The 60,948-nt window shown below is 47.1% G+C and overlaps 1 protein-coding gene across 1 annotated transcript; it reads right to left on the bottom strand.

The window, feature by feature from the left end:
* Window positions 1-24,527: 24,527 nt before the first annotated feature.
* LOC144828182 (endogenous retrovirus group PABLB member 1 Env polyprotein-like) lies at window positions 24,528-37,490 on the bottom strand. The gene is made up of 3 exons (XM_078686279.1): window positions 36,078-37,490; window positions 29,690-29,697; window positions 24,528-24,603 (listed from the first exon to the last, which is right to left on the bottom strand). The coding sequence occupies exons 1-3, from the start codon at window positions 37,488-37,490 to the stop codon at window positions 24,528-24,530; spliced, it is 1,497 nt and encodes a 498-aa protein (XP_078542405.1).
* Between the last annotated feature and the right edge of the window lie 23,458 nt (window positions 37,491-60,948).

Raw genomic sequence — 60,948 nt, 5'->3', positions numbered from 1 at the left:
AGAAGGTTCATCAGATTATGAAAAAATGTATTGCTTTAATCATTATGGGCACCACTATTTGTATAAATCTGCTAATCCTAGAAATGTTTTCACTTATAATCAATGGGAACATTGTCCAACACTGCCAAAAGGCAGCTCGAAAACATTTTATGAGAAATTCCCATACTTCTCAGGGTTTAATAACACTGATCCAGAAACGTTTTATTTTAAAATTATGAATAAGACAGGAATGAAAAACATGTTGACAAATACTAAACTGATTTATTCAGCAAAATTTTATGAAAAATTGTCTACATTTTTTTTGAATTTTGGAAAACCAACATTGAGACAAAAACTGTCTGGGGTACAAAAGACTGGCAGGTACAAGGTTTAGAATCATTATTCAGAGCCTGCATGATCCCAGAACAGATAATGTTCCTGAATGACACCATTCAACAAACAACCTGTCTTGGCCTAGCCAGGATAAAGGACTTAAACAAACCGTCTATACCAAAGCCCATACCCGATAGTAATAGCACTGCAGATGTGGAGATAGACGTATCCCATATTTTACAACAAAATAGAACTAATCCTGATTGGAGAAAATGGTTGATCTGGCCCACAGACACTAATAACTGTCAAGATAGATTCCTGAACAACAAACAGGGGTTCAAACAGAACAGGCCAGACCCACGATATTCCCAGAGACAACATCCAGGGATAATAACAACATACAGTGTAGGAAAACTATGCCTCGAATGGCTACAGAAATCCACCCTACCGGAAATTAAGCAACACTTGACTTTACTTAAAGAAGGTGCTGACTTGCGAGATTTCTTATTGGGACCTCGCAAACAGCGTCAAAAACTTTTCATATACGCCGGTATATATGCTGCTTACAACGAAGCTTGGAAAGTAACGCAAATTGAAACTGCTGAAAAAATACGAGAAATTCATCGTATTAATTTAGAAAAAACACTGTCTGTAGTGGACAATGCGTTAATGACTCTGTCCTCCAAAATGTATTCACTGGACAGCATTGTATCATCTGCTATTGATATAATAGAACAGGATATGCTAATGTTACAACATGGCCAGTCCCAATTACGTTCTATTGTACAGTTAGGCTGGACGTTACAAAATCTCCGTTCAGGCTAAGTGCCATGGCGTCTAATCAACACAACGTCATTGTTTTCTGTCTTTAACCTTACAGATAAACAAATCTCTTTGGCACAAAGAGGAGCAGACTATACGGTGCTGAGCATTGAAAAACTAGAAAGATTACCATTGCCAATCTCCGAAAGACCTATCATTGAATAGATAATACATGGCACCATTACTATTCCGATAACGACTTTTCAGTTTCAATATTGCCAAAAGCACATACCAGCGGGCCTGTATGAAAGGTTGGATAAAGGGTACATCAACTGAACCTGGAATTTACCGTACACACATAGATGTTGGAGTGGGGGGAAAAAAGAGGTATTTCTTAGTGGTAACAACTGTAAAAATTCACTGAGCGGTACATTTCTGTGTCAAGGAATTAACTTGCATGGAGCCTGCGAAGGTTCATCAAATAACCTTTCATGTCACCTGCACGTCACCCCTGCTACACAAATAGAGCCTTTTTTCAGACAACTTTCCAACGGCAGTTACTTTATGTTAAGTGACCACAGCTGTTGTGGCATGGTGCCAGGAACGGCCTATCTCGTCAGTGTTACATCCAGGGTCACTTGCAGTATGCAAGTATTGTATCCAAACAGCAAACCAGACAAGGAGGCAACGATATGGCCTTCTCTGAATATCTCTTCTATTCGAATTGATACTTTAAGCAGAATGAAGTCCATTCTGTGCCTTTAACCTCGTCTAAAGAAACGTATTATCTGCAAGCCGCAAGGACATCGGCAGAGATACATGCATTATTATCAACAAATTGCCCCGTGCATTTCGTAGAAATGTTAAGTCAAATCTTAAACATGTCTGATACCAGTGGCATCGCACATGTATTTAAGACAATTTTTTCGGGACTATTAGCACCCTTTGAAGCAGTCCTGAGCATCTTCCCGAATTTCGTGCACTCTTTGTTCGGCGGCCTGCCTCTCATCTTGGGACTCGTAGCAGGAATCGTATTTTTGTTCCTTCTGCTCCAATATGGCAAGTCCAGTCACAGACAAAACTCAGGCTACAATGGAAGAAACGCTCCTAGCAATGCGATACCGAGATCGGTTTACTAAAGTCCTCGGCTTGGCTCGGCTAAGAGATCTGAATACTACCTGGTTTCTTTCATTCAGACCAATCTGGCAAGATTGCATCCTACCTGTTCTACGATGCCTGCTCTGTGGAGAAGAATGCGTGTTAGATGTCTGTCTCACACTCCCATCAGCAGTACCTATGAATATCGATACTTTGCTTGGTTCGGTAACGGCTCATGCAACGTGTTGTCCCCAGCGGCTACCTATTCTGATGACGGCATTCGTTGAGACCTCACCATTACGATTAGGTGGCGGTGAGGTACGAGATGAAAGCGGCACACAAGTACAACCTTCGGTGACCATTGCTGATCTAGACACCGATGACGGCAATGCATCTCACATGTGCACTATTTCTACTTTTTCGGACATGGTCCAACTTTCACCTACGGTTGTAGACGAATTCTTTGCCAGCCTACGTGAGTTAATGTTCTCTCCTAACAACGAGAATAACTTTTGAAAACACGAGCACACAGCGTTCCCTGAACTCTGAATACGGCCTTCAGTTTTGATAAACAGATCTTCTGAAAAACTATTGGAACTATTTTTTCCCTGAAAGCGAAATTATTTTTTTCCGTGTTCCCAAAATATTTACCTTTTTGGCACATGATACTCTGCTTAAAGTAGAACTATTCTTAGAGAACGAGATTTCTATTTTTGTAAACTCTAGAGACAATATTTTGACTTAGCCTCTAGCACATGTACAGTCTTGTATAAATATGTGATGAAATGGTCTTGACCCTCTCTTCTGTATTAAGAGCCATTTCATAAATGTAAATTTCGTGATTCATTCAGCCTTCATTTTAATGTACAATATATGCATTACCTGAATGATACCACTGCTTGAAAACGTACAGTATAATACTCATTTTTCGTATATATACCATTTCAAATGCATTTTATGTATTTTGGGGTGGGATGGAAAACACATGCATAGATATGTTTAAAATTGCTTAGTATTTAGTAATGATGGACATTATACGTGGAGTGGGTGTTGTAGACGAATCTAGGACTCTAGTTAAGTATTCCCGATTCATGCCCTTATGTGGTTATATCAAATCATATCCTTATATAGGTATAAGAATCATACCCATATTAAGACATAGCCAATGCAGTCCAAATACGGCAAGGATACTCCCATAGACTGCTAGAAAGCACAACGTGTTCTTAAACAAACCAAGCCTCCAGGAGCCCGGGAATTCCCCCTGCTTCTGTATTGATTTGTCCTAGAACTCCCGGAGTCCTGAAAGAACTGCGAGTTCTTAGTGACGTCTTATGGCCAACCTTACGTCAAACTCGGCACCTTCCAGGTATAAATATACCATCATCTGCCCTAGCAAAACACATGGTGGTTTGGAGCAGATCGACTATCTACTTGCCCGACGCCCTGCTGTAGCAAGTGCCGAAGGAAGCCGACCCTCCCGCTGACGCACTGAGAGAGACGCTGTCTTTTCTCCTGCCAAGAAATCCAGCTCCAGTGTTTCCCTGTCACCCTTGCGGGTTGCTGGGAGATCGAGTCCTGAGAGAGAGATACAAGACCTCCTTCATTCTATAACCAAGGTACGGAGCTGATTAGACCCATAGAGAATTCTTGATTTAGATTCTTGGCAGAAACTATCTTAACTCAAACTACATCTCACTTACTCCTTCCCTGTACTAGGCTTAGGTTAGGTACACCGGGGTAGGCGTATCTTAGAAGCACCAGTTGAGTACTTTTAGTCATTATTTTATCATTGTATGTATTTTATCCATTTTAAACACCGTATTGCTTAGAAACCATACTATGCTTTTACAGTACTATTTTATAGTACTCCTTTTACTGTACGCACTTTACTTTATGACAAGTATTGCGATTGTAGCAATTCACTTCTCTTGCATGAGAAAGAAGACTGTTCAAAAAATAACCTGTTTCATTGAAAACGCCCGTCTGTCTCTGTTTCTCTGCACTTCTGGTGAAACTATGCATGCACGATTGACTGAGTAAAATAGCTATCTATTGTTTCTGCGACTCTGGAGGTATACTCCTTATTCTTAAGGGAACAAAGTTGTCATGTTTATGCGGTTGTCAGAGACTAATCCCTTGTTGTGAATTCAAGAAAGTTTCTAGTGACCTCTGAGCTAGCTGGCATTCATAATTAAGTCTAACATATTCAATAGAGACCTAGTCGACCTAAGTCCTACGTCTAAACCGTCTGTTTATGTTATTCCAATGCGCAACGCCTATTGGGAATATAGGAACTACACTATAGAAGCAACAGGGAACAGCGTGAAATCCAGGAGGTACGGTAGGCGAAGTCCTTCCGGGGGGAAAACACTGAAAACTAAACCAAGCGAAGAGTGGAAGGTGAGCGGTGATCAAATACTGGCCGCTCTCTGAATCCACCACATCTGTGCCCAAATGCTCTCAAGGCCAAATAAAGAAGAAAAAAAAGAAAACAAACGGCAGAATGCCAAAGATGCAGAAAGCTAAGAAGGGAGAAAAAATCGATATACAAGACATGACGCAAGTACCGTTCTGGATAACACAAAAGACAGCACAGCTTGAAGTGAGTTTTTCCCATACTGGCCCATAGGAAAAACACAGAATTCCAACAATTTGCTTGCCAATGGGGATGGCTCCCCGATAGAAGATCATGCCAATTGGGGTACAGTCTTTGCTGCCGTTTGCACAAGAACTCACGGTAACCCTTCAATAGCTGTAATACCAGATGTACTGAAACAAATACAGAATGAGTACGGGGAAGAACCTGCCCTGGACTCAGGAATGAAACTAATAGGCAATTTTGCCCAGGTTTCTGCATTTATGTTAAGTAACATAAAAGGGGAGGCAGCTGCAATGGCTATACGCCAGCACCTGAGGGAATTCACTCCTATACAACAGGAGAGTGAGTTACCTAAGATTATCACAGAAGCATATGCTTCTCTGGGAAGACATAATTTGGGAGCCAGACCTGGGAAACCAGTGGTTAAGGAAACTTCTGAAAAAGATAACTCTAAGCAAGCACCTTATTCTTCTAAAAAGAAATTGGATAATAAACAAAATAATAATAAACAAAATAAACAACAATTACGGAGTTGTTTTCCTCAACATGAGCGCACTGAAAAGAAATCCAATTTCAGAAACCATGATAACATTAGAAATCCTGACAGATATCAGGATACTGATACATGTTCTTCTCGTTCCTTTCAGGATCAGTCTGAGAAAAGCTCGGAAAGAGGACGGTCAGACCATATGATCGGAAGAGCGAGTCAAGCCCAAAAGTAAGTTACATTGCACTTCAGACTACATCATCAAACAAGAAGATAAACAAAAATCATCGAAACCTCAATTCAAAAATAAAAAAGTAGCAGGGATTAAGATCAGAAATGCCCAGGCTGCTGAGGACACTGTTTCTGAACCGGGAATGGGCAGTGATGATGCTGAACAGCGCGACAAATGCACAAAAGCTCTCCAGGACCTGATGGATTTTCTTGAAGTAGTAGCGCTGATTGAGTACATTACGGTGGAAACACCTGATATGAGCGTAAGTGTCCCACATCTTTTACACAAAATAACACTTCAGATAGAAGGGGACATACAAAGACAAGAGAAGGGTCTCTTTTGGGAGGATCTGACACATGGTTACAACATTCTTTTGGCTGAAAAGGATTGGCCACCTGAGTTCGTAATAGATTGCCCAATGGGGAATGTTGGAACTGGCCCTTCTTGCAGGGTCATCCTCAAACTTTTTGCTTCTTCCTCCCTTATTTTTCCTGACCCGTGGCTGTTGGCAATAGGACTCTGCGCACTTTACCACTGCTGATCAGTGCTAAAGTGCATATGCTCTCTATGTAAAGTGTTATTCTAATTGGATATACATGTTTGGCATATTTGTATCACCATGAAGTCCCTAGTAAAGTGCACTGGGTGTGCCAGGGCTGGTGATGACAAATGCTACTAGTGGGCCTGCAGCACTGATTGTGCCACCCACAGGAGTAGCCCTAAAATGATGTCTCAGGCCTGACACTGCAGTGCCTGTGTGCAGTTTAGAACAGCCATGTCCTCCTGGTCAGTGTCCCCACTGACCAGGCCTAACCCTTCCCTTTTTGTGCACATCAGCCACCCCTATGGAAAGCCCAAGGTACCCCCCTGGGCAGGGTGCAGTGTATGTAAAAGGTAGAGCATGTACTAGTGCAGGTGACATGCTCTGGTAGTGAATGGCAGCCATTTTCGTTTTTCACTACTGTAAGGCTATCTTGCTCCATAGGTTAACATGGGGGATGCTGGCTACAGTGGTTAACAGCATTTCTTCCCATAGGAACAAGATAGGACATAAGTATCTAGTATCCTTGAACTCAGAATTTATTAACACATCTTTTGGGAAAGGTTGTTTTTAAATCCTGTATTTGAGAACAGCACTTTTAGAAAGTTGCTGTTCTCTTGTCTGACCCTTCTGTGTGCCTGGGCCTGTTTGTGTATTGACTGTCTGGTTTGAGAGTGACAGGGGCTGGGGAATTCCCCAGGAGGGAATTCCCCTGGATGAGTCAGCACTAGGCTGAATGACTGCATTTGCAACTGGAGTAGTGGGAGGAGTTAGCACCTGGGCTGAATAGGGCTGTGCCTGCCTTCCACAATGCTGGCTCCACCCCCCTGCTGGGCGGCTGAGGACCCTGCCCCTCACTCTGAAAGGAAGTCAGAAGCCAGCAAAACAAAGTACTCAGGAAACACCCAGAACTGGTTCAGACCGGGCTCAGGGCCCACATGCACAGAGAGAACAAAGACTTTAGGGGTATAAGTACAGGACCCCTGACAACAGAAAATTAGATCATCCTGGAAATCAAGAAGGAACCTCTGCCAAGGAGAAAGCTGAAACTGAAGAAGGAAGATTGTCCTGCTGTTGCTCTGCTGGACTGACCTGTTGCTTTGCTGCCAAGGAGAGGGGAAGGACTTTGCTTTGTGCTGTGTCCCCTTGCTTGAAGGAATCTCCAAGGGCCTGAGAAGAGCTGGCTCCCTGTTTTGAAGTCCCAGGAACAAAAGGACTTCACCCCCAGCTTCCCTGAACTCTGCTGAGAGAGTTCTGTCCTTCCTAGAGTGCTTGATCCAGTTGTGGGGCCTCTGGAAGTTGTATCTGAGCTGGGAAGCTTGAAACTGAGCTTGAGTGACTTTTGAACTTGAAAAGCGTCGCATCGCTCGCTTGCGGAGCGCATCCCCGACAGTGCGAGAAGTTTCCCGCTGCTACGGAGGTCGAGATCGTCCGTCGCATCCTTCGTTTGCGGGACGCACCAGACCGGTGCGGGAGAATCGAACATCGCTGCGAGTATCGTCGCAGAGCCTGTCGTCGCTGGGTGAGAACGCCACACCGCTTGCTTGCGGACCGCATCACGTCGCTGCGAGCATCGTCGCAGAATCATCGCATCGAGGAGCTGCGAGAGAGAGGATCCCCGCTGGACCGCGCATCATCGCCCCGGAGATCGTCGCAGCCCCTACAAGATCGTCGCATCGTGCCTTTGCGAGAACAGACTTCCTACGGAACCTACGCATCGGAATCCATACAAGTGGCCTTCCTCCCCATACAGACCGGATTCGTCGCAACACGCCCGCTGCTGCAGCGGGGCTGTCACATCGCCTCCCCAGGGTCTCAGGAGCAACGCATCGCTTGTTTTCCACCGCACCAGCTTCTGCTTTTGGAACTTTGTTGCAACTAAAAGGTACTGTGAGTAAACGTGACGCAACTGTGAACTTTTCACGCATCAGTAGAGAATTCTATCGCAACGTAGAGAATTCTAACGCAACCTTAAGAAATCTTCTTGAAACCATATTCTTGAACTGTGTATGTTGGATTTTTGTCGTTTTGGTCTTGTGTAGTTTAGATTAAAATACCTTTATTTTTCTAAACTGTTGTAGAGTCAGTTTGTGGTGTTTTCACTGTGTTACTGTGAGTGTTGGTACAAATACTTTACGCATTGCCTCTGGTTAGCCTAGACTGCTCGTGCCAAGCTACCTAGAGGGTGAGCAGGGGTTATCTTAGAGGGTTATCTCCTTGCCCTGACTAGAAGCAAGGGTCCCTATTTGGACAGTGGTACCTACCTCTGCCAACTAGAGACCCCCAGATCTAACAGGGAAGAAGTAATTTTACCTGCTTTCTCCGACCTCGTAGCAGAATCAGTTAAAGATGTGTACAGCAGGAGTGGGTGTCAGCTTTAGCGCCTGCTCTATACTGCAATCATGTTGGGTGGGATGATGAGTCTCCTCATCACTAGATCCCGTTATAAACAATCCCTCATCTGCAGAGACAGTACCCAATTAAACATGAAGCAAAGAAACAAGTCAGAGATATCTTAGATCAACTTGATTACCAGAATGTAATAGAAAATTGCACCTCATCTATGAATAATCCTTTGTTTCCCATAATAAAACCCTACAATTCATATTGTTTAGTCTTAGATTACAGACATTTAAACGCATCCCCACATACATTTGTAGTACAGAATGCACACAGTGCAGCACTGATGAATAACATTGTACGGAAGAAATACAAAACAACACCAGACAGCTCAAATGTTATTTTTTGCCAGAATATAGCACCTGGAAGTAGATGACCGCATTTTCAGTGCTAGGGTCTCAGCAGCAATTTTGTTGCCTGGTACAAGGGTATATGACTAGCCCTAGGCTATTCTCAGCCAGAATAACAGAGTTACTTCAAAGTATTAATGAGAAGGCAGTGCCCTATGTAGAAGATATTAATCTGACGGACGACTAATCAATGGAACATTTAGCTAGAGTGAACAACATAATAGTGGGGTTTTCTTATCTGGGCTACACATTCGATTTCAAGAAATCAAAACTAGCCCACTTCAGTGTCCTGTTTCTGGGATACAAGTTATCAAGTGAAGGCAAAAGACTGGTGACACATTTTTTAGAAAAATGTGCATGGCTCCAAGCATTTACACACACATGTCAACAGCAATATTCCGCAGCATGAGTAATTGTAAAAGGGCGCATGCAGGATGAAAAGTTTCTACCTGAAAAAACACACACACAGTCTCTAGGGGACTGTACAGTGCAGCTGGCAGAACTAAAAACCATGATACCAGCACTACAACATATGGATCGCAAATTCCACACACTTATTGTGTGTGATTCATTTTACTGTGTCCAGTCTAAAAATTAATACCTTCACTATTGGGGCCAAAATGGGTTCTGATATTCCAAGGTTGTACAATCAAGCACAAGATGCTTTGGGAACAAGTGGCGAAGCTGAAAGAAGGCCTGCCACAGGCTTGTGTTATTCATACATTGAGTCATCAGCGTGTTGGCATTCAAGTTGAAGGGAATTCAAGGGCAAGTGAAGCCCCCAAGGCAACAGTTGGTACTGTTGCCGTTGCTGCAATCACTTGTTCTAGTACGAGGATAGATGGAAGAACTATAATAGCTGTCAATGCCACGTGCAACAGCTCAGCACAGCCAAAAGGCTTTCCACTCAAGTACTCCTACAAGTTAGATGCACAAAATATTCTGAATGCTCAGATTCCAGGAATGGGGGGATAGAGTAATACCAAACACTGATCACAGATTGGGATTGATACTAGCTGTACATGAGGGCACGTGCAGGGATCACTGCTACAGTTTCATTACTTCATTCCTTCATGAGGAAGTAGTGGGAAGCATTTCTCGAATAAAGAGTGGCTCCCCGACGGATACCATCCTTGCTAGGATTATGCCGATTCTAGCCACGGTCCTGGGACCTAAAATCCAGAGAATCAACCTCTCACTGAGCACAGGACAGGTCCCAAAAGAATGGAAAAAGGCTTTGGTAAAACCGCTCAGAAAAAACACTGCTACCCCATGGGAAGAGCTAGCCAACCTTAGACCCATATCCCTGCTCCCGTTTTTGGGCAAAATGATTGAAAAACATGTAAATAATAAACTGTCCAAATACATTGAATCTGCTGGAGTGCTGGATCTATCTCAGTCTGGTTTCAGGCCCAGACATAGCACGGAGACCGCTCTAATGTCAGTCGCAGACAATCTACACATGTACCAGGATAGGGGTCACTCTGTTGTCCTGGTACTGTTGGATCTGTCTGCGGCATTTGACACCGTCTCCCACTCCACCTTGACTACCAGGCTAGTTAACATCGGCCTGAAGCAGGAAGCCTTGGCTTGGTTGAAGAGCTTTCTGACTGACCGCACCCAGCAAGTAGCTATGGGTGCATATAGGTCAGAGGAGGTTGGAATCTCTAAGGGGGTGCCACAGGGCTCTTGTCTGAGCCCCACCCTCTTCAACATATATGTGGCACCCCTGGCTAACATCATGAGAAGATACGGATTCATCCCAATATCTTACGCGGATGATACGCAACTCCTCTTTCCTTTTAAGATCTTTACACCTGAGGTCAGAGAATCCTTCTCCCAGGGCATGAAAGCAGTGGCACGATGGATGTCTTCCAACTACTTGCAGTGTAACGTTGGGAAGACAGAAGTCATGCTGTTTGGTGAGGCAAAATTGCTCTGGACCCCAGACTGGTGGCCACAAGATCTCGGCCCAGTGCCCAAGCCTAAACAAACTGTTAAGAACCTGGGTGTCCGTTTAGATCAGGAGCTTACTCTCAAACAGCATGGCAACCAGGTGGTGGGAGCTTGCTTTCATGTAATCGGTATGCTGCGAAAAATCTTCCCACTACTACCTGATAATACTAGGAAGACGCTGGTCCAGGCGCTTGTTTTGAGTCGCCTGGACTATTGCAATGGCCTGCTCCTGTCGGCCAACGAGGGAGTTATGAACAGACTTCAGGTGGCTCAGAACACGGCTGCCCGCCTGGTTCTGAATGCCCCTCCCCGCACGCCGTCTAAACCTCTGCTGACAAAACTACATTGGCTATCTGTCAGACAGAGGGCCAAATGTCAAGGTATGCTGTACCATCCACAAAAGCCTGAATGGAATGGGCCCTGCATATCTGAATACTAAATTTATACCTTACATACCATCTCGGACACTTAGATCTAGTGAACAAGGCCTTTTGTGTGTTCCCAGAGCAAAGAAGACCAGACCTGGAGCAAAAACATTATCTATAGCCGGACCATCTCTCTGGAATAGTCTCCCAATATCCCTCAGGCTATGTGTAGATCATCCTCCTTTTAGGAAAATGCTAAAAACTTTCTTGTTCAAACAGTAGACCACATTAGCTTCTAGCATCCCTTCCTCTCAACTCTCTATAGAAGCCAAAAGCGCGGAGATACTCCTCCGGGAGTGAAGCCAGCGCGATACAAACTCGCAAATAAATAAATAAATAAATTACTAAAGCAGCACTACTGGTGGCCAGGTCTCACTAAACAGTTTAAGGACTTTATCCTCAAATGCGACATCTGTCAGCAGATGAAAGGGTATACAATGTTTACAACGCAACTTTTACAACGCACTACCATTACAACGAAACTTTTACAACGCAACATCCATTACAACGCATAAATTTACAACGCAGTCATTACAACGCATGACACTACAACGCACACCACTACAACGCATACCATTACAATGCAGTCATTACAACGCATAACATTACAACGCAAAACTTACCATCCAACACTTACCCTACTGTTGCACCCCCTGGAGTTAGAATAGTAATTTTAACCCCTACACTATCCAAAACTTTCCCTACTGTTGCACCCCCTGGAGTTAGAATAGTAATTTTAACCCCTACACTATCCAACACTTACCTTATATGCAATGTAATGTAATGCGTTGTAATGGTATGCATTGTAAATGTAGTATGCGTTGTAGTGGAATGCGTTGTAAAGGTACTTTTTAAGAATTCGTTGTAATGGTATGCATTGTAATGGTGTGCGTTGTAATGGATGTTGCGGTGTAAAAAATGCGTTGTAAAGGTATGCGTTGTAAAAGTGTGCGTTGTAACGTCATACATCCGATGAAAGGATCCACCATAGCACATCCACTGCAAACACCTTTATTGATCTCAGACAAACCTCTTGCATATGTCTTTTTGGATCACTGCTGCCCCTTACACTCTGATGGGGCTTTCAAGTACATCTTGATTCCTGCTCTAGATTTCTATGGGTTTGTCCCAGCGCTCGGCTGACACCCAAACTGTTATAAAGGATTTGTGAGTTTATCGGGACATATGCAATTGGCACACTGCATTCCAACCAGGTCCCCGCATTTAGCTCTCGAGCTTATAAAGAAGCCATGGGACATTTTGGTGTAGCCTTGCGGTACTCCTCCCCCTACCATACCATGGGAAATTCGGTCACTGAGAGGAAAAACCGGGACTTAAAGCAATCCTTAACAGCTAGGGTACTAGGCTCGGGTGGCAGTTGGGTCAATCACCTATACGGGTTCCAGAGGGCACTTAATAACATGCCAAGAAAATCCCTGGGGGTTCATACACCCTATGAGCTCCAGTTTGGGGTGAGAATGTGGGTACCAGACCTTAACAGTGTCAGCACAGTGGCGGCTGAAACTCTATTTGAAATCAATTGGATTTTGACACATCAGACCTGGACTCTTATTACTATACTATAGGCGTGAACATACACCTACGAAGAAGAATATGCTCACAAACACCAAGCAGATTTACTCTGCTTCCTTTATTTCCCAACTGTCTATACAAGGTTTTGACTTTTGGAAAAACACAATATACACAAAATCCATCTGGGGAACAAGAGATTGGCAGATTCAGGGACAAGAGGCCTTATTTACAGCATGACTCATACCACATCAAATGATTTTCCTAAATAAAATAGTGCAACAGACTTCATGTTTTATTTTAGCTAAGGCAAGATTTGAACATACTTTGCATTCCCACATTTGCACGCTTTGAACATTAGCAACAATACACAAAGTATAGTGCAGATAAATTAGATGTCATGCTCCACAATACATCAGACTCTGATCAGCAGGGTTGGTTGGTTTGGGCGCTAGACACAAATGAATGTCAGTCTGGATTCCTAGGTAACTCAGGAGGGTTTAAGATCAACAGGCCTGACCTACACTACCTACAAACAGAACACGCGGGGTGTTGACATCATATAGTGTTGGGAAGTTATGCCTAGATTGGCTAAAGACCTCAACGCTTTCTCAAGTGAAACAACACTTGTTCCCTCTTTCTGATGACCTGGATCTCAGGGATTTTTTTTCTAGCTCCCAGAAACCTCAACAGATCTTCTTCTATGGAATATACAACGAGGTATGGAATATTTCTCAGCAGGAAGCTGTAGAGAGATTGCGCGAGATTGACAGAGTAAACATGGAAAAGTCTTTGGCTTATCCTTTCTGAAGTTCATCTTCATAGGAGAATGAACCCCCACCCAAAAGCTCAGGAGATGGAGACAGCTTGGAATTTCTCTAGGTCCTCTACTAGTATTGACACTGTTAAGGCATATTAAAACAATTTGACATGTTCCCTGAATCTAGTAGCAAAGAAATTCATTTTGACTTTAGAAGAAAGAAGAACTCACGTATTTTATAGAGCAACAGAAAGGGAAGATGTTTTAAAGAATGTGCGGAAAAAGGAGGAAGATGAATTCAAAGTAAAGAGGGTGTATCCTCAATTGAAATTAGACAGATGATTGGAAGGAAAGTTTTGAATTTACAAAAAAACATACTCTAGAACTTGGCACATGGGATTAAGTGGATGTGAGTACACATTTGAAATATTTGGAGGGCCAGTTTAAATTCTTAGTGAAGAACACCCTGTTATTCCTGGAGTATATTTTGTACGCAGAGAGGATGCATATTTTCAACTGCCCGCTGACTAGGTGGTTACCTGTTGTCTTGCTTTATTGTTCCCGAAAATTTATCATATAAATAGTTTAGAGGCTTTTGAGAGAAAAAACACTTCATAGATCTAAGAGTAGTACTAATGATGACTCACATTTAGTGGGAGATATTTTTAGTGCCATTTTTCCTTCAGTAGAAGAAACCCTGAATGATGATATTAGTACGCTTTTTACAATAGTCTATGGTGTTGCAAGATCGATTAGTTTTGATATTGATCTGTAAGATGTTGAAAGTACAGCATTGCTGTACATACATACCTGACAAAAGTAAAGAGATAAGCTGAAGGATTCAGCAGAGTAATTTTGAGTGTAGAATTTACAGGTGAAAGGCTGAAAGGCCTGCACATTTTTACATTCCTTTGTTTTGCATGTTATGTGTTTTTACCTTCCCACTGCAGATGCTGTGTTTTTCAGATGTCTTTACACTAGCAAATGAATAGTTATTTTTTATGTATTAGACAACAGAAAGTAAAGTTCTCATAAAGAGAAGAAGATGCCAGTGTGGGATTGTGATTCATGGGAAGAACTGACTGCAACCTACAGTCTGTCAGGTGTAACAATTCAAAAACATAGCCATGCATGGGTTATTGTTTAGACATCAGAAAGTGGGGAGTTTACCTGCTCCAAGAGTCTGGAGAAGTGAGTGGTTCATCAGAGTGCGACCAAGCTGAAATATTGCAAATAACGTTTTGTCGAATTATAATTGTGTATGTTTCTAGGGCTAGTTAGGTGAGATGCTTGATGACTTCAAACTGAGAAGATCCTTTTCACCTCTGCTGATCTTCACAGCCTGAGTGCAAAGGTTTTATGCCTAAGCATTCTTAGTCTCTCTAGACCTCTATCTGGTCTTTTGAAGCTGACACCTTACCTTATTTGCCTAATCCAAATGTCCTTTTCCTCAAACCCAGCTAACTAATTTAGATAAGGGATTTCCTTTATGGAACATGCTTTCTGGATTTGTTATATTCTTTATGTAACTCTCACTGATGTTCTATTTCTCCTTGTCCTGAAATATGGACACTTGGACTATTTAAATATGTAACTAAAGATGGCTTGCCTTAGAATTATTAATGAATAATTGTTATTGCTTTAATCAAATCTTGTTAATAAATCCTTTTTGGATTTATTTAAATTCTCCATGTTATTCCTTTTGGAGCCTAATGGTATCACTGTATATTTAAATGTATTTAACATAACGTATGTATTTGAAAAGAGCACGTTCACCCGGAGGCATTTTGCTGCTGAAGAACAGATGTTTATTGTTACCCAACTCAATGGTACTCATTTAAGTGCTAGCTCCTAAATTTCTCTTCTCGTCGACTAACAAAGGTCCATACGACCAGGGACGGGGTTTGTATGATGAATATGCCTGTATATTAATATTCATGTACCCTCTCTCGGTCATTGTATTGGCTATGACTACATAAAAACACTCATGCCGGAACCTACAGTAAAGGAGGAGGGACCACATAGCCCCAAAACCAAATGCCCAGCTTTGTGCCGCTATTTAGCGTGTACATTAATTCAAAATCTTTTATCCTTTGTTTTTCACTTTTCCATCTTTTAACCTTATTTTAACTCATATTTTCCAAATGTTATTTCAATCCAATTTATCAAAAGGTCCAACAATCGGGATGCGGTGCCAATTTTCAGCTTTCTTGCATTCAGACAGTGCCAATCCAGGCCTTTTTGAAAGAATACGAATAGTGCAAAAAGTCCATCACAAGCAGTCTTTTATTTTTCATGTAAAAAACCCAATGCATTTCGGGCCACCTCGTGCCCTTCTTCGGGGGTCACTACAAGTAAATACCAACACAAATAAATAATTAGCACTTCTCATCCTGAATAAATAAAGTTGCAACATACTTTCATCTATTAACTCACTTTGTCATTTCCAAAACATTACCCCACGGTGCATAGTCCCACTTAGTCTCTCACTCTTTTAGTTAAATCATCATACGCCAAATCCTTCGTGCTCAGGGTGTAAACCAACATTTCCGATCTTGCTGGTACTCATTCATGTAATCCCGGTATTCCCCCATCCCTTCCATTGTAACCACACTCTAACCCTCTAATCGCATCACGCTACCTTCAAAACATGAACATTGTTTAAATCCGATCCATGAGCTTCTAAACATGTGCAGTACTATATTAATCACTCTCTGTCATTATTCCGTTTAGAACTCCCAATCCCTCATCCCCTCCCAAACTTCTTCCGAACTACAAGAAAACCAAGTCTTCCCGCCATACCGCGTACCTGCTTAGTTAGTTAACAAGCGTCTACCACCCTCGCCATGATTACTCCAAACCGTTAGAAGCTGTTGCTTCCTGCCCATTCCTTTTAAAACACTCCACCCCAGCAATGTCCCTCCCAATTGGCCGAAAACCCAAGACTTCCTTTTTCTATCATGCCTTAATCTTTAAGTAAACTACATTGCCCATGGTGCATGTCTTCAGTGCGTTAGACTGTCCATAGGGTATATTAATGAAAAAATGTCACAATCTCCTCTGTATACATTTATATATCTATGCTTGTAGTCTGTATCAGTGTATGTAATTTAATTAAGCCCCCTGTGATGAACTTCGATTTTTTCTCCGATTGTGTGGATCCTGAAGCATGCTTCCCTCTCTTGTTTTTTGTACAATTTATAGGCGGGTGCAATCCCTGGGTAGGGCTATAGTTACAAACATTTTCTGAGATGGAGGGATGCACACCTATTTTAAACCATGTTATTTTATTCTTCATTTTCGTCATTCCTTCGGCGCAGTTGCGTGCAGATTGGCTGTTAGGCATGCTCTACTGCCACTAATTAAGAAACTTGTAAAGGAGGAGGGACTACATAGCCCCAAAACCAAATGCACAGCTTCGTGCCGCTATTTAGCGTGCACATTAATTCAAAATCTTTTATCCTTTGTTTTTCACTTTTCCATCTTTTAACCTTATTTTAACTCATATTTTCCAAATGTTATTTCAATCCAATTTATCAAAAGGTCCAACAATCGGGATGTGGTGCCAATTTTCAGCTTTCTTGCATTCAGACTGTGCCAATCCAGGCCTTTTTGAAAGAATACGAATAGTGCAAAAAGTCCATCACAAGCAGTCTTTTATTTTTCATGTAAAAAACCCAATGCATTTCGGGCCACCTCGTGCCCTTCTTCGGGGGTCACTACAAGTAAATAACAACACAAATAAATTATTAGCACTTCTCATCCTGAATAAAAAAAGTTGCAACATACTTTCATCTATTAACTCACTTTGTCATTTCCAAAACATTACCCCACGGTGCATAGTCCCACTTAGTCTCTCACTCTTTTAGTTAAATCATCATATGCCAAATCCTTCGTGCTCAGGGTGTAAACCAACATTTCCTATCTTGCTAGTACTCATTCATGTAATCCCGGTATTCCCCCGTCCCTTCCATTGTAACCACACTCTAACCCTCTAATCGCATCACGCTACCTTCAAAACATGAACATTGTTTAAATCCGATCCATGAGCTTCTAAACATGTGCAGTACTATATTAATCACTCTCTGTCATTATTCCGTTTAGAACTCCCAATCCCTCGTCCCCTCCCAAACTTCTTCCGAACTACAAGAAAACCAAGTACCTACAGTAAGTCATTGTAAAGTGTCCTTTCTGAGGGCCTGTAATTTGCCTTGGTTTTCAGCATGTTAAAAATAATTTAAAGGAGATGGTCTGAGGAATTTTAGAAGGATACCACATCAGCACATCTGTACTCTGTAGCTACAATCAAAATTGTAATGAATCTAAAATACAAGCATATTTTAGCACCCATGAATCCAAGATGTTTGACATCAAACGATCTGGCCTACAAAATACAGATAAGTTGTGAATCTTATCTGGATCATATTCAACAGGAAATCAAGTACTCTAAGTAAAATGTAATCTTGCCACTTTATCTACTCAGGAATACCTGTCTAAATGTTAACCAACCAAATACCACACTGGGTTTTGTGATTGTGGATCAGACAGCAAAGATATCATATTACATTTTAGGACTTTCTGCCTCAAATCCCTTCCTTTTCGCAAAAGAAGGCTGCTGCCGCTTTCAGGTCTTTTAATATTGCCCAGAATAAATTGACATTACCCTTGTGCTATAGAACTGACCTTCAACTGATCTATTGAGCAGTACCTTTGTATAACTGGAGAGCTTGGAAAATAATGGACCTGTGGGCTTTATTATGTAGTATTTTAAATGTATCTGGCTAACTCTATAATAATGTATTTAGCTTAGATTTTTAACAACAGAATATTGGCATTTAGGCTTTTATATATAGTTGTAGTTAGTAATGGACAACCTTTTAAGCTATACACAATAAAGATAGGTATTGTACTACTAGTGCTCTCAGTCAGATGAATCTCCCCCCAAAACCAGTCATATGTATTTTACTGGCAAACAAATTGGGTTGCCAGGTCAGGCAGTATAAAACTGGGACTGTCCAGGAAAATCTGGGATATCTGATGATCCTAACCGGTTGCCCAGTGCCTCAAGGTCAACTTGTAGGGATGTGATCTTGTGATCCTGACAGCATATGTCCTACTCTAAAGCACCTGCCTCCAGTAATTTGTGCTCAGAAATCTCCCTTCAATTTGCAGCTGTTTGAATTAACAAATGTTTGCAACTCCATCTGCACTATTTATTTCTCTGCTGCATGTTTTCCATTTAGCAGTGGGCTATGTTCAGTGTATAACTGAAAAAGTTTGTTTGCTTATTCAAATAACACTTTATAGCTTTTCATTGTGTTCCCCAGTGGCCCGCCTGCATTGTCTTTGTCCCCTTCTCTCTTTCCTGAATTACTGATTGTTGCCTTTTCTCTCGGTTTCCTACCAACACCCACATCAAAGGCGTCTGCTAGCACTACTCATGTTGTTGCCTAGAGACCCATGTATGTGTGTTGTCTGTTGAATCCTAGGGCTGTTCCTCAGTCACTCCTGGGTGGACTCCTTGAAGCATATATTGTGGCTTGCTGTACAATGTCAATTCCCATTAGTGGCTCACTACAGCTGTGAATGAATTCTATGGCCCATGTAATATGACTGACAGATCACTGACACAACATCGACTCCTATAATATCGAGCTACAAAATTGTCACTAATTTCGTATACAACAATTTCAACACCCAATACACAAAACTAAAATAACACAAAAATTGATAACAAACTATTGTTTAAAAAAAATTAGATGACAAAAATATTGACAACAAAAAAACACAAAAATATCAATAAAATTAAAATAACATAACACAATAAAAACATTGATATGCATAATATCGACAACACAAACATCGATAAAATACATATAAACTATACCAAAAACAAGCATTTACAATGCAATAGGTCTCGCAGCATTAAAGTTTGAGTTACTGGCATTGTAAATGACAATGCTTTGCATTAATGTTTTTTTTTTTTAATTTGCAATTGGTATATAAACATTGTTTGTGAAGGAGGAGTATCCCACATGGAGATATCACTCTTCTTCACTCGCTATCGGCCCAAGTATCCTAAAAGTAAACTTCCTTACATCCATTTACCGATCCACTCGCACATCGTTGCTAACTGCTATAAAATCTGTATTTCCTCTTAAAAATCCAAACAACTCTAGCCGTTTGCAAACTCATTCAGGTAAATCCATCTACATTTCTTCTCGCACACTTTCTAGATTTTTCTTTCTTCCCTTATTACCCTTTCAATCCAAGTAACAAACTCACATGTCCACTGCTCAAATTTCACTACACTAATCCACCACTAATTCTTTTTGGGGTCCGGAGTAACGTGCCACGCGCCGAAAATCTCTGACGCCTCATCTGGGGTTGTAAGCACTATATAAATACAATTTCATCTCATTACTTACCTTAATCACTCAGGCATTCACTTCAACTCACGAATTAATGTAGTGCAGCCACAAACATGTCTTCTAGAGTCCTCCACACCTCAAAGTTACTGTTTATAGGACGGCAGTTCTGCACCTCGGGTTCCTCAGTTTATAATGCGCTTGATAAATCTAACTTGTTGCGCTTTCAGACCATACCACTTTCCTTGGGGCGGGGTGGAAGGCTCTTAGGACAGCATCTGTACTCTGATGGGGGGGAGACACTTTGCATTCTTTCAGGTGGTACCCAGCTAGTGGTGCCTAGAAGCTGTGGAGAATGGGATACGGCACGCACTCCCGCTCGCCACCTCTCACACCAGACAGGTACTGCGTGGATGCTGACAGGCGTGGGGTAACCTTCCGCGCCGGTGCTCCAAAGCTCCCTGCTGTTGCAGTGGGTGGTATCCATCTACGGACGGGGGAAGGAGGGGAGACAAGGCGCGAGGAGGGGGTGGAGGGGAGAGGAGAGCGTGTGGGCTGGCTCTGTGTACCTCAGATGCAGAAGGGTCTGCGGTGCCGCTGACTGGTCGCCTCTGGGAGAGGACACGGGCTGCATGGAGCGCAGCATGATATGGGAGATGCACTGATGGTCGAGGGTGCCAGGGTGAGGAGGAGGGGGAGGCCGCGGAGGGATCTCGGGCTCTGAACTCCTCATCCCGCCGGAGGAGCTGCTGCCAGCAGCCAAGAGGTAAGAGGGGGAGAAACCTGTTGGCAACGAAGAGGGAGGGAAAGAGGGGGTGGGGGCGGTGGAGGGAGGTGGGTATCTTTGTCTCTTTCATAGAGTGATGCGGAGTCAGAAAAATGGAGAGATGTGCAAAAGCGGAGGGGGTCTCGCCGGGCTCCCCTGTTCACTGCGGCGGCTCCGGGGTGCCGGCAGAGGCGGCCATGGGTTCCCCTTCTTCCTCGGAGGGTGCTGGAGCCCGCGACAAAAGCCCACTCTCTTCTCCGGCTGCACTTGTGGGATGCTGCTCCTCCTGCTCCCGCCGCCCCGCTCAGTGCGGGTGCTGGGCCAGGAGCTGCAGTGCGGGCGGCCGCCGAGGGGGGCGCAGGAGAGTCGGCTCCAGAGGAGGGGGCCAGGGAAGACCCTCGGAGGAAGTCCCAGGCCAATGGACACGTGCTGTAATAAAACCCTCCACGACACAAGCCCGTCAGAGGAATAAAATAATCAGCTCCCTGTTTAAAACAAGTCAAAACGAAACCTAAGAGCCGCGCGCGTGAGCTTCTACCGTAGACAGCTCACGTCACGCGGCTCTTAGGTTTCGGTTTCCAAGGCGCATGGCAGAGTCGGATTCCGAAGCGTGCGACCCAATCCCAAGGCGCGCGTCGGAATCCGACTCTGCCATGCTTCTTAATGGTGCGCGTGGCCAGCACTTGTCTCCACTCGTTCTCGGCTTGTCGGCTGAAACGATTGCTATAGTTCTCTGCGAGAACGCGCTTCGTGCGCTTCTAGCCGAGACCTAATAACATTCAAACATAAAAATGAACTATTTTCAATAATATAAATAAATAACATATAGCAAACATTAAAAACAAACACTAAAAAATGACAACATTTATAAAACTAAAACACAAACAAATACACTTAAAAATCAAAAACAAATAAATAAACACTACAACATAAAAAAATCACAATCAATAATAAACAGATATATTACATATATAAAAATATATAACATTTATTAACACATATGTTTTAATTATTTTACTAAACAAAATAAAAACAAACATTAAATAAACATAATTAACATTAAACAAATTAAATTATAGCAGTCAAAAAATTTAAATAACACTATAAAAGCAATCAATTAATTAACACAAAATTTACATTGAAACTGACAAACACTACAGAACCACAAAAGTTTCCGAGACAGAAAACAGATCAAAAAAGATCTACACAAACAACTAATCAGAAAAACTCTCATTAAAGGTATGAATAAAACTTTAAAAATAAATTAAATTAGCTTAAAATAAAAAAATATAGAAACAAATTAACTACACAGACTAAACTTCACTAAAACTCCACCTAGAAAATTCAAAACAACGATTTACTTCCAAAACAACAACAAAATCAACATTAACGAAAAATATAAACCAAAGTATATATCTCAACAACCAGAGTTAACTGATGAAAGCTAAAATATTAATTAAAAAAGCAAAACATAACAAACAAATATTTTTATTTTAATAGCTTCTACAAACTTCAACCAAACAACATCAATGAAATAAACTACATCAACTAAAAATAGTCAGTATTTTTTTTAACAACTAAATAAAAATAGAGACTAAATAAACAAAATAAACAAACTAAATGTAGCACTTCAATAAAAATAACATTTTCCTTTTTAACAAACAGAAAAAAAGAAACCAGTAAATAAACCACGAACATCGAAAAAGTATCCAACAAGAAAAGCAAAACAACATATATGTAAGTATATTTTGAGATGAAATAATTATATAAACATGTTTACTCTTCAATTCTTAATAATTAATAAATACATATATATAAATATATTCACAGATATACTAAGAAAATGACAGAAGGGGCAAAGTTCGTCTCCTCACAAAAGGCTATACTTACACGCAAGAGAAAATAAAAGGAAATAAAGTCCATTAGTAATGTAGTAAATACTACTCCAATTCTTGCTATGGGAGAGCAACACCAGTAGAAACAAATATTATTAATGTCAGGGAAAATGTCACAGAAATTGAGGGTAGAGACGCTTTAGAAACTATCAAAGAAGCAAGTACCAACTCCCAATACACCAGTACCCAAATATTAAAAAGCATATTAACTAGAGTTCCTGAACATGTAATAGGACAAATACCATGCATCCCAATCAATCAATCAATCAATCAATCCGTGAACTTCTAAAGTGCACTACTTACCCGTGAGGGTCTCAATGCGCGCTGAGGGTAGGGGTGCCGCTACTGCTCGAAAAGCCAGGTCTTGAGGAGCTTCCTGAAGGTGAGTGTCATGCCCCGAGGTCCCTCTCGATCAGTAATTCCATTTGCACGGGCAGTATAAAAGACGCATTACACTGACAGAACGCCGCTTTGCGTTCTTGCGTCTAGCGCGTACTTCCGAGGGTTCTGTCCCTATGCATTTTGCCTGACTTCCGGTTTCTTGTGGAACTTGTTTCCTGTTTGGTTTCCTGCCTCCTACGAGAGGGTGTTTCGTTCAGCTTCTCTACTGTGGCCGCTCTGTTTAAATTACGCAGACATACTGACATCTTCACCTTGGTGTCAGCGTAATCTGTCTCTTACTAGTTACAATCTCGCTAACACGGTCACTTTCGATCCGTGTTTGTTTGCGTTTCCATTTTTCCCATCCCCCTGTGCTCCGCCCGGTGGCCGGGTCTTACTCCACCATCCGGCCAGGCACAGCCAGTTCTTCCTTCCCTTCTTCTTGGTGCTCTGCCCGGCGGCTGGGGCCTTTCCCGCCATCTGGCCGGGCACTGCCAGACCAGTCTCCCCTTCTCCCTGTGCTCCGCCCGGTGGCCGGGTCTTTCCCCACCATCCGGCCGGGCACTGCCAGACCAGTCTCCCCTTCTCCCTGTGCTCCGCCCGGTGGCTGGGTCCTTCCCCGCCATCCGGCCGGGTACCGCTTAGGGTTCCTGCCCTTTTTGGTTCACAGACTGGAGCTTTCTCACGTTGGGTGCATCCCCTTATTATCCCTTCCTTGGCATTTGGATATGAGGTACTGGGTTTTTAAGAACCGGCACAGAACCGGCAACCCCGCGGTGTCAGGGTACACCCAGAGACCTCGAGTCTTTCCTGATTCAGACCACAGAAAGAGTCTTCTAGGTGAAGTCAAGGATCGATTTTATTGGCTGCAACCAAGGTAACAAGTGTCCTAGAAGTACAACACATGGGAACTATATTCTCAGGAGACTGCTCGACTTCACAAAACCAGGCTTCTCTTTTTATACAGAATATTCAGCTTCAGGCAAACATTCTTGAATTTACAATATACTATTAACATTTTTCGAGTACAAGGGAAAAAGCAGAGTCATGATGACATGTCCATATTTCACTTCGTCCAGCCCAAAATAAATTACCCGGCAAGGTCCGGTATTTCCATCAGATATCAGTGGACCCCCAATAAAACAGGCACCTCCCCATCATAAAACAAGTGAGAGAAATGAGCAGGAAAGATGTGAGCAAGATTTGGCAGGGTGTGTGTGCGATCAGAAGGTTTTATGGCTTGTTGAGCCTTGATGCTATCTTGTTCGGCCACTGGAGAGGAACTGACCTAACAGGTTTGGCCTGGGGCAATGGTTCCAACTTGCACAGGTCATAGGAAAGTCGATTAAGGTGTACGTGTCCTTTTGGAATCGAATCCAGCTGGATTAAGGCCTATGTAAAGGGCAACTCACAAAATGGCTGGCATACACAAAATGGAAGCCAAGGGTTCAGAACGAAAATGACGATTTCGGGGTGAAATCGTCACTCGAATATGCTGAAAATGCTTGTACATGGTGTACTCGTCATTCTCGGTCTTTTGATACTAAATTCGTCACGTTACGATGAAGTTTTATTCTCGAGTCTGAATTACTACACGAGTTCAGAATTTTTCAGAACCACACACCCTCCTTTTGCCCTTACATAGGCAATTAATCTATCCTCATGCTAATCTGAGTCCAGATCTGTATTCCTAAAGTCATTGAGATGTTGCTGTAACATCATTCTAGTACTTAGTTCATCTCTTGATCAGTGTTCCCAGCAACGTGCGCGCCTGAGCGCGCCCACGTCTGACCCCCCGAGCGCGCAGTGCTGCGTGTGGAGCGCGCACCCACAGCACATCCCGGGAGATCATTCGCGCCGCCGCTTTTATAATTGCGAGCGGCACGAAAAATGATAATTTCCTGGTTGCTGTGGTGGCTCCTGCACTGGCTGTATTTAATCATTAATGAAGCACCGCTGGGGGCTGTTGATGGGCCATTGTGAACATATTTGTTCATTGCAGCGCCGTAATGCGCTGAAGTTAACATAAACATTTTCACAATGGCCCACAATCAGCCCGCAGCCGCGCTCCTTTAAGAGAAGAAATGCATTAAGTCCAAAAGCATGACGTGTGCTTTACACGTCGTTTTTTGGGACTTGATGCATGTCTTCTCTTAACCACATCGATGCTCGATGAGTTCCAGCCCTGTGCTGGAATATGCAAAAACCCATTATTCATGACGAGCTGGGCTCGTCATGAGCGTGCTGGGAGGCTACTGCATGACGAGCCCAGCTCGTCATGAGTGTGTAAGGGGTTAATGGAGCGCGGCTGCGGGCTGATTGTGGGCCATTGTGAAAATGTTTATGTTAACTTCAGCGCATTACGGCGCTGCAATGAACAAATATGTTCACAATGGCCCATCAACAGCAGGCGAATAAGGTACTGGGTAAATTACATGACCCAGGTTTGAAAAAGACATAACTCTAGCTGTCACTGCTAATCTGGCTCTAGGAAGGTTGCGCGCTTTGGCCATCTCGTGGGCAAACTTTTAACCTTGATTGTAAACTTTCTTTGCACACTAAACAAGCACCGTTTTGGTTGTCAGATTTCAGTGTCACATGACGAGCAGCGGAGGTAAAATGCCGTGACTCATGTTCTCATGGTGGTTATGAAACAGACATTTTAGGACACTCCATATACCAGAAATGTCCTTATAAATGCAGCGCTACACAGGGCAGGTCTGGCATATTGAGGCACTGTTTTAATTCACACCCAGAAAGCACACACCCCCCTGACCTCCTCTCCTACCCCCCATCCCCTAGGCCAGTGGTTCCCAAACTTTTGACTCCTGAGGACCCCCATTGAGTCACCACTGGAAGCCGGGGACCCCCAAGCAATTTGTATGAGTTAAATGTCAAATATTAAAACAGTAATTCGAAAAAAATACACACGTGTGCACACAAAACAAATACCTAAAGTATTTAGGGGCAGATTTACAATAAGTGACGCATCCATGCATATCAGCAGGGATGCACCACTTATTGTGCGCCATGCCTACGCCACCATTGATGCGCCGCATTTACTATGCTGCGCCTCATGGGGCAAAAAAGCACAGATGCATGACGCATCTGTGCCGTAAAGGTGGCGCATTGCTGGAGTTGCGTCGCAAGCGCGACACAGCTCCAACAATGCTCTGGGGGGGCCGAATCTTGTTAATGCTGCGTCAATCCTTACGCCTGCTTCAAGCAGGCGCAGGGTTTTGACGCAGCATGGGCCCCAAAGTGACTGAGTGAAATCTTGTAGATTTCACTCAGCCACTTTTAGGAGGCCTTCCTGCGCCGGAACGCCTCCTTCTGGCGCAGGGCTTTACAACGTGGCGCATCTCTCAGATGCGTCACGTTGTAAATACCCTGCACCATGGCGCATCTTTTGCGTCGCCGCTGCATCACAAAAGTGACGCAACGGTGGCGTAAAAGAGGAGCAAGGGGCTTGTAAATCTGCCCCTAAGGATTTTGGGGCCAGATGTACGACCATTTCATTTAGCGCCTCGCATTTGGCGACACATTGCGAGTGGCAAATTGCGAGTCGCTAAATGAAATGTACAACAGTGTTTCGGATTCCCAATGGGGTCGCAAATTTCGAGGTTCATTAATATTAATGAGCCTCTCGCAATTTGCGAGCCTATTGGGAAGGCCAGTCCTCCTAGGTATGGTGCCTGCTGGGCTCTGCAGGCCACCATGTCTGGGACTGCTTTTAAATAAAGCAGTTTAAAAAAAATGCAGCCCATTTACCATGTATTTAAAAAAAATAAGAAAATGAAACGTTTTCGTTTCCTTTTCTAAGGGCAGGCAGAGGTCCCTTGGACCACTGCCTGCCCTTAAAAAATAATCTTGAATGCATTTGCAAAGGGGAAGGTGTCCCCTGGGGACCCCTTCCCATTGGCAAATGCATTACCATCTACTTGAAGTAAGTGGTAATTGCGAGTGTTTTGCGACCGCAAAACATTTGTACATGGTTTTAAGACTCGCTATTTGGAAGGGAATGCCCCTTCCAAATAGCAAGTTGCAAAACCTATTTAGCGAGTCGCAAACAGATTGCGACTCGCGAAATAGGCAATGTACATGGCCCAATACGTTTTTGCATGTGAAAGCGGGTTCACAAACCCGTTCACGCATATAAAAACGGATCGTACATCTGGCCCTTAGTATTTTATATTGAATAATAGCCCCTCCGTCACATGTATTTCATTTGTTTTATAGCATCTTTCATACCATTGTAGGATGTCAGAGCACTTTACATCACACACATATAGAGACATTGAATCGTACATGTAAAACAGTGTGTATATAAAATGTTTAAAGAGTGCTTGGTCTGGAAAAGCACAAACTCAGGATTCAGAACATAACACAGTGGCTAGCACTGACTTTAACATTAAAAATGTATTTTCACCCAAATAAATCTTTTTAGCAGCATCAGGATAATGAATAACTGGGAAAAAACAAAAGTTACTAACTGGTACCATGCATTTTGCAAGCAGCTCTTTGATGACAGTTTATAGGTCCCTCTGCTACATTACGATTGTTACTTATGAAGTGCACAGTAACAAAAGAAGCTCTGTGACAAAAGCAGTAACCACGAACCTATGCACATAAAATGATGCTTTTTAAAATGCATGTTACACGTTCTTTGCAGTAGGCACATTAACCCTCTGTGCTACATTAGTTAAGTCAAAGCTGCCACTAAACAAAACTCTCCTCACGCTCCAGCAGGTTCATTAATCACTGGGTTTATCTTGACACTTTTATTGCTGCTGGAAAGCTGCTAATTATACAAGAAACTTTTCTGTGCTTTTAAAACTGTTGCCTGCGGACCCCCTGGGAATGTGTCACGGACCCCTGGGGGTCCGCGGACCACAGTTTGGGAAACACTGCCCTAGGCTATTGCTGCTGCAGTTGTTGTGGGCTCATGATAGTTTAAGATATGAAGTGCCTTACGAAATCAGTGAACCTTTTAACCTCGCCAGCACTGGAAAAATAAAGCATATGTCTTTTCCACTTTAGTTCTGAGAAATGAGGCGACCTCTCCACCTCTGCCTGTTGCACTGCTAGAAACGCCATCATTGCAGTCTTTTTTTTAAATTAATCCATTTTCATCAGTGTAATCAAAATTAACCATTTTCTCAACATTCCTTTCTTGTTAAACTTAGATGTTTTTCAACCCACACTCGGAATAATTTGCCAAATTATTCCGAGTGTGGGTTGAAAAACATCGAACATCGTTAATTTTGATTACACTGATGAAAATGGATTAATTAAAAAAAAAAGACTGCCATGACGGCGTTTCTAGCAGTGCAACAGGCAGAGGTGGAGAGGTCGCCTCATTTCTCAGAATTATCGTTCACTTGGTGTCGTTTTGGCAAAGGCACTTTGCTATGTTGCAGGCATCCTTTGAGTACATGAAATAATCGGACAAACATTTAAAAACATGGGAGTGCATCCCGACCCCCACAAATGATTTTCCACTTTAGAGCAGTGCGCACAGCATTTACAGTGCTGAGTCTTGTATAAGTTTACAAAAAACAATAGAGTTGCCAACCTTCACTTCTGTTCTTTCATATGAAAAGTCTGAGAGCGGAAACGTATCTAGTGTATTGGAATAATGACAAACAGGATTGGGACCTTATAGGGGCTATTTTAGGAAAATTTTGCGGATGAATGCTAGAGAACAATGGAATGGGACGTGAAAGGAGGACAAAAGAGACGCAAGGGAAGTGTATGGGACATCACGACAACATTTTCCATACTGGGCCTCTCCCTCTCCCATGTCAAAGTCAAAGTCAAAGTCAGATAATTTATATAGCGCACTACATACCCAGAGGGTCTCAAGGTGCTTGAGGAAGGGTGGGGATTTACTTGTCGAATATCCAGGTTTTAAGTTGCTTTCTGAATGCTAGGTGGTTTTGAGTGAGGCGAAGGTGAGTGGGAAGTGAGTTCCAGGTTTTAGCCGCCAGGTAGGAGAAGGATCTTCCTCCCATGGTGGTTTTGTTGATGCGAGGAACAGCAGCAAGGGCTTGGTTGGAAGAGCGTAGCTGGCGGGAGGGGGTGTGGAAGGAAAGTCGCGTGTTGAGGCATTCGGGTCCAAGTTCGTAAAGTGCTTTGTGTGCGTGGGTGAGGAGAAGGAAAGTTATCCTCTTATTGACGGGGAGCCAGTGGAGGTTTTTCAGGTGACCAGAAATGTGGTCTTTACGCGGGATGTCTAGTATGAGTCTGGCTGATGCATTCTGGATGCGTTGGAGTTTTTTCTGAAGTTTTGCGGTGGTACCGGCGTATAGGGTGTTTCCGTAGTCCAGGCGGCTTGTAACCAGTGCGTGGGTGACCGTTTTTCTAGTTTCGGTGGGGATCCAGCGAAATGTTTTTTTGAGCATGCGAAGAATGTTGAAGCAAGATGATGAAACGGCGTTGACTTGTCTGGTCATCGAGAGTGAGGAGTCCAGGATGACGCCCAGGTTCCGTGCGTGGTCCGTCGGGATGGGTGCTTTTCCAAGGGCCTCTGGCCACCAAGAGTCGTTCCAGGCGGAGGGGGAGGTACCTAAGATAAGGACTTCTGTTTTGTCTGAATTCAGTTTCAGACGGCTGTGCTTCATCCACTCGGCTATTTCTTTCATTCCTTCATTTAGGTTGATTTTGGTGGTGTTAGGGTCATTGGTGAGTGAGAGGATCAGTTGAGTGTCATCAGCGTAGGAGATGATGTTGAGGTTGTGTTGGCGTGCAATGGTCGCGAGGGTGCTCATGTAAATGTTGAAGAGGGTGGGGCTAAGAGAGGATCCTTGTGGCACGCCGCAAATGACTTCGGTGGCTTCTGACTTGAATGGTGGGAGGCGGACTCTCTGAGTTCTTCCGGCAAGGAACGAGGTGATCCATTCCAGTGCTTTTCCTTGGATTCCGATGTTTCTGAGGCGTTGTAATAGGGTGCTATGACAGACTGTGTCGAAGGCTGCAGAGAGGTCGAGGAGGATGAGGGCGACTGTGTCTCCATTGTCCAGTAGAGTTCGAATGTCGTCTGTTGCTGCGATGAGTGCGGTTTCAGTGCTGTGTTTGGCTCGGAAGCCGGACTGTGAGGAGTCGAGGGATTTGTTGGTTTCGAGGAAGGCGGCGAGCTGGTTGTTGACAGCTTTCTCAATGACTTTGGCCGGGAATGGAAGGAGCGAGATGGGGCGGTAGTTTTTGAGTTCGGTGGGGTCAGCTGTGGGTTTTTTCAGAAGGGCGCTGAGTTCGGCGTGTTTCCAGCTTTCCGGGAAGGTGGCGGAGTTGAGGGAGCAGTTGATGACGTCTCGGAGGTGTGGTGCTATGATGGAGTCTGCTTTGTTGAAGATGTGGTGAGGGCATGGGTCTGTGGGGGATCCTGAGTGGATGGAGTTCATCAGGCGGATGGTGTCCTCAGTGGAGATTGGGTTCCAGTTATTAAGTATGTTCAAGGGGGGTGAAGGTATGGTAGAAGGTTGGGTGGCTTGGTCTCCGGGTTGGTTGTCGAAGCTGTTGTGGATGTCTGCTATTTTGTCGTGGAAGAACGAAGCTAAGGAGTCGCAAAGTGTTTGAGAGGGAGTGATGTCGTTGGAGTTGGCGGAGGGGTTGGTAAACTCTTTGACGATGTTGAATAATTCCTTGCTGTTGTGGGCGTTGTTGTCTAGTCGGTCTTTGAATGCGGCTTTCTTGGCAGTCCGGATCAGTTGGTGGTGTATGCGGGTGGCGTTTTTGAAGGCGTCCCTGGTGCTGGTGTTTGGGTCGTTTTTCCTGGCCTTATCAAGGGAGCGACAGAGTTTCTTGGATTTCCTAAGATCATCGTTGAACCAGGGGGCGTTTTTGTTGCCTAGTTTGATTTGACGTTTTTTCAACGGTGCTAGGATGTCGGCGCTGTTGGTTAGCCATTGAGTGAGGTTAATGGCTGCTTGGTTGGGGTTCGATGAGTGGGCAGGGGGGTTTTGAAGAAGCGATGAGGAAATCTGGTCGATGGTGATTTTGTTCCAGTTTCTTCGCAGAGTGGGTTGAGGATGGTTGTGGGTTGTGGTCTTTTTGTAGACAAAGTGAACGCAGCTGTGGTCCGTCCAATGGAGAACTGTGGTGTGACTGAAGGAGATATGTTTGCTGGAGGTGAAGATAGGGTCGAGTGTGTGTCCTGCGTAGTGAGTGGGGGTATTAACAAGTTGTTTGAGTCCGAGGTCGGCGAGATTGTCCAGGAGGGTGGTGGTGTTGCTGTCATTGCTCTTTTCCAGGTGAAAATTGAGGTCTCCCAATAGAATGTAGTCCTCGGAGGGGAGGGCGTGTGGGGTGATAAAGTCAGTGATGTCTTCACTGAATTGTGCACGGGGTCCTGGTGGCCTGTAGAGGAGGGTGCCTCGGAGTGTGGTCTTGGGGTTGGTGTGGATCTGGAAGTGAAGGTGTTCGGCGCTAGCGAGGTTGACGTCTGAACTGGTTGAGATGCGGATGGAATTCTTATGGACGATAGCGATGCCTCCTCCTGTTTGGTTGGTGCGGTCTTTTCGGATGATCTTGTAGCCTTCCGGGATGGCTATGGTGATGTCTGGAGTTGATGAGGCGTTCATCCAGGTTTCTGTTAGGAAGGCGACGTCCGGAGAAATGGTGTCTAGTAGATTCCAAAGGTCGATGGGGTGTCTGTGGACCGAGCGGGTGTTGAGCAGGATGCATTTTAGGTGGTTGGTGTCAGATCTCTGTTTGGTGTTTGTGGATGAGGAGTTGGTCTTGGTGCCGTCATACTTGCAGGAGTTGCAAGTGAAGGGTCCATGGGTGTGTCCAGGTGCGGCTTGGGCGCAGTTGGGGAGTCGACCGGGTTTTAGTGCTAAGATGGTGGAGGCGTCGTATGTAATGCGTTTGGGGTGGGTGAAGCGGGGGCCAGGGGGTCTGGCGCTGGGCGCGGTCCAGGTGTGGACGGGCGTAGACGGGCTTACCTTTGGCGCACCTTCAGCGCGACCGCTGCGCGTGGACGCTGCGCGTTGGGACATCTGTCATAAATGGGTAGTGGAGGGGGCGGAGCGTGGGAGGGGCCGCTGGGAGGTGGGGTCGCGGTGGAGTGACGGTGTGGGAGGACGGCACTACAAACAAAATGGCAGCAACAGTAAACAAATGCTGCAAGGCAGGACGAGATTAGGCACAGGCAGTAATAATAGTGGAGCGCTTATGGGGGAGGGTAAAGTGCTACGAGATTTGGCAGTACTATAGGTAATGTGCAATAAGCTATCGAATTGTGCAGCCAGTAAGTCGAGGCAAGATTTACTCAGCAATGACAAAGCCCAGCAGTGAGCAGAGCGCAGAATATTTCAGAGCTGTGAGGTGTACTCGGTGATCAGTAAAACACAAAGCGCTACAAATGCCCAGCAGTGCGATATCACCAAGCGCTACAAATGGCCAGCAGTGCGATATCACCAAGCGCTACAAAAGCCCAGCAGTGCAAGCGCTACAAAAGCCCAGCAGTGCGATATCACCAAGCGCTACAAAAGCCCAGCAGTGCAAGCGCTACAAATGCCCAGCAGTGCGGTAAATTTAGCAGAGGTTGTCGGAAGAAAGGAGTACTTAGCTAAGTTGAGGTGCTATGGTAAGATGCCAGGTCGGGAGGAGGTGGTGGGAGCGACCGCTTCTGCCGGGGACAGGACGGTCATGGCTTTAATGTGCATGTGAGTCATTTTCATTGCCCGTGTGAGGCTTTTGCACTTCTGGAATGTCTGTAAAACTTTCGGTCTGCCCGGCACAGCGTCCGCCGATCCCATGTTTCTTTCGGCCAATACCTCATTTGGTAGGCCTCTGGACATGCATTGACCTCCATGTTGCTAAACAATTCTACCTGTGTACGTTGGCATGCGGGGTCCACTGTCGTTGTGGCATGCCATTGGCTCTGCCCTCTCACATGCTGTGACTCATTAGTCAAATGTGGACTTTGATCCTCTGGTATGCCTTGGTTACTTTTGTCCGTTCCACTACAGTTTATATCCTCTTCAGGCTCTTTCCTTGTGCCACGCCCTGGACTCTGTGTTCCTGTTAGGCACCGGCCATGTACACATGGCTTACCCTGAATTTTAAGTGGGATTTAATAAGTGGGGGCATCTAAAAGTGGCCCACCTAATCAATGGCATGGCTTATACAGGTAAACAAAATTTCTGTGATTATCATAGTGTGTCACTCAACCAGTATTTTGGAGCCTCTCAGAGCTTTCAGTTATTGCATCCAGATATCCAAGACTACAACTGACAAACACCTAAAACCAGCCAAGACTTCTGGCTTTGTCAGTGGTAATTTGACGTTTTAGATAAATTAGTAATAGCAATTATTTTGTTCTCATTAATTAATATTGGAAATATTTCAATCCTGAAATTGTGAGACTGAATTAAACATTACTGAGGACTGTGGAAGGGGTAATCGTCTTCAGAGTGACTCGGTCTCTTCTGTTCTGTTCACTGTGTGTTGGAGGTGTATGCCCTTATTCCACCACATCTCCTTCATCTGCATATCTTGTCCCCATCTATTTCCTCTTCACCACCCTCTTTTCAGTCTTTACTAAAGGCACTTCCTCACATCTTCTTCACTTCACCACTCCAAACACAACTCACCCACTCACCTGGAAACACTGCAATTTCTTTTACTTTCAACATATGCAATATTTTAACAACTGTATACCTCCATCACACACATTTGGACTGAATCACAATTGCAACAAGAATATGTGACCATTGTCTGTGTGCCCTGCAGAGGGTCCAAGGATTGGATGACCACGCATTCTGAACACCTGTTTAACCCACTGAAAAGCACTGTCAAAACAAGCACTGCATTCACCCTCTAATCCAGACTTATCAATTGTTGCCCATTATGAGAACATGGAGAACTCCGTTCAAAGTATATGCATTATAGAAAAGTAATCTGCTACACTGAAAAAATACAAAAAAACAACACCTTGGAATTAGCTTGCACTCTTAGGGAATGCAAGATTAAGTACAATAAATAAAATAAAACAAGCATTGGCATAGCCAATAGGTCTCGCCTTTGGAACCTTATAAGTATTTAGTTATGCAGTACAATATCCTTGGTGCAACAACATCAACTGTTGCATGGCTAAACACTTATAAGGTCCCAATGGCGAGACCTATTGGCTATGGCAATGCTTGTTCTCTAGGACAGCTGTGCCCTGCGGTGGGCATTTCTTTTCAACACCCGGTGGTTTCTGGAAGCTGTAGTACTAAGTCGCCTCATTGGAACTCGCTTTGGATGTAAAAACATAGAATAGAGGGGACAGTAGAGAAACTCATAAGAGGCGTGAACGTAAAGGGACACGTTAACATGTTATGGCTAGGGAGCTGGACAATGGGCATTGGAGGGGAATGACCTCAGTGATATGTAGGGAAAGATGTAAGGTAGCTCGGAGAGGAAGAAAAGTGCACCATGGGGGGAGCCAGAAGAGTGGCAGGGGTGGCCCTTAAAGGAAGCACTGAAAGAGTATAGCAAGTGGGTGAAGATGATCATGAGGAGGAAACTTAAGAAGAGATTATAAAAGGCAAGGTAATAGGTGGAGAAGTCTGGAATTGTAGGCGTCTGAAAAAATGGATGTCAGCAAGAAAGATGAGTTACGAGAAAGCGGAGATTTGAGCATAAAGCCCAAGTGGCCTTAGTAGGGATGGTGAGCGGATTGTGTTAAGCGTTTGACACTGGGATGAGGAAGGGGTGCAAGTGGAGGATAAATAAATGTGTGATAAGGGCAGAGGTTGACTTAACAGGGGCATTAAAGACAGTATAGGTTTTGGAGAGTGGAGAGAGAGTTCCAAAGAGGAATAGGCAAGGAAGTGAGGTGAGGGCGTATGGAGGAGGTTTGGTGGACAGAAGAAGTGAAAAGGATGGTAGATAACCACAGCGAGAGTTACTTGGCTTCCACAAAAATGAGCATTTGCGAGATTGTAAGAACCCTTCCTTATAAAGCCAAACTCAAAGTTAAGGGGGAGGGGTTTTCTGACGTGTCACTTGATAAGGGTGCATAATGCTACCACCATAGACGAAGGATGGCAGGATGTTCCTCCAAGTACGTACTATCAAGGAAGCAAGCATCAATTACTAGAGAGACATTAGTCTAAGTTATGTTATTAATCTCTGGGTATGACGCCTCCTTCCAGCCTCTTGCTGTGGAGCTTCAACATGTGGGCTGTTAGCAACAGAATAGGAGAGAGGCTTGTAATAGCATTCACAAGTTTAGGGCCTCACTGTGAGTGTTCCACTATTTTAACTGGTAATGTCGCACCTGGCAAACACTGATGGTAGGAAGCCATGGGTTTCTCAGTTACAGCCCTACAAGATTTACCATGAAATAATTATTTTTGTGTCTGCTGTTTGCCAAGATCATTTGCTTTTAATACTGTGTATGTAATGCACAACAAGATAGTTTTAGGGGCATCCTTAATCCAGCCCTCTTCATCCATTCAAATTTCATATTCCACTATATTAATTCACCACTAATCCTTTATGGGTTCCAGAGTAGTGTGCTACTCGTCAAAAAAAGCACTTCAAAACCCCATCAGGGGTATCAGGCACTATATAAATACAAACCTCTTTCCCTCTCCTATCACACAGTCTACAATTCTCTAGCCAAATAACTGAACAACATGTCCACCACTTAAATTACTGGCACTGTGAAAGGAGGCCGGTTGCCCTGGTTTCCTAACATATATTAGGGTAGCTTTGCTGTGGTTGCAGATGCTCTGCACTGCACGTTCTCATTTCGTACATGACACAACCCCCCTGGCCTTTGCCTGGTAGGCTAGAAGGGTGGGGGTCAGTTTTGGATCAGTGCGGGCCAGTTTTGTTTCTGGGGCATTTTTGCAGCGATGCTGCAATATGGGCACTCAGTAACAAAAGCACCAGTTGCGGGGACCGGTTTTTAAGCAGTAGTGCTTGACACTTGCCCGCCCCCCGACCTCACCCCTGGTGGGTGCAAATGCGGCAAAATTGCCAGGGCTCCTTTGGGTTCCCAGTCCGGCCCTGCCTGCCCCATCAAACAGGCCTCCTCACTTCCAGTACTTAGGCTATTTATCTGCACAATCAAGCAGGGACCCCAGTGTCAGAACCCCTGTTGCTACACCCACACATGTGGTTGGATTCTTGGCGCACATTGCCGTGGCTGGAGCGCACAGAGACCTCACACTGCCGCACACAGAGGAAAAAAATTAGAGGGAACATTGCTCTTGATACAGGCTTCCTTACACATGATGTAACACAGAGGCCACATATTGCAGGAGCACACTGTATGCACAGACAGAACAGGAAAAGAATGGCTAAGACCATCCCAATGACCATCAGAATTTTCCATCCCCAGGCGGATACCAGTTCCCAGAACCATCCCATCAACGACCAATCTCCTTTATCTACATGAATAGATTCGGAAATCTTATGCAGTTTAGAGATGGCCTGGTACACTGTTGGAGCGTTATCTGGAATGAAAACACAGCAACTCGATTGGATCAATCTACATACCCCACCTCGGTCTGCAAGTATGACATCTAAAGCGACCCTGTTCTGAAGGGTCATAAGTCGATCCGACTGGAGCTCAGCAGTCAAGTTGCTAAGGGCACCAGCAGTTTCAATCACGGTGGATTCAACCACCCTTGTCAAGTGCCTTATGTTCCTGCTGTTAGCCATGGATCCCCAGAACGGCAGAAAACCCTTTGCAAAGTCCCCAAATTCTTGACCTGCAGTGTCTTCTTCGCTCAAGACACCTCTAACTACCCTTGTCTTGTGGTAATCTGCCGCTGCTGTGTAGGTGGGAGGCAACAGGAATGAAACAAAACATGAGCCCGAAAAGTCAGGGGGCAACCATGTATAGGCTCTATCATGGCAGATGAAATAGGTACCCTTAGCTGCTAAGAACGAAGGGGAAGTCTCGGCTGCAAAAACATACGTTTTAGTGCAGATACTCTTCCCTAACTGAGCTCTGGGATTCGTGCCATTACCTTGCAGACATAGATGACCCTTATGGGGTACAATCCAAATCGGGGAAGATCTCTTAGCTTGCTGTTTCTCACTCAGAGTAGCTCCATATCCGGTTAAGTTCCATCCTATGTATACTAGTGTCTCATCTCTCGGGATAGTCTCATAAGAAATACCTTCCTTAATCATGTCTACTATACCCTTAACTAGAGCACTATTTCTAGGATTGTCTGTTACAGAACGTAGGGGGTAGATTTCGTGTGCATATATGAACATTGTCCTATATGCCCACACAGAACCATTGTGACTGAATGGCAGGACCAGATAAGGGATACCTTTATCCGTTGTGTGAGGCATAAGACCACACACCCAACAGTTAGTTGTGTTCATTACTAGTTGGTGTTGGTGCAAAAGCTGAACAAAGGAATTATTAATGAACTCTAATCTCCTAGCTGATTCGTGTTCAGGAAGGGGTTGAAAAGAGTGAGAAGAAACAGTAGGAGGAGGTATGGGCGATGCAGTGGGTGCAAAGGTTACACGAAAAGAGAACAAAACATAACTTATTAAAAATATCATCACACTGAATAACATACAAATGCACAATATCAAAAAGCTTTTCCTTGTCGTGGTTTTACAGATCCTTGTTTTAAAGTTCATGTCCTTGGCAGGTCTCTCCATCTCGGAAAACTCCATCCTCTCTAAAGTGCTGCCCGCGACGGGAGGTTGATTCTGCTAAGAAATGCTTCTGTCAGTCCAGGGCAACTCCCTTAGGCCAACCAGAACTGCCGACCTAACGTCGTCAGCTGCACCCCAAAGACTTTAAGCAATCGCGGCCCTAGCAGCGGAACCCGGATGGCGGTTCGAAAAACAAAAATAAGCAAGTTTTCTCAGATGGGAGAGCTGCACCTAAAAAAAAATAGTACTTGGAGGGAAAAAAATATTTTATTTGTCCATAGGTCTCGGTCTCAAATTGTAACGTGTTCTTCCAGGTACTGTCTGATCCTGGAACAAAAGTTCAGGCTCCAAAGTGTTCAATCGCTTGGATGGTGGCACAGCTTCTTGCAAAATGTCTTCACTTTCACGTTCAGAGTTAGTTCCTTTTACACGTGCATCATTGAAAGGGATGACACGTGGCACGGTTTTAGGTTCTGGGTCAGCGACACCCTTCTGGACCCACTGGTCATATGGCAGAGGTGAAGGGATTCTTTTGCAGTGGACCCCGTGGATCCAGTTGGCCTTCCCCTCCACTCGAACAGCCGATCTCGTGGAAAGAAGGACGAGGTGCGGTCCGGTCCACCTGGGCTGGTCGTTCTTAGTTCTTTGGAAGTTTTTAACAAGGACCCAGGAGCCAGGGTCGATGGAGTGACCTGGAGTCTCAGAGACCGGAGGCAGAGTGTTGTGAACCTGTTGATGCAAAACACGCAATTTAGCCGTCAATTCATACAGATAATCAAGCAAAACAGGGTGTTCGAGTTCACTGAACTTAGTGGGTCTAGGCACTCCCCATATGTTGGCCGGGCGGCCGAAAACGATTTCATAGGGGCTAAGTTTCACTCGTGAATGCACAGTCATTCTGGTGGACAGGAGTGCTAGGGGTAGAGCATCAGGCCATTTAAGACCTGTGCTCGCTTGGATTTTGGCCAGTTTAAGTTTTAAAGTGTCGTTGTAGCATTCTACTAATCCAGCTGATTGGGGGTGATTTGCAGCGTGGAACTTCTGCCGAATACCTAGCCCTTCACACACTCTCTTCATCACACGACCCACAAATTCACTTCCATTATCAGACCAGACCATTCTAGGCATTCCAAACCTGGGGAAGTACTCTTTCACAAGGGCTTTTGCTGTGGACAAGGCAGTGTTGTCTTTTAGGGGATAGGCTTCTACCCATCTTGAGAAGGCACAAACAACAACGAGTACGTATTTTAAATTGTTGCACCTCTCCATGTGAATGAAATCTAGCTGCAAAACCTCGAACGGATACGTAGGAGGTGCAAAATGACCAGCTGGAGTTGGGGTTCCCCTACCAGGATTGTGCTTCAGACATACCATGCAATTCTTGACGACATTCTCTGCACACTTGGGAATTCCTGAATTTTGCCATACTGGAGCCAACAACTCGCAAATCCCTTTTACGCTGATATGAGCCATTCCATGAGCCATTGTAACCACTGCAAGCACATATGCATCGGGTAACAACCATCTCTGATGCTCTGACAATTCAACCCAACAACCATTTGCATCCAGGGGGAGCGCTAGAGGGCGCACTGGCAGTATGGCCGCACTGATGTGAGGCTCCTGCTGCCTGGATTATAAATCCGATATTTATCCTGCAATTCCGCCACCAGTGCTCGACCTGATCACGCTGCCCTGTGACAGATACCCCGCTGAGGCTTCGGTGAAGATTTCATGGCTCCTCCACCCTCCTATCCGGTGTTCCGCTATCAAGAAGTTTCGGCCGGTGCGGAGCTATGGACCTGCTTTGACCGCTGGCGGGGCTGGCGATCTACGAGAGACCGCGGCTTACCACGAGGCAGGTAGGCCACACAGACTGCTGGTCCGCACGACTTCCTCGACCGGCCCTGCCTGCATAAAGGATCATAAGGTGCCCCCAGCCAACAAAGAACAAAGACTGGTGGTGTATTTGCCCCAGGGAATTGAGCGCCAAATATCCCAACACACTGCTTATGCTGGAGGCGCTGCGCAGCTCGACAATAACGGCTGAAGGGACTGGCGGCCATTACGTGCAGGGTGAGCTGCTAGACGCCGCTGCGGAACCATCCCCTGCTGACTATGTTCCCTGGACACTGGCATTCATAGATTGCAAGCGGAGCGACTGGTCACTCCTAGTGAGCTCTGTGCGCTACGATCCCATTTGCCTATTGCGCCCGGATTGAGATAAGAGGGGGGTCGCCGGGAGATCAGAGCGGAGCCGCTGACTTCCACAGCGGGCTCATCCTGCGCCCTCAGCCTCGGTGACAGGAGCTGGGACACTGCATGTGCATGCATTTCTGGGGCCACTGGGACCTTGCCCTACTGCGAATGCAACGCGAACTGCTCTGGATGCCGGCCTGTCTAACTAGCACCTGGAGAGTCGCAAGTTTACCTCGATCTTTCCGGATCGGCATGAGCTGGTGATTATCAGCGCCTACTTGCTGGTGCCGGTACTCTTCCTGCTTGCCGACCCCTCTGCGTACGTTGAGAAGTGCCTGCCGGCGTGGGGTGTACCTCCGCAGCTTCGGCCCGGACTCCGTCCCGCGACGCTGATTTCCTCCCAACCTGCCTGGTAGGCATTAGCTTCAGCCGGGCGGATACTGATCGTGCTTGCTTCGCCTTCTACCTGCACTGGGAATCCATCATTGAGCTGGCCGATGTCGATATACCTGGTATTGACATAAGGCTGCCCTCCCACTGCCTGGCCTCTCACTGCCACTACACGTGAGAGTGTTTACTGGGGAGCTGGGCCGGCTCGCTCTCCGCCATTTACGACCCGCTGCCTGCCCATTGCGAAGGACATTCCCTACCCTCTGCTTCGCATACCTGCAACCGACTGACCATGGGCAAACCGGACAATAGGCAGCCCAAACTGTCGTTCGATTCCGCTCCGACCAAAAAAGTGCTGCGCAACACGCAGGAAGCGGGAAGCTCCAACACCGCTGCTGGGATGGATTCGGACACCAACCCTGTCACCCCCGACTTTCAACAGATGATGCACGAAATGCGGCAGGGGTTCGCTACTATAGTTGACAAAGTAGACAGGATGTCATCAAGAATGGACGCCATGGTACACAAATTGGATGCGCATGAGGAGCGCATCACGGCAACTGAGCAGCGCATATCTGACCATGATGACACGACGGCCACCCACACGACACAACTTGCAAGAATGGACAACGTGCTACGGCTCATAGCCGCTAAAAATGAGGAGTTGGAAGCCAGAAGTCGTCGCAATAATATCCGCGTAATTGGGGTTCCAGAGACTACCAACACAGGACGCATGGAGGATTATGTGGAGAAAATACTGGTCGCGGCGGTTGGCCCTGAGGCCTTCTCCAAACAATTTATTGTTGAACGGGCTCATCGATCGCTCGGCCCTCGGCCTGCTACCGGGACACCGCCGCGACCCATCATTGCCCGCCTTCTGAATTATCGGGACCGGGATGCTGCGCTGCGGGCAGCTCGCACCAACCGTACGCTATCCTGTGATGGGGTCCAGTTCTCCATCTACCCGAACTTCACCCCGATGGTACAGGAGCAACGGCGTAAATTCTTGGACGTTAAGAAAAAACTGAGGGCATTACAAATTGATTATGCGTTGCTCTACCCTGCCAAATTGAGAATAACGCATCAAGCACGACAGCATTTCTTTACTAATCCTCAGCAAGTGGAAGATTTTCTTAAGAAACTTAAACGGGAACGAGCGGAGAATAAACATTGTGGTGATGACAGACAAGACGACTTTCATTCGGCCAATGAAGATGAATGACACTGGATCCTGAATACCTGACTGTTGTACTGTTCTTTGAATGCCATTTCCGGATTCCCCTGTTGGGCCCTGGTTGTGTTGAACACTTCACGTGTTACTGAGGTCGCTGGTCGAGCGCTGGACTATGGTGGTAAGGTATTCCAGGCACCCCCTCCCCACTACCTCGGATGGGCTTTGGGTGGCTGGGCAGGAAGAGGCACGAGGAGTGGGGAGTGGCTGAGTGCGCTACTAGACTGCACCCTGAAGGGTATACCCCATTGTGTTTCTTTTCTACACTAATCCAAATGTTGGGAAGTTTAGATGTAGTTCAAGGGAGGGGGAGGGATGGGATTTCTGGCGAGTTTGGGTTGCTTCAGTGGGTGGCGGGTGGGTGCACTTGTATGGCAGTGCAGTGGAACCTTGGTGCGAACCTCCTTAACTGTCTACACCTATTGGTCGCAATGTTTACTATTACTCAATGGCAGTGTATGTACGGGTGCGCTCAAGATGTGACAGTAGCTACTTGCTTTCTTCTTACCATTTATGCCTATATGTTGAACAATGTGTCACTTCTATGTATAATCATTGCGACTGGACTCTGCTCGGCAATTAAGAGATGGCGCGTTGCGCACTCCGATGTCACACTTTTTGCAATGATTTGGTTATTACTGTCCAAAACTCTGAAAGGCAAGATGGTAAAGTGGTGGATGGGCGCACAAAGATCACTAGCACAAATTGCACTGTATGGCTTTAATGTTTTGAAGGCTCTTGCAGCCACGTTATTGGGGTTTGGGTGCGATGGGAGTGGGGAGGGGGGGATTGTTTGGTTGAGTTGTTTTGTTCATTCGTCATGTGCGGAATCTACTGCTAACTCACTTAGAATGGATAAGGTTAAATTTGGACGTTGTGTGCGAGATAGTATTCTCGCGGTGCAAGTTAGACACGCAGGTGACATATCACTCATAGACGCTGCTATGCGGGTCATGCTTTCCCTCACGGTGCCTACACACCGGCTATTAGCAATGGATTCGTCAGGTGAGAAGACTCCACACTACTCATGGGTGACACCGACCTAAATGTCTTGACGTGGAATGTTAGGGGGCTAGGGGATCCCAGGAAGAGGCGGCAAGTGCTATCCTACCTTGATCGCCATTCGATACATATAGCCCTTCTACAGGAAACACACTTCGGACCACAGGCTATTAATACGTTTGCTAGTAGATGGGCGACCATACCGTATTTTCGTCTTACTCAACGTATGCTCGAGTTGCGGCGATTTTGGTGCGGAAAGGCACGCCCTTTGTTATGGCAGGCTCCACGACAGACTCTCAGGGGCGCTACTGCATGCTATGGGGGAGACTGGGTCACATTGCGGTCACACTAGTTTGCTGCTACGGACCTAACATAGACGATCCGGGGTTCTTTGCTGAGCTATGGGCGGCTATAGTGGGGACGGGACCTCAACACATCCTTTGGGGAGGAGATTTTAACACGACACTGGACCCTACCCTGGATAGGTCGCACCCTGCCCTGCAACACTACACTAAAGCGCGTGCGGAATTGCGCGCAGTGATCACGGACTATAGTCTTATTGACGCTTGGAGGCGCCTCCACGTTGACACAAAAGAAGGCACACACTTTACCGCACATGCGCGCTCATGGGCAAGACTTGACTTCATATTACTGACGTCCCACCTCTTTACCTCACTTACTCTGGCACAACACCTACCGAGGACTTACTCGGACCACTCCCCTGTCAAAATCACTTTACGCTCAGCAGACCTAGGCCCCCCCTCCACTTCTTGGCGGATGCAACCATCACTATTGCTTGACACCACCTTTCAGGAGGAACTTAGAGATGACTGCTTAGACTTCTTCAGGAGAAACAAAGACTCGGTTAAAGATGTGGAAACTATTTGGAGGCATTCAAACACTGCGAGGAATTATTATTTTTTTTTTTTTTTCGAAAACCTTTATTGTACAGAAAGAGCTCACAAATACGGGCCCACAACCCACCGGGCTGGCCACCACATAGCAAGACATCGAAAAAAAGCACTGAGCGTCACAGGATACAAAGGCAATGAAACAGGAGAAACAACAAACAACTTAGAGCAGTCACAGGAGCAAGCATTTAGAAAGGCAGTTTTCTCTTTTTTAAAGAGACGGGGCAGGGAGTTCCGGAGCAGTATGGGCCGCGAAACAAGGTCACCGGGGTGGGGGCCGCGGCGGGCAGCAACACAGCGATCATAAAAACAGGAGAGACAAATACAAGAGAAATATACCAATAAGCACCGGCCAAAACAACGGACATGAGGAAAGGTCATTGCGCGCACTGTCCAATGCCCGCTCACCGCAGCCACCACCCGTCCCATCGATAGCAAATAAAAGGACCCAAATACAAGCCAATACGAAACGCACCCCCAATAAAGGAAAAACCCCCCACAAAAGGGGGGGGGGAGGGGAAAGAGGAAGAGGAAAAAGGAAAAGGAAGGGACTCTGATCCAAACACTCGCCCCCGGGCGACAAAACAGGAAAACAAAATCCGGCAGAAAATAGACAATAAAAAGAAGAAAGACCTACCAAGCAAATCTCAAACATCGTAACACCAGAAAATATCCCAGAAAGACACCAGGGGGACAGACGACGAGACAGAGCCCCGAAAAAAGGGGATACACAAGGGCCATAGAACCAAAAAGGGAGAAAAAGTGGAGGAAAAAGACCCCCCCGAAAACAACAACAGACCCTCCCACCCACCCCACAAGCCCACCCTGCACCCCTGCAGAAGGCTACGGCCTACCCCCCAGCAGCGTGCCTGTCGCCCTGAATAGAACCCGAAATATAGAAGAAAGGAAACAAGGTAGAAACAAAGACAAAAAGGAAAAGGGCAAGGGGAGGGGAAGAACATCGCACACGGGAGAGGGCCGAAGAACAATATTATCCTCATCCGTCCCACCACCTGTGAAGAGGGAGAGGTAGAGCCCACGGGAAGCTAACGATATCAGGATAAGTTTCAGGAGTCCCATGAAGTTACTCAACATCATACCAGCAAATGTCGGTCACAGATCAAAAACAAGACTACCGCATATAACAAGTCATTTCAGCCCTGTCCGCTTTTGTCCAAGGTCGTAATCGTCCGAACCAACAAAGACCAAACGGCGATGGACACAGGGCACAGGAGTAGGTCCAGCAGCAGTCCAGAGAAGGAGCGTGGAAGAAAATACGGAGGATCCAGGAAAGTTATGGTAGAACGTTCGCATCGCAGGCACAATTCCAAGGACAGTTCCAACGAGGCAAGCTCATCCGGGACGGCATAGGCGCCCCGGTCGGGGAGCCAACGTGATGATAAACAGGAAGGATCAGCGAGGCCAGGCCAGGATGCAAGCAGACCGCGGACCAGCGGCCGAGGCAACGAAGCAGGACGATGAAGGGTGTCGGAGAGTCTCCGGCCCATGGATGAGGTCGCCGCCGGGGGCACAGAGTCCAGGATCCCTCCAGCCGCACCCTGCGACAGGGAGGACAAATCCGACGCCGGAGGCCCGTACAGTTCGTGAAGAGGGTCCGCCTTCACATCGGAGACAGGCACAGCCACGGAAGCCCGCCAGGAGTATAATGCATCCAGGACAACTCGAAGTGCAGGAAGCCCTTTACAAGATCCAGCATCCGGGCCATGTGGCGGGCCCCCAGTGCTCGCCCAGGCCCGGCAGAGACATCCAGGGTCGGCCGCCATCTTAGGAGCCCAGCAAGCCCTTGGCCGTCGGAAACCCCGGTCGGGGCGACACCAAGGCAAAAGGAGGTCAGCCGATCTGCGGCAGGGCGTCCCAATGTAGGAAGGAGACCCACCAGAAGAAGGAGTTTTGTCGGCCCCCTTGTGCCGCCGGCCCCGTTCTCCGAGCCCGGGCGGAAATTTCAAAATGGCCGGGCCGGGGAACAAAGGGGGGGGGGACCAAGCCGGATAAATGAGTGGGCTCTCCAGCGAGAGGCAGCGCTCGCACCCCAAGGCCCAAGCCCATCGGGTCCGCCAGCAGGCACAGCCGGCCTATACGCACATCAGCCTCCGCATCAGGATCCACCGCGCCAGCAAGGGCCGACCATCAAGCTCCGTCTCGTCCCGGCGTTGCAGGGAGGTCCAGGCCAGCCCGCCCCGGAGCTCCGAAGCGAGCGGGAACGCCGCACAGGATCGACAGCACCCAGGATCACCGGAGCAACGGGTAAGTGTCCGCAAAGTGTCCTCAATATCGAAACACAGCAAGGAGGGCTTCCCGGGGCAGGAGAAATTCAGGATAAATGAAGAAAACAGGCGATAGAACGGAGCCGAGCTAAAGCGCGGCCATCTCGGTCGCGAGCTAGGCTCCTCCCCTCCCACTGCGAGGAATTTGCATAGCTAAAGGTGCCGGGATTCTGAAGACTATCACTGCTCGGATACTGGCCCTAGAAAATGAACTTAGACTGTTAGAAACGATGTTAGCCGATGCTCCCTCTGATGCGGTCCTCCTGCAGATAAGGGACAAAATATCTGACTACACTGCTGAGGCTGAGAGAGAATCTGCTTTTAGGGGCAAATACTGGACTGCTCGCCGATATGGCGAGGGCGAAAGGCCGGGGAAAGCTTTAGCGGCCACAGTTAATCTGATGCGAGCGCCAAACATGATAATAGAACTTGAGGGCCCGGACGGTGTGGTGGTGCAGGACACTGCACAAATCCTCAATTCCTTTGTATCCCACTATGGCGCGCTGTACACCTCCTCCAGAGTAGGAGGATTGCAGCTGCAGGACTACTTGGCTGATATCTCTTTAGGCTGGCTTAGCGATGCCCAACGGGCTTTCCTTAGTGCGCCTTTTGAGCTAGATGAAGTGAGGGACGCGATAATGGGTATGCAATCCGGAAAAGCCACTGGCCTTGACGGGATTCCGATAGAATTTTATAAAACCTATATTGACTTCATGGCTTCGGTGTTGCGTGAGGTGTATGAGGATGCCCTTGAGGTGGGCCGTCTACCGCCCTCTATGAGAGTTGCACTCATTACTTCACTGCTTAAGCCTGGTAAACCAGCGAATAAATGTGACTCATACCGCCCAATTTCCTTACTAAATTGTGACGTCAAGGTACTGGCCTAACTGGTTACTAATCGTATCAGCCTTCTGCTTCCCACTCTGATACTCCCTGAACAATCTGGATTTGTACCAGGTAGGGCCACTTCTCATAATTTGCGTACTTTTTTTACAATCCTCAACTCGGTGCATGAGGACCTACCCATGGCTGCTATATTTCTCGATGCTACTAAAGCATTCGATTCCCTGGAATGGGACTATGTGTTTAGCATCTTGGAGAGAATGGGCTTTCCAGTGATCTTCATTTCCTGGATTCGGCTCCTTTACGATCGCCCTGTTGCCAAACTCCTTATAAATGGTAGACTGTCTGAGACATTCCCCATCACCAGGGGGACCAGACAGGGATGTCCCCTTTCCCATCTCCTCTTCGCGATAGCCACGGAGCCTCTAGCCGCAAAGCTGCGACAGCGGCATAATGACAGCGCACTTCGTTGCTTTCAAAGGCAGATATTGATATCAATGTATGCCGATGATATAACTTTGTATATACGCAATCCTTGTGACAATTTGAACCCTATTCTACGGGAATTCATACAATTTGGAAGGCTTTCGGGAGTCCAAATTAACTGGAGTAAATCCTGCATCTTTCCACTTCCCCCCTCTACGTCGCGGTTTGAATTGGACGACCCTATTGCCTGGAGCGACGGGGATTTTAAATACCTGGGTATACACATAGAGAGAGATAGAGATGAGCTTATGCGCGCCAACTATGGCACTACTATGAATTGCATCATTGATAATGTTGCCCGTTGGATTACACTACCCCTTTCTATGGCGGGCAGAGCATCTCTGATCAAAATGGTGATCCTCCCGCAACTACTATACCTCTTTTTGAACATTCCGTTCTATCCAGGCAAATCCTTTTTCCATCAGCTCCGCTCTGAACTCATTAAGCTCGTCTGGGGCGGTAAATCTCCTCGTTTAAAATGGGATGTCCTGATTAGACCCAGTTCCCAAGGTGGTTTCGGGATACCGAATTTCGAATTATATTACCAAGCGGCTCAGGCCCACTATGCTTATTTCTGGTTCCACCAACCTAGATACATGCCTCAGCTGGCTGCTGAGCACTGGCTGGCTCACCCTCTCCCTTCAGCACGATCACCGCGTGGGCCCGACTGGCTGCCAGGCTGGAAGTGTCGATGCTGTATGCACCGGCATTGCCACTAGTATATCATCCTGCTATGCCATTACTGCAAGAACAGGGATTCTGCAAATTGCTACACAGGGTACATGTGACAACCTGGGGAGACCTCTACCAAGATGGCATTTTTCGCTCTATGGCACACCTATATGAAGGGATACAGCCCACACCACTCGACATATTCCTCTACATTAGGCTTCGCCAGGGACTACGAGCACTTACACCTGACTTTCCACATGAACCTGAAGCCCTCACCCCTTTACAACTTGTACTCGACACTGATGTCCCTCGCAAATTGGTATCGTTAATCTATAAGACGGTGCACACACAAATCAATTACCCATCCTTGGTAGCTAAACTAAAGTGGGACCAGGAGCTGGACAGACCCCTCACTGACAAACAGTGGGCATTCTGCCTCCAACAGACAGACCGTATATCTGCTAACAGCAGACATAGAATTATCCACTATAAGTTCTTACATCGTCTATATTTTACTCCTGCCCGAATGTGTAGACTGAAACTTCGCACCACAGATAATTGTGATAGGTGCCATACCCCCGGGGCTGACTTCTTACATTTAGCCTGGACATGTGACACGGTTAGTATCTACTGGACTCAGGTAATAGCTGCACTCTCCGTCATGATCCACACTGATATACATCCTTCCCCAGTACTGGCGCTATTGGGCTACATGGAACCCATACAGGCTACACATCGCAAATTTATTGCACTGGCTCTACTAGTTGCGAAACGGAGGGGGGCGTGTCGATGGGGCTGGGGCAGGGCCCCTAAATTCAAGGACTGGTTACACGATCTCACTTATTGTCAGGAACAGCTAACTACATATTCTGAACTATTACCAACTGCTTCACGCCCACGCGATATATGGGACCCCCTGAGAGGTTACCTTTCCAGAACTACTGCTAACCCTGGAGAGGCCACGCCAGCCCCTGGCCCGCCCCTCACTGGCTCCTCTTGATACTCAACTCATTCGATGTAGCTATGCTTACTACCTTATGTTTTACCGTATCATGGCCCTTAATTTGCTTAACATACTAGACAACAGAGCGGAATTGCCAGTATGGGCTGACCCCTCATGATAAATCATGTCTGCTGTGACCCTCTCTGAAGCCGACCCCCTATACTCCAGTGTCTACTTTGAGAACGGTCACGACACCCCTTAAGGTCATATGGTCAACTTACTGCCTTACTATGTCACCTTCTACGATGGCCTGTCATACTTCATTGTCACCTGTTGATGCATAATAGCCATGTTGTAAAATGTATACCACTGATTTGTCAAACGCTTGTACAATGCATGGATTCTTGATGTGTAACGATAATGCACCTTGCCGAAACTGTTTTCAATGTAAAAAATTTCAAAAATAAAGTTGAAAGAGGGGGCGTGGCTTGACGGGCGATGATGGCGGTCGCAGCTTGGTAGAGCTCCCGCCGGCCCGAACTTACTTTAGACATTTATCCTGGCCCCCGAGCCCGCAGAAGATCCCTGGCGAGTCTTGCTGACTTCGGAGAGTGTCCTGTTCTCTCCGGTGACGGGATCCCGCGTTTCTGTCTCCGCCGGGACCCTGAGGCGCCGACGGCGGAGTGTGGCCTGGTGGCTGGCCGTGAGCCGGGGACCTCGAGTTTGGTGACGCCGTGTGGGGACTGTCGGAGCGCGGCTGAAGGTGCCATCTGTGGTGCGGATTCCGGACGTCCCTGCAGCGCTTGGCCCTGAGCCCGTGGTTGGTGCCGGGCGGGCGCCGTCGGTCCGTGAGTGGGCCCTGATTCCTCCGGTGCCGGGTTCTAGCGGCTCCGTTCCCTCTGGGACCCTGGGGCGCTGACGGCGGTCGGCGGCCTGGTGGCTGGCTGTGGGCTGAGGACCTCGATTTTTGGACAGCCGAGAGGTGGCAGTGGGCGCGCCGCTGCGAGTGGCGGCAACAACGCAGACTTTGGCCAAGTACTTCACCCGGTGGCCGCTGGTGAGTGGGGACACTGCTGCATTCCCGGGCCACCGTTGCGTGGGGACACTGCTGTATTCTTGGGCCGCTGTTGCATGAGGACACTGTTGCAGTCTGGGGGCACCACTACGTGAGGATACTGCTGAAGGTGCCCTGCCTCCTCTGGATCCTGGAGGTACCTGTGGGCATTGTGGGGACCTGCCTTGTGTGTTGTGCCACCGGAGTCGTATTGACCCGCTGCCCCTCCCGCGCGGGCACCGGTCCCCGACGTCCGACCGTGGTCCTGTGCTTATTGTTGTGGACTCACTGCCCCGGGCCTGCTGAACCTACCCGTCCAGTCCAGTGTGCTGATCCGCAGTGTCCGTGAGCGGCCATGACCAGGGGTGGCGGAGGGGGCCCGCCCAAGCAGGGCCCCATGGACAAGTTTGCCGGGCCCAATGGTTGGCGCCGGGGCGTCTGGCGGAGGTGGCGGATCAGGGCCGGACAACGCTGCAATCCTGGCGGCCATTACCCAATCCCGGGACATGCTGGACGCCAAAATAGGGGCGGTGGGAGCGGACGTTACGCTGCTTCGCCAGGACCTCCGAAACGCAGTGGCGAGGATCACTGAGACTGAATCTCGAGTATCGGTGACCGAAACAGACATTGGCGCCCTAAAGAAACGAATGGCGGAGGTGGAGTGCGTCCAGAGGACGCTTGCGGCCCGCGTGGAGGATGCCGAAGGGCGCGCACGGAGAAATAACCTCCGCTTCCTTGGCTTTCCGGAGCGGTGCGAGAAAGATGGCATGGAGCGTTTCCTGACTCACTGGCTGGAGAGCTGGGTCCCCGAGGGGACCCTGTCGGCGTGTTTTGTGATTGAACGGGCGCACAGGGCCCTGACTCAGCGGCCGCCTGAGGGGGAACGTCCTCGGCCGGTCATCGCTCGGCTGCTGAACTATCATGACCGTGATGCCATACTGCGGGAGGCGAGGACCAAGGGCTCGCTGACATATGAGAATCATGCCATAATGATCTTCCCGGACTACACGAAAATGGTTCAGCAGCAGCGACAATCCTTTGTGGCCGCCAAGGCTAAGTTGCGGGGCCTGAAGCTTCAATACTCTCTCCTGTACCCGGCCCGCCTGCGGGTAGTACACCAGTCCCGGACACACTTCTTCGATACACCTGAGGAGGTTTTTCGCTGGACCGATGAGACGGTGCGACTTCGGCCCCACGCCCAGCCGGGGCTGGATCCTGGCGGGTCCCAGAGATCATCACCGGAGCGGACGGACCGCACCAACCGGAGAGGAAGGCATCGAAGGTCCAGATCTAAGAAACGGTCAGCTTCCGCCAGTGCGACGCAGACGACCGGCACAACTGACTCTGAACACTCTGATGCTGGCAGTTGAACCCTGGTGGTGCCTGGCCGTTTGTGTTGCCCCGAAATGGATCGACTGGTGAGACTGTTCCATGAGACTTTGCCTGAGCTTCTCTGTATGCTTCTAAAACACTCTGGGGCTCTGGGTAGGGCCACTGCGGGGCTCGGGTGGCGGCTTCTATGGGCCTTAGACCCTCACGAGTAGTGGGTGTTGTTGGGGGGGTGGTGAGTGAGTGTTGATGGGGGTGTTGGGATCCATTGGTATGGTGGGCCTTGGGTTCTCTGTTCTGGACCCGGGTCTCCCCATGCCGCGACAGATACTTCACTGTTTTCTGAGGTATTGGGGTGGGGGGTGTGGGGTGCAGGGGGGGGTTGTCTTATTGTTGGGGGTTGGGGGGGTCGGGGCCGGAGGGGGCCGGGTGGGTTTTGGGGTACTGGGTGTTCGGGTTGGGAGGGTGGGACCACACGTGTCTTTGGCTTTTGATCTTGTTGCTTTGTGGGGTGCGCCAGGGTGGGGTGGGGGGCCGGATGCTGGACACTGTCTTGATCATGGCTGATACTACGACTGTACCTCCTCAAAAGACCCTGCGTGTTGTGACGTGGAATGTGAGGGGTATTCTGGACAAAATCAAGCGTGGGGCAGTGCTGCGTTGGGGGAAAAGAGAGATGGTAGATGTGCTGCTGCTTCAAGAGACTCACATGCTGGGCTCTAAGGCCCTTAGCCTCCAGAGGTTCGGGTTTCAGCAGGTGTACCATGCCGGTTTTACGAGGGGTTCGCGGGGGGTGGCTATCTTAGTACACCGCAGGTTGGCTTATGTGCATGACAAGCAGTGGATTGATCCTCAGGGCCGATATATCTTCATCAAAGGCCGGTTGGGTACTGAACAGGTGGTTTTTGGTAGCGTATATGCCCCCCCCCTCTGCAGTGGGCTTTGTCTGAGCGGCTATTCGCGCTGTGGGATGAGATTCCGGAGGTCCTAACCATGGTGGGGGGCGACTGGAACGAGGTTATGGATGTAGGCCTGGACCGTCTGAGGCGGGTACCTGTGGTGTCGGATCCCCCCCCCACTATTGCTCCCACCAAATTGCATGCGACTGCGAGTGGTCTGGGCTGGGTTGATGTATGGCGGCACTTTCATCCTGCTGTGCGTGAATTCACATATGTGTCGGCGGTGCATGGGTCCTTCTCGAGACTGGACTATCTGTTTGTGCCGGGTGCCTGTCTGAGTCGGGTCAAGGATGCTATGATACTTCCCAGGGGCCTGTCTGATCACTCCCCCGTCCTAGCTACCATGACCCTCCCCTCCACGAGACAGCCGTTTCGATGGCGGATGTCCTCTTGGCAGTTGCAGCGGCCTGAATATGTGCATCACCTGCGTGTGGCGATTGATCATTTCTGGCGCGAGAACTTGGTTGGAGATGTGAGTGCGGTGGTGGTGTGGGAGGCGCTGAAGCCCACGCTTCGGGGCGTGGATATAGCTTGGTGCGTGGCTGCCCGACGAAAACATCGGGAGGCCATAGTGACCGCCGCGGCCCGCGTGGAGGAGCTGGAGCAGCGTGGTCGGCTTGGGAGCGACGAGGGCATTGTGAGGCAGCTCTTGCAGGCCCAGCAAGCATACGCCTCTGTTCTTTATGAGGAAGCCCGGCAGGCGTGGCTCGCCACGCGCAGCAGGGTGTATCAGTGGGGCGACAAGTCCTGTACTATGCTGCATAGATTGTGCCAGGCGACCTTCCAGCCCCTGGTATTGCCGGGCCTTACTGCAGATGACGGTTCGGTCATGACCGACCCGGACTTGCTGGCGGCTAGCTTTGCCCGTTATTACGAGGCGCAATACGCTCCCCGGGATCATTTAGAGGCGAGCGAGATTTCCGCGTATCTTGACGACCTGCTACCGCAGGCCGTCCCCGATGAGACCAGAACCGCACTGGACGCCCCGCTTACGGGTGAGGAGCTCGGAGAGGCCCTTGGTCAACTGAATACGGGTAAGGCGCCCGGCCCGAGTGGCTACCCGAGTGAATTCTACAAAAAGTTTCACGTCCAACTGGGGCCCCACTATCGCTGTGCTCTAGAGGAGGCACGGGCTCGGGGAGAGCTGCCGCCGGATTGGCGTCATGCGGAAATCGTGGTATTTTTGAAGCCGAACAGGGCACCGGACCGACATGACTCGTACAGGCCGATTTCCCTTCTCAACATTGAGGCCAAGGTTCTAGCTAAGGCCTTGGCAAACCGCCTCCTGCCCCACGTTGCTGACCTAGTCCACCCTGATCAGGCTGGATTTATGCCTCGCAGGGCCACTCGCCATAATATTCGGCGGGCGCAGGCAGCAGTGGATGCTATGGGTGCTAGAGATGAACAGGCGGCACTCCTCCTAGCGGACATGGACCGGGCCTTTGATTCGGTGAGCTGGGCATATCTGTTCACACTGTTGGCCCGCCTCAACCTGGGGCCGGTCTTCCTGTCGTACATTCGTCTCCTCTACACCAACGTTACGGCCTCGGTCCGCGTGGCCGGTGCTACCTCTGGGCGCTTCCATGTGGGTCGTGGTACTCGGCAGGGTTGCCCGCTGTCCCCGTACCTGTTTGCCCTCGCCATGGAACCTCTGGCGTCGCGGATACGTGCGGATGACCGGTTGCGCGGTTTCGTTTGGAGTGAGGCTCTGGTGGATAGGATTGCACTGTATGCGGATGACGTCCTCCTCTTCCTTACGGATCTACGGCGATCAGGTCCCCGAGTTCTGGAAATCATGCGGGAGTTTGGCCGGGTCTCGGGCCTTCACCTCAACCTGAATAAATCGACCCTGTGGGTGCTGGGCGGTGGTGTGGTTGCTGACCCCTGGGCTGCTGAGTTGCGAGTGGCCTCGGACGGCCTAAAGTATCTGGGAGTTTTTCTCTCGGAGTCGCGGGCCGTGGCCTGGGCGCGTGGAGTCTTGCCGGTGTGGGAGCGGGTTCAGGCTGATGTCAAGACATGGGCTAGAATGCCGCTTACTATCTTTGGGAGATCGGCCATCTTCAAGATGGTGGCGCTTCCGCGGCTCCTGTACCAAATTCAGAACTTCCCATACCCCATTGGCCTGGAGTGGTTCCGTCAGGTTAACTCAGTGCTGGGCCGCTTCCTGTGGGGGGGTGGTGCGGCCAGAGTGGCGTTGAAGACGTGCTTTCTGTCCACATACAGTGGTGGCCTGGCCACCTCGGACCTCCTCTCTTACTACCAGGCTTCCCATCTGCTGGTCCTAAATGAATGGTGGTATGGTGATAGAGGAGATCCGGCTTATGCCCTGGAACGGTTGCTCATGGGTGACCGCACGCTCCACACGATTCTCTATTCCGCTCGCTTACGCCGTGCATTGCCATCGGTCACCGGAGTGGTCTTTGCGGTGTGGCGACAGTCATTGCGCCGCATGGGATGGTGGGGCAGGCTGACGGCTGAGACGCCGCTTTGGCACAATGGTTTGCTCCCGGAGCTGGCGGCCCTGACTGGGTTTGAGGGTTGGGAGGCCATTGGGATTACTCAGCTGGGCCAGGTTGTGTCGGGCACCACCCTCAGATCCTTTGAAGAGCTCCGTGCAGAGTTCCAAATGCCTCAGTCCCAGTTCTTCCGCTACCTCCAGCTGCGGCATGCCCTCGCCCCGAGCATTGCCGGTCTCGACTCCCTGCCGGAATTTAGTCCAGTAGAGGCCAAGGTATTTATGGGGGACTTGGGGGACAGGAAGGTCTCTAGGATCTACCAGACACTTGTAATTCATTGCTCCTCCACCCTACACTCCCTTCGGGAGGCGTGGGAAGTGGACGTGGGCCCCCTTGATGAAGACGACTGGAGGGAGGCACTGGAATCCCCACGTGGAACTGCCATTGCGATCCGGCTCCGGCTAATTCAATTCAAATATCTGCATCGTGCCTATTATACCCGTGAGCGGTTGTGGAAGGCTGGGTTGATTGCGTCCTCGGAATGCCTGCGTTGTGGAGTGGTGCCTGCCTCTCTGGTGCATACGGTGTGGTCGTGTGGCCGATTGACTGGGTTCTGGAGGGGCGTGTGGAGTTGTCTGGCTGAGGTCCTGGGCTGGGATCTTCCCCGTACCCACCGGCTGGGCCTCTTGCATATCATGGAAGGGATTGGTGGTAATGTATATAAGCGCCACTTGTTGCTATTGGGGCTGGTGGTGGCTAAGCGGGACCTGGCCCGAGCGTGGAAGTCAGTGAGGGCTCCCCCCTTGTCTGCGTGGAAGGCTGGGCTGGATTATTTCATGGGTCTGGAGAGGCCGATCTTTGAGGCGAGGGGGTGCCCGCGCAAACACTACAAAATTTGGAAGCGTTGGGCCGACTATCGTGGTCTGTCCTTGGACCCCCCGGCGGAGCAGGAGGGGGACATTTGATAGCAGTGACAATCTTGGCCCGCAGCGATAACGCCCTGGTGGAATTACACCCACATATTTCTCTTCCCTGTTGCTATATATACACGTGTGGTGGGGGGGGTTGGGGGGGGGGGGTTCTTAGAATGGGGGGGGGGTGGCGTTGGGGGTTAGGGTAGGGTGTTGGGGAATTTCTATACTAAGCCTATTCTGAATCTGTTTTATTATTTGCTGCCTGTGTAATTGCTATATTGATTTTGTTGTGGTGTTCTTGATGTGTGGAGATGCCACATTTGTGATGATCATTTGCTTAATAAACTTGGTTGTGAAAAAAAAAAATAACGTTTAAAAAAAAAAAAACAACCATTTGCATCCATTCTACCCGTACTTTCTCTCCACGTGCTCAACTCTTTCTCTGTGGCCTCAGCTTGAATGGACTTCACACTCTCTATCGTGTCTTCACACATTCCAACATCACCAGTCCATCTTGCAGGGCCTGCAACATACATTCGGCTCATCACATTCCTTGCAGTTTCTTTCGCGATTTCGTAAGCAAATGCATTTCCACGACCAACATCATCAGTCACCTTCTTGTGAGCACTACATTTCACAATCGCCACTTGCAGAGGCATGGTCAGTGATTCAAGAAGCTCATTCACCAACTGACCATGCTGAATCTTAGCTCCATGCGAAGTCAGGAACCCACGTTCTCTCCACAATCGTCCAAAACTATGAGCCACACCAAATGCATACTGACTATCGGTATAGATAGTCACTTTCATTCCTTTAGACAACACGCATGCTCTTGTAAGTGCAATTAATTCTGCTGCCTGAGCTGAATTATGTGGGACACGTGCAGCTTCAACAATTGTATGCAAAGTCGTAACAGCATATGCTGCAGTCGTGTCACCATTCGGGAGCTTGAAGCATGAACCATCCACCCATAATGTACCATCACATTCAGCAAGAGGAGTGTCGTAAAGATCAACTCTTCCTTTCGTCTCTTCTTCTGTTCTAAGAAAACAATCATGCTGTTCTGAAGCGTCTGATTCCTCTACAATTGGCAACAATGTAGCTAGGTTTAAAGTGTAGCACCTTTTTATGTGTACATGACTCGCTAACAATGTTAATTCGTAACCCGACAATCGAGCACTAGTTAAGTGCTGTGTCTTGGTTCTATTTAACAACGTGTCTACTGCATGTGGGACCATCACGACTAGGGTATTATTCATTACTAGACCAGCAGACTGTCGAATAGAAACAGCTGCTGCCGCTGTGGCTCTTAAACAACTTGGCAATGCTCTAGCCACTGGATCCAAAGTCGACGAAAAATATGCACATGGACGCTGTTTGTCCCCAAATACCTGAGTCAGAACTGACAATGCACAACCTTCCTTTTCATGGACATATAATGTAAAGGGCTTACTGTAATTGGGGGTACCTAACACAGGAGCCGAACATAATGCTGTGCGCAATTCAGAAAAACTTTTCTGACACTCTTCAGACCAAGGAATAGGATTGGGTGTATCTTTGCATGTTAATGCCACCAAAGGTTTGGCTAATAACGAAAAATTTGGAATCCACTGTCTACAGTACGATGTAATGCCCAAGAAAGCACGCACTTCTCTCTGCGTTTTTGGCACACTCAATTTCGCTATTGCCTGAATTCTCTCTGGGGTCAGTTTCCTTCCCTCCTTCGATAAGAGGTGACCTAGGTAGGTCACTTCTTGTCGGCAATATTGCAGTTTGGAAAGTGACACCTTGTGATGTAAATCACACAGAGGGCGCAACAATGACATCGTTGCTTTCTTACAAATTTCCTCAGTATCTGCAGCAATGAGCAAATCATCGACGTACTGTACAAGAGTATGTGATGTATTTCCTATGGGAACTGTATCAGTATTCCTGTTTCTGACCCTTGTCCGGTTAATAAATCAATAGTGGCCATACAACGGCACAGAAACCCGTTTTCTGATTAGGTCATAGCGCATGCTACCACGTTAGGCAAGCACTATTCCCCCAGCCCCCATAGAAAGCATACCGAGTTCTCAAAACAAATCAAACCTCCAGCAACCTGGGAAATCCCCCGCAGCTATTGTTTTGATTTAACCAAGAACTCCAGCAAAGAATGTACGAACGACCAGTTCTTATGACATCCTTATTGACGTATTTATGTCCATCCTTACGTCAATCTCGGCACCTTTCAGGTATAAATATTACCGACATTGCCCTAAGCAAACACGGTGGTGGTGACGAGATTGGAGCAGCGATACTTGCCGAGGAGCCCATCAGATGCAGGAAGCCCACGGACGCTGCCCCTCCCTTTTGACGCGCTGAGAGAGAGACGCTGCCTTTTCTCTTGCCGAGAAATCCAGCTCCGGCGTTCCTAGCCGCCCTTGCGGGCAACTGGGATATCGAGTCCTGAGATTGAGATACCAGCCCTCCAGCCTTCTAAATCCCAGGTACTGAACTGAATAACCCCTCACAGAGAATTCTTGAATCAGATCCTTGGCAAAGCAAACTTAACTTAAACTGCTACTTATCTACTCCCGCCCACGTATTAGGCTTAGGTCAGGTACACTGGGGTAGGCGTAGCTAGAAGCACCAGTTGAGTACGATTAGTCAATGTATATATGTATATAACTTTTATCCATTTTAGTATCATATGGCTAAGAAACCATATAAATGCTTTTACAGTATTATTTTATAATTCTGTTTTTACTGTATGCACTTTACTTAACTATAAGTATTGCAATATTAGCGATTCATTTCTCTTGTATGGGAAAAGAGACTGATCAATAAATAACATCTTTTATTGAACCACGCCCATCTCTTATTTCTCTACAAACTGGTGAAACTAAGAATGCACGTACTGACTGAGTAAAATAAGTTGTCTTTTGTTTTCACACGACTCTAGAGATATACTCTTGATTAGGGGAGAGCAAAGTTGTCATGTTCTATGGTTGTCAGAAACTAAATCCCTTCTTGTCTATCCAGGGAGGTTAAACTCCTCCTTGCCTATTCGAGAAAGTTTCTAGTGAACTCTGAGCTAGCTGGCACACACATAACTTTAAGTCTAATATCGTCGGTAGAAGACCTAGTTAACCACATTCCTACGTCTATACTATTGAAGATATTATTCCAATGCGCAGAGCCTATTGGGATAATAGGAACTACACTACAAGTAGCACCTTCAGGTAAAACAATCGTATCAAGCTGTGTTTTTAGAGCTTGACTATATATTGATGGACTTTCACAGTAGCCCTGAGGAGCGCGTTTAAAGCGGAAGCTGCGACCTCCTAAACTGAAGGAAAAAATATCCCTGCTCTCCTCAGCAATCGGGATGCTGAAGAAAGCATTCTTCAGGTCAATCACCGAAAACCAAGTGGCAGAAGCTGGAATCATAGTTAATAATGTAGTAATGTCGGGGACAACTGGAAATTGTGGCACCACTATTTTATTCACCTCTCTGAGATCAATCACAAATCTGTACACAGGTGGCTGAGAGGGATCAGTTCGTTTTAAAACAGGCAGAACAGGACTATTGCAAACGTTGCCTCGTGATTCTTCAATCACATCTTTTTCAATCAATTCGTAAACGATCGCTAGCAAAGCTTTTTCTCATTCACTAGAGATTCTATATTGGGGAATTCGTGGCATTTGAACATTGGCTTTCAATGTTACAACATATGGTGGTATTTCTAAAAGACCCACATCATTAGGACCAGCAGCCCAAAGAATATCTGGAAGAAACGACAATTCTGCTGGAAGTTTGTCCCTTGACAGATACATGGGAGAAACCACTTTCTTACCTAAAGTAAGTTGTACTCCTGAAGGAGAACAGTACAAAGTCGCATACAATCTTTTTAACAAATCCAATCCTAGCAAGTTTTCACCACAACCTGTTGTCAGAATAAGGGGTGCTTCGAATTCGCAAGGACCAACAGAAAGAGACAAAGGGTCAGAAATCGGATTTCTAACTGGGGCGCCAGAAAAACCTACAGAAACGTTCATTTCGCCAGACAAAGGTGCACCAGGGAGTTTGGAGTGCATAATAGAACTCTTTGTAGCACCAGTATCCAACAGAAAAGGCTCTGACACACCTGATGTAATCACCTCAACGTAAGGTCCACTCTGATCTACTGGAACTGAAACAACTCCCTCTCTTTGTCTATGGCTGTCCTAGCAATCATTACCTTCCAAATACTCATCTTCTGTATAATAATCATCAACATAGTATTGAGCTGTCCTGTCAGATGCGTTGTTCTGCTGATCGAACCTATTCATAGAATTTTCGGGTGGAAGGGGGCGTGCGTTCTGGGGGACGTTTCCACGTCCTCTACCTCTAGGCGCTTGCTGAACACCACGACCTCTTACACTAGAACCACCATTTGCACGCTGTAACAAAATAGGACAACTATACTTGAAATGACCCTCTTCTTTACAATACGAACACTGGTTGGGGCCTACAGGGACACGTGGCTGAGTGTACTCGACTCTTTGCGAGTTCCTCTGATACTGTTGAGGCTGCTGAAAATTATTCTGATAGTTATTCTGACCACTATTGTTTTGACCACCACCACCACGTGGCGGATATGCTTGCTGTAACAAAACCTTCGTTTTCAACTCCTTGGTTTTCTTCTCTGCTCTATCTTTCTCGTCCTTGTCTCTATTTTCGTAATATTGTGCAGTAGCCAATATCTGGGCTGAAGATGAAACAGCCCAAGAACTTTCTGAATCCTTTAACTTTTTACACAATTCTGGAAGTAGATTGTGCACGAATTTATCGACGAACAATCTCTGACCACCTTCTGTGGTCATATCTTGACCGCTGTGGTCGACAAATGTTTCTTCAAACCTGGTGAAGAAATCTGAGACCGTCTCATCTTTCTTCTGCTTACATGCAGACAACTTATCCCAATTTACACGTATTGCAGGTATTATCGTTTTCATGTAATCAACTATTTTACCAGGAAGTTCTGCTATTAAAGGCTCAGGTTTAGCACCACCAACTTGTCGGGCATCTGCAGCAGCAATATTAGCCCATGAGTCACCTAATTCCTGATCATGATCTGTATGACGAATCTTACCCCATAAAGGCTGTGGAACAACATTCCCAAATAACATATCGATATCGGCTAAATTCATGATACATGACCCTGCAGTCTGTGACAACTCTTTGTAATACCCTGCAGGATTTTTACGCGGATCAGGTAATGTCTGTTTAAGGGCTAAAACTTCAGCTCGCTTCCATGGGACATGTACCCATACACGCTGAAAGTGTGGCAGAATGGGGGGGTCAACAGTTGTGTCGCCCTCTCTCCATTGTGGGGGAACTTCTCTCATGGGGTATTGTCGCGCCTTTTTCCTACTAGATGCACCAGGCTCGGATTGTGACCCAGAACTGCTCCCCTTACTCCGATATGATAACAATATTTCAACCGCTCTCTCGACATCGGGACCTACAATCATACCCTCTCCAAACTTGAACCGTACACGACACAACTCTTGCGGGTTGCATTCCAGATCATTGTCTTCCAAATCCTCACAGAGAAAAACACACATTTGTTCAAAAACGTATCTCTGCGTCGGTGCTTCCCATTGACGGAAGACTTCCATGACAGACTCTACATCATACTTTACAGTGTCCATAACCCATTTATGCGCTAATCGATTCAGTGAATCTCTCTCTTGATAGTCAGGCAGTTGACTTCGCAACTGTCTTCGTCCCATGTTAGGGGTCATAGTAGGCGACCCGAAAAG

This window comes from Lissotriton helveticus, chromosome 4_1 (genome assembly GCF_964261635.1).
Source record: "Lissotriton helveticus chromosome 4_1, aLisHel1.1, whole genome shotgun sequence".
In the NCBI taxonomy this organism is placed as follows: domain Eukaryota; kingdom Metazoa; phylum Chordata; class Amphibia; order Caudata; family Salamandridae; genus Lissotriton; species Lissotriton helveticus.
Note: the sequence above shows the minus strand (reverse complement) of the source record. Positions and strands in the feature narration are given on the sequence as shown.

Excerpts from the sequence above, each read along its gene's own strand:
- LOC144828182 (XM_078686279.1), bottom strand. The coding sequence starts at position 37,490 with ATGGAGAGACCTGCCAAGGACATGAACTTTAAAACAAGGATCTGTAAA.